The sequence below is a fragment of the Bos mutus genome, chromosome 15 (genome assembly GCF_027580195.1).
Source record: "Bos mutus isolate GX-2022 chromosome 15, NWIPB_WYAK_1.1, whole genome shotgun sequence".
NCBI classification, from domain to species: Eukaryota; Metazoa; Chordata; class Mammalia; order Artiodactyla; family Bovidae; genus Bos; species Bos mutus.
The window spans coordinates 32,440,184-32,501,131 of NC_091631.1; the positions used below are offsets into that span (position 1 = coordinate 32,440,184).

The window sequence follows — 60,948 nt, forward strand, 5'->3', positions numbered from 1 at the left end:
GCCTGGCTTGGAGAATTTTGAGCATTACTTTACTAGCTTGTGAGATGAGTGCAATTGTGTGGTAGTTTGAGCATTCTTTGGCATTGCCTTTCTTTGGGATTGGAATGAAAACTGATCTTTTCCAGTCCTGTGGCCACTGCTGAGTTTTCCAAATTTGCTGGCATATTGAGTGCAGCACTTTCACAGCATCAACTTTTAGGATTTGAAGAAGGTCAACTGGAATTCCATCACCTTCACTAGCTTTGTTGGTAGTGATGCTTCCTAAGGCCCACTTGACTTCGCATTCCAGGATATCTGGCTCTAGGTGAGTGATCACACCATCATGGTTATCTGGGTCATGAAAATCTTTTTGGTATAGTTCTTCTGTGTATTCTTGCCACCTCTGCTTAATATCTTCTGCTTCTGTTAGGTCTATGTGATCCTGAAGCTGCTCTAATTAACAGATAGAGATTAATATACGTTTTATTCTAAGGTGGCAGACGGGAGGATCATTGAGTCTGTGCTGTAGTGACCTTCACAGAAGGGAGGTTTAAAAAAGTAAAGAACCTGGTTTTTTTCTTGAAGATACTATTTCTGCATGCTGACTTACCCTCATCTTCCTTCTGTTCTATAGTTTTGATGTTCCAGCTTGCCAAGGTGAGCCAGAAGACTCTTTTTCAGAGACGTGCTCTTTTTCTGCAGAAAAGTTGTAAGATGGAGCCATGTTTTCCCTCTTATAAAGTTCAAGCTCCTGGTGAGAACCAGCAGATAAGAGAGCCCTTATCTGAAGTTATGTGAGAAGGAAAGAGATTTTAAGGATTCTGCCCAAGATAAGATTTTCTTACACTTCATCCTTTTACTTTTGTCCTGGTACCCTCTGGGAAACTGTCCATTGCCTTCCTGATAGATTACTAGTACTTCATCCAGCCTGATGAAGTGGACCAGGTAATCAGATGGCTACCCACCTCTGCAGCTCCCCTGTAGTAACTGTCCCTCTGGAGCTTCAGGAATAGGGAATTCTCCTGTGAGTTTCCTGTTCTCCTGTGAGTGCCTATGACTGCCTCCTACCTCAGCAGCACCCCTTTCACCCTCTGGTGACCTTTCCTTCCTTAGAACTTGTTCTTCATCATTGATAAAATTTTCCATTGCTTATGACCTCAATTCTTTACTTTGTTCCCTTGCAACAAGATAAAATAGAGCTTGATAATTTCTCAAGAGGAAATTCACCTTAGTCTCTCTTCTGAAGACTTTGCACCTTGATCCCTATATTACACATAAGTTTATGTGCACATTTCTTTCCTTCTGCATTTCAGAAATTCTGAGTCTGTACCTTATTCCTGGGCAAAGCCTCTATTTCACATAGAGTAATTGTCTACTAAGGTGACAGTTGGAGAAGGGAATGTCCAGTACAGTGTCTGATAAACAAAAGAAAATGGATTTTTAAATTTCAATGTTTTAAATTAAATTCACAAGAAGAAAAATCAGGATTGAACTTCCCTGGTGGTTCACTGATTAAAAATCTGCCTGCCAAATCAGGAACACAGGTTTAATCCCTGATCTGGGAAGATTCTATGTGCTGTGGAACAACTAAGCCTGTGCACCACAACCACTGAGCCCACGCTCTAGAGCCCAGGATCCACAGCTACTGAAGCACACAGATTGACAGTCTGTATCGCAAGAGAAGCCACCACAGTGAGAAGCCTGCACATCATAATAAGAATAGCCCCTGCTTGCTGCAACTAGAGAAAGCCTGCACAGCAACAAAGACCCAGTGCAACCAAAAATAAAGAAAAAAATTATCCAAAAAAAAAAAAAAACAATCAGGGTTAACATCTATTGAACACAAAATACATATTAAGTACCTACAGGAGAAGGAAGTAAACATTGAAAGAGTAAGGCAGTATGCCAAAAGATAAAAATTACACTGCAGATAGTGATTGCAGCCATGATATTAAAAGACGCTTACTCCTTGGAAGGAAAGTTATGACCAACCTAGACAGCATATTAAAAAGCAGAGACACTACTTTGTCAACAAAGGTCCATCTAGTCAAGGTTATGGTTTTTCCAGTGGTCATGTATGGATGTGAGAGTTGGACTATAAAGAAAGCTGAACGCTGAAGAATTGATTCTTTTGAACTGTGGTGTTGGATAAGACTCTTGAGGGTCCTTTGGACTGCAAGGACATCCAACCAGTCCATCTTAAAGGGCATCAGTTCTAGGTGCTCATTGGAGGGACTGATGTTGAAACTGAAACGCCAATACTTTGGCCACCTGATGTGAAGAGCTGACTCATTTGAAAAGACCCTGATGCTGGGAAAGATTGAGGGAAGGAGGAGAGGGGACGACAGAGGATGAGATGGTTGGATGGCATCACCGACTCGATGGACACGGGTTTGGGTAGACTCCAGGAGTTGGTGATGGACAGGGAGGCCTGGCATGCTGCAGTTCATGGGGTCGCAAAGAGTCGGACACGACTGAGCAACTGAACTGAACTGAACTATGCCAGAAATGTAAAACAAAGAGACAACAATCAAAAAAAGAGGTGCATTAGGGCAAGGTATCCAGAAAGTCCTGGTAAAGGACTTCACACTTTTAAAAGGGTATCAAGTTAGGTGTCAGTGTAGGAAGATAACTCTAAGTGCATTATTCAAGGAAGTGATAGCTTTCAGATGAGTTTTACCATGTGTAATGTGTACTAACCTAGACCATGTTAAATACTGACTCACACTGAATGACATGCATTTGAGCAAAGAACTGACAATTTTTTATGTATATCATAAAAAAGTCACTTTGGCTGATGAATAGTGATGAGAACAGACAATATGAGACCATTAACAGTGTCAAGAAAAGCAATGGGAAAACCATTCTTGGAATCCATGTAGAAGTCTCTATGGGATGGGACCTAATTGAAGAGAGTGCTATAGAATTTTCTGATACTTTGTGAGAGAAAACCAGAGATAAAGGGTAGCTTTATAAAGATGGATTCCACTGCAAAATGACTTCTTTGAGACAAATGATCTGAGAACTAGAGGGACAACTTTGTTAACTTGGGAAAGATTAAGCACTGGATTCTAAGTGTGGTAGAAGAGAAAGTTCAGTGTATAGAGGAGTGGGAAGGATTTGCCATATGTCTGGGTTCCCAAGGTTTTTGAATACTAAGAACACATGGCACCTTCCCATTGACATGATCCAGGGAACAGAGCAAATTTCAAAGATGTTCACTCATGTCTTAATAGGACTTCCATTTATTTTTGAGACACTTTCATTTTTCTTGTCAAAACTGTGTAGATACAGAAGGCCATTGTGCAGACAATCACAATATAATGAGTTAAGGAAAAGTGAGACCTAGTTCGCCCTTATCCTATTGTAAAGACTTCTACATGGTACCATCTCCAAAGGGAGCCTACATTTTATCTGTCTGCCTTGTCTTAGTTGTGTGTGTCTTAGTTGAGGAGTATTTTAATGAAGTAATCCTTCTTCAATGATAGAATTAAAAAACAATAAAAGGAAAATAATTACATGAATTAGTTTTTTAGGATTGTCACAAAAAATAAATACTATAAGCTGGGCGGCTTAAATAAAATTTATAGTCTCACAATTCTGGATACTAGAAATACAAGAACAAAGGTGTTGATGTGTTGATTCTTTTTCAGGGCTGTAAGGGAAGAATCTATTACATGCTTCTCTGCTAGCTTCTGACAGCTGCTGGCTGTCATTGGCATTTCTTGGTTGTACAGGCATCAACCTGATTTCTGCTTTGTATTCATACACCATTCTCTATGTGTCCATATCTTTCTATGTCAAAATTCTTATTTCTTCTAATAGGGACACTGTCATGATGGGTTAGTGAAGTCGCTCACTCGTGTCTGACTCTTTGTGATCCCATGGACTGTAGTCTACCAGGCTTCTCTGTCCATGGTATTTTCCAGGCAAGAGTACTGGAGTGGGTTGCCATTTCCTTCTCCAGGGGATCTTCCTGACCCAGGGATCGAACCCAGGTCTCCTGCATTGCAGGCAGATGCTTTACCCTCTGAGCCACCAGGGAAGCCCACTCAATTATTACTTCATTTAAACTTGATATTTTTATTCTGCAAAGTTGCTTCTTCCAAATAAAGTTACACTCACAGAAATCAGTCAGACAGAGGAGAAATATTGTATGATAACTCTTATATGTCAAAATCCAAAAAGAAATGATACAAATGAACTTGCATACAAAACGGAAAAAGACTCACAGACTTAGATGACAAACTTATAGTTGCTGGGGTGAAGGGATAGTTAGGGAGTTTTGGAAGGTCATGTACACATTGCTATATTCAAAATGGATAACCAACAAGGATCTGTTGTATAGCACATGGAACTCTACTCAATGTTATGTGCTAGCGTAAATGTGGGAAGGTTTGGGGAGAATGGATACATGTGAATGTATGGCTGAGTCCCTTTGCTGTTCCCCTGAAACCATCATAGCATTGTTAATGGCTATACCTCAATATAAAATAAAAAGTTTCTTAAAAATAAAGTTACATTCACATATATTGGCAGTTAGGACTTCAACATCTTTTGGGAGAACACAGTTCAGCCCATGACCTATGACAGCACTCAATGTGTGTGAAATGAAATACTAGTTGATGAAAATAAAGGTGAAAACCTAATAAGAAAGGTCTGGAGAGATAGTAAAGCATTGTATTCCTGTGTGTGATGCAATTTCAGTAACTGAAGCTATATCACTGAGCAAAAGCAGTGCCTTATTTTGCATGGATTACCTTTTTGGAGGAAGTGGTAAATATCTAAAGGAAGATTTTATATATTGTACAATAAAAATAAGAAAAATACAGTGAATGTATAGTAAGTGATATTAAGGGCAATTTTGCTATAGACAAGTTACAGTGTCTCCTTCTGATAAGAAAACACGTAAAGGAAAATTTAATGAAATGTAAGTATGAGTTCAAGCTGGTTTTAGAAAAGGCAGAGGAACCAGAGATCAAATTGCCAACATCCGCTGGATCATGGAAAAAGCAAGAGAGTTCCAGAAAAACATCTATTTCTGCTTTATTGACTATGCCAAAGCCTTTGACTGTGTGGATCACAATCAACTGTGGAAAATTCTGAAAGAGATGGGAATACCAGATCATCTGACCTGCCTCTTGAGAAACCTGTATGCAGGTCAGGAAGCAACAGTTAGAACTGGACATGGAACAACAGACTGGTTCCAAATAGGAAAAGGAGTACGTCAAGGCTGTATATTGTCACCCTGCTTATTTAACTTCTATGAGAGTACATCATGAGAAACGCTGGGCTGGAAGAAGCACAAGCTGGAATCAAGATGGCCGGGAGAAATATCAAGAACCTCAGATGACACCACCATTATGGCAGAAGGTGAAGAGGAACCAAAAAGCCTCTTGATGAAAGTGAAAGAGGAGAGTGAAAAAGTTGGCTTAAAACTCAACATTCTGAAAACTAAGATCATGGCATCTGGTGGAAAATAGATGGGGAAACAGTGGAAACAGTGCCAGACTTTGTTTTCTGGGGCTCCAAAATCACTGCAGATGGTGATTGCAGCCATGAAATTAAAAGATGCTTATTCCTTGGAAGGAAAGTTATGACCAACCTAGATAGCATATTGAAAAGCAGAGACATTACTTTGCCAACAAAGGTCCGTCTAGTCAAGGCTATGGTTTTTCCAGTAGTCATGTATGGATATGAGAGTTGGACTGTGAAGAAAGCTCAGTGCCGAATTGATGCTTTTGAACTATAGTGTTGGAGAAGACTCTTGAGGGTCCTTTGGACTGCAAGGAGATCCAACCAGTCCATTCTAAAGGAGATCAGTCCTGGGTGTTCATTGGAAGGACTGATGTTGAAGCTGAAACTCCAATACTTTGGCCACCTCATGCGAAGAGTTGACTCATTGGAAAAGACTCTGATGCTGGGAGGGATTGGGGGCAGGAGGAGAAGGGGACGACAGAGGATGAGATGGCTGGATGGCATCACCAACTCGATGGACATGAGTTTGAGTAAACTCTGGGAGTTGGTGATGGAGGCCTGGCATGCTGCGATTCATGGGGTCACAAAGAGTCGGACACGACTGAGTGACTGAACTGAACTGAATTGAAGTATGAGTTATATTGACATCATGGGTGGATTACTCTATGCAGAGGTAAGCAGGTGTAAAATCTGTGAGCCACAGTGGGCTCTGTGGATGTGCTTTGGCCATGGGGAAAAAGAGCAGGCTAAAAAACAATATACCAAGTGAAAGAACCCAGACTGCAAAGATCATGTATTAAGGTTTTCATTTTTATGAATTGATCAAAAAGGAAATCTATAAAAGTGTGAAAAAGATCGGTGGTCATCTAAGGCTCATGTCAGAATGAAGATGACTGTTATAGTATTAGATTTGTTTTCAAGTGATGGAAATGCTCCAAATTTGCTTGTGGGTCAGAGACGTAGCCATGTGGAAAACTATCTTTCTCTCTCTCTCCTTCAATCTACAACCATTAAAACATTCACAGCTCAACAAAGGGCCCTCCATCCAACACAGTGTGACACTGAAGAATTCTGAGCATGAAAGATGGATGGCCTGGAACGCACAGTAGGTGGAACCAAGGGAACGGTGGGGATGGGGCCTGAGATCCCAGGCTTCTGACCATGGAAGCTGAGCCCATGGCTCCAGAGGAGCCAGCAGCAGCAGGCAAGGCAGCGCACATGACTCTGGCATCATGCATGGGCACACAAACCCTGCTTCCAAAGAAACGTGACAGGAGTGTCCATGAAGACCTGGCCCACACCCTCACCCTTCCTGCTGCTGAGGCATCAGCACCCCAGCTCCTGCACCCTCATCCACGGTGGTGGGGCCCTTGAACCTTACAACAAAGGTCAAGGTGGGGATGGGCTGCTCAATCCAGCTCAATCCAGGTCCTTCCAGCTCTCCCCCTCTTCCCCACAATGGAACCTGTTTCAAGGGATCTCGGATGTAAGGAAAGAGCCCGCCATTCTGATGAAGACAGCAGCTCAGGCACAAACAAAACAGCAATAACACTGCTGTCACAAGATGGAGCAATGGAAGTGTGGAACCACCCACACCTCTTACAGAGCCGGTGGAAGCTGGAAAGTGCCAACTTCAAATGCAACCACAAGTAACTGCAGATACTAGAAGCCAAAAGCTTATGTGACGTTGCCACCTACTGGTAAATAAAAAGAAATAGACTATCTTGAATCTGTCATTTAATTTCAAAAGTGCAAGCAGAGGAAAAATGTATCAAACAATATGAAGAATTATAGTAACACTACATCACACAAAGAAAAAGATAATTTTCTAGATGCCAAATTTAAAATAACTGGTAGTCCAGTGGGTAAGAATCTGACTTCTAATTCAGGGGTCCCAGGGCTCAGCGGGGAACTAGGATCTCATATGTCTGGAAGCAACTGAGCCCGTGTGCCACAACTACTGAGCTTGCCTGCTGTAGAACCCATGCTCCAAGACAAAAGAAGCACTTGACTACTGCAACTGGAGAAAGCCCAGATACCACAGCAAAGGGGCCAAGCACCACAAGGAAGGCTCAGCGGAGCCAAAAATAAATAAATAAATAATCAGAATAGTGTGATCGAACTGTTGGAGAATTCAAAATAGTTGTCATGAAGAAATTCAAAGAGTTACAAGAAAACTCAGAAAGCTAAAGAATAAAATTAAGGAACCCGAAGGAATACTTTACCAAAAAGACTGAAACCCAAAAGAAGAGCCAAACAAAAATTCTAGAATCAAAGAACACACTAAATGGGGTGAAGAATTCATTAGAAAGCATTTAAAATAGACCAGATCATAGGAAGAGAGAATTAGTGAGCTCATAAATAGAAATCTAGGAATGATGCAATAGATGAGGAAAGAGAAATAAGATATAAAAAAAAATGAGGAAATCCTACAAGAATTACTGGAAACTTTTAGAAAGGGCACCATTAGCATAATGGGTATCCCATTAGGAGAAGAGAGGGAAAAGGGAGAAGAAATATTATTTAAGAAATAATAGCTGTGAACTTCCCAAACTGGGGGTAGGAACTTGATATACAAGTCCATGAAGTTAAGAGAACATCTAAAGACCCCATTGCAAATAGACCTTTTCCAGGACAAGATAATAAAATTGTCAGAATTCAATATAAAGAAAGAATTTTAAAGGCAGCCAGGGCAAAAGGGATGGTAACCTACAAAGGAGCTCCTACTGGACCATCAGCAGGTTTTCAGCAGAAACCTAACAGGCCAGGAGGGAGTAGAATGACATTTTAAAAATACTCAAAGATAAAACTTGTCACTCAAGAATATTCTATCCAACAGAGTTATTATTCAGCTATTATTCAGTTATTATCCAGCAGAGTTAGTATTCCCTGACAGATATGGCAGGGGAATACTTACCCAAGCAAGCAAAAGCTGAGAGAGTAGATGAACCCTAGACCTTCCTTACAAGAGATGCTAAAAGGAGATCCTCTACCAGAATCAAAATGGCAAAAATACACAAAACATTCAGCAAGGGGATAAAGAGACAGAACCGGAAAATTACAAAGAGCTCTTTTTACCCTGTCATTAATCTACTCTTCTTGTATCACAAGGTTGTGATAACTTCAGGTGAACAGGAAAGGGACTCAGCCATACATATACACATATCCGTTCTCCCCCACAACCTTCTCTCATCTAGGCTGGCATATAACATTGAGTAGAGTTCCGTGTGCAATACAATAGGTCTTTGGTTATCCACTTTGAACACATTTTAATAATCTAATTTTCTTTACTTATTAAACATCCTGACCCAGTGCCTAAAGATTTGAAAAAAGATAACTTCAAAAAAATATTTAAAATAACTGAGTGTTTGAATTTTGGATAGTAATAGCAATATAATAACAGTATTACAGCAGCATCGGGCTGCATCCTTCAGCCTGCAAGCCCTGTACTTGCTGAGTCTCAAGACCAAAGAGAAAGCCCAAAGTCAATGATAGAGACATGTTTAATAGACAGAGGAAACCTTATGTGTGTGAAGCAAGGTCCTGGAGCAACTCCCACTATCTGTAGCAGGTAGAGGAGAGAACACAGCAGCAATCTTGCTGTTGGACAGAACTGCCAACAACAGTGTTGAGGAGCTAGGGAAGCTGTCTGAGGGGTGAAAGTGAGGTGTGTCTGACTCTTTGTGACCCCATGGAGTATAAAGTCCATGGAATTCTCCAGGCCAGAATACTGGAGTAGGTAGACATTCCCTTCTCCAGGGGATCTTTCCAACCCAGGGATCTAACCCAGGTTTCCCATATTGCAGGTGGATTCTTACCAACTGAGCCACTAGGGAAGCCCAAGAATAATGGAGTAGGTGGCCATTCCCTTCTCCAGCGAATCTTCCCCACCCAGGAATCAAACTGGGATCTCCTGCATTGCAGATGGATTCTTTACCAGCTGAGCTACCAAGGAAGTCTGCAAGATACAGCACCCCTAATATTGATTTATCGGTTACCAGGGAAACCAGCAGAGGGGCTAAGGACCTTCATGGGGTAAAATCTTCCCTTTGAAAAAATAGCATGGTGGAGTCATTCTGATCTAAGGATTAGAACAATCACTAGCCAGAGCCAGGGGGAAGGAAGGACACAGGTTTTTACTGATTAGGCTCTAAATTTAAGAGGGAAGATCAGTCATGTGTGTAGGATGTAAGTAAAGCAGGGACTGGTAGAGCAGAGGATAACCCAGAGAGAAAGTCTGCTTGTACAGGCAATCAATGATTATTTATGCCATGAAATGTCTTGAGAAGTTTCTAAAGCACTTCCCAAATGCAATTATTATCCTTGACAAAGTGAAAATAAAATTAAGTCAAAGGAAGTTTAAGGTCACCAGCCCAAAGTCATATAATTAGGGAGCATTCAAATTAGATTTTGAATTGAAATTTGCCTCACTCACAACCACTTAGGGAGAAGAAAGCAATATTTGTACTTTCTTTTAAAAACTTTTGCTAATTATATTGAGGAGAAGGGTATAAAATTGTTTGAAAACAAGTCCATTTTGTAAAGAAAAATTCTGATCTTTTTCTAATATAGAATAAAGTGTTAGCTGATTCTTAATCTCACCTTTTATCATTATACCCCTCTGACTCTAAGTTTATTTATCTTTACAATTGGTGACAAACAAACAAAAACAACAAAGACACAGCATGTAATAGAATTTCTGGAAAGTTTCTACTTCCCAGACTTTTATATGATAAATACTTCATAAAGATAATTCCCTTCCAATAATTTTTCTCTTTTAAAAGTAATCCAGGAATTGTCTGTCAAAAACATAACTAGAGAAAGCATTTACATAAATCTTTTTTGTTTGCTTGTTTGCTTTGGTTTTGGTTTGGATTTTGCTCAGGTCATCCACAGAGAATCAGCTTGAAATCTTTATGTACTTCTCCGTGTTTCTGGCTCAGAGGGTAAAGCGTCTGCCTGCAATGCAGGAGACCCGGGTTCGATCCCTGGGTCGAGAAGATCCCCTGGAGAGGAAATGGCAACCCACTCCAGTATTCTTGCCTGGAGAATCCCGTGGACAGAGGAGCCTGGTGGGCTACAGTCCACGGGGTCACAAAGAGTCGGACATGACTGAGCAACTTCACTTCACTTCACTTCTGTGTTTCTTACCTAGACATGGTACAGAGCAGTTTATGCCACACAAATCTTTTCTTCTGTCCCTTGGGTTCTTATAAACAAAGATGCTATTCAGCTCCTTGAGGACATTTAGGAACCTATATAAATCCTACTCAGCAGGGTAAGAAGCTGTACAGAAAGCTGAAGGCACTGGCAAGAAGACAAAGGTAAAATAACATAGTCATAGAATACCAGAAAAGTGAGACAGAAAGTAAGACTGAACAGGGAGAGTTATTTCTATGAACTGGACAAGTATATATGTATTACTGTTACTTAACTCAGGTTTCGTTGCTCTCTGCTCAAAAGCCAGTACTCAAGAAACAAGTGTTGCATGGATAGAAAAGCTTGCTTTATTGTGGAGGCTGACCACCTGGGGAGAAGGTGACTAGACTCGCATCTAAGAATGAACTCTGAAAATTCTACTTTACCATAAAAGTTTTTAAAGGGAGAAAGAAGTTAGTTGCAGTTAGTAATTTGAGAAAGGGGTCAGAGTCTTTGTTATCTTCCACTGTGTGCAGACTTTGTTCTGCACAATAAATCACAGATTTATTGGTGATGAGGGAGGTGTTCCAGGACTCATGCTTAGCATGATGTTATCATCCTCCACCTGGGTAAGGGTCTTAGTTCCTGCAGAACAACTCAATGATATTGTCATGTTTCTCCCTTGATGAAGAACCACAATCCTGCTTTATCATTGCACTATTGTTTCTTGATTTCTCCTTTGTTTCTTCAGTCCGTCACTGTTCTGGTTAGCAACTGCTTGAATCTGCCTTTTGGAACTCACGGAAGGTCTTATGAGGCTGCATGAAGTCCATTTCTTACAAACAAGAATCAGGGACATGAAAAGGATTTGTACCCACATGGTTCCCACAGGGTTCTGATCGGGTTCATTACTAAAGAGATAAGTGAAGGAAGAAGGCAATGGCACCCCACTCCAGTACTCTTGCCTGGAAAATCCCATTGATGGAGGAGCCTGGTAGGCTGCAGTCCATGGGGTCGCTAAGAGTCAGACACGGCTGAGCGATTTCACTTTGACTTTTCACTTTCATGCATTGGAGAAGGAAATGGCAACCTACTTCAGTGTTCTTGCCTGGAAAATCCCAGGGATGGTGGAGCCTGATGGGCTGCCGTCTATGGGGTCGAACAGAGTCGGACACGACTGAAGTGACTTAGCAGCAGCAGCAAGCTTAGAAGATCACAGTCTACAAATGCATAAAAATTGTACCAAGGCACTAATTACTGAAGGAAACTTTTTATGGGTAACATTATTTGGGGAGAAAGGGCACCAAAGAAAATATTTATTAATGATGAAAAAGCTGCTGGACCTCTGAGTATAGAGAGAGGATAGTAATGAATCTGCAGAGATTTTGGCTTCCATCATCTGGGACTTCTCCCCTTCCTGTTCTCTTCCTGCCTCCCCAATCTATTAGTCTTCATATCAGTTAAGATAACATCTATTATGACCTTCAGTCACTTGGAGATTGCTGAGTACCAATTTTCTTTTTCTGATAGAGGACAGAAATAGCAAGATTTGAGCTTTTCAACTGCAAGATTAGAGAAAGCACAAGAAAGTTTTACCAGCTAGCAACGTTATGAAACAAACTGATGAAATAGTTTATCCAAACACCTGTAGGGGAATAAAATGATTTTTCCTTTATCCTTCTAGGTTTTTGACAAAACCTCCTCTGTAATAAAAGACAGATTAACAGGAGGAAACAAACAGAAGTTTAAGAATATGCATACTTCCTGTATACATGAGACACACCAAGGAAAACTGAGTAATTCATAGAAATGGCACAAGCCATCACCTTAAATATCTCTGCAGCTAAAACAAAGAAAGATTACCAGGGGTCTGTTAATAGGTTACAGGGAAAGCACAGTAAACAAGATTACAAGACAAGGTCAAAAATGGTTATGGGGCAGAGGATGAGATGGTTAGATAGCATCACAGATTCAATGGACATGAACTTGGGTGAACTCCAGGAGATGATGAGGGACAGGGAGGCATGGAATGCTGCAGTCCAAGGGGTCAAAAAGAGTCGGATATGATTTAGCAACTCAACAACAGCAAAAATTGTTATGCAGATATAGGTCCTAGCCTTGTCTATTGATAAGAGTTTCCAGAGACTCACTCATCCTCTTCTCACACAGAGAGGAAGATACCTTTACAAATGGACTGTCCCTCACAAATGTAAATATCTCTTCCAGAAGTGCAAATGTTCCAAGCTCACTCTGCTTGCTGTGCTCCAGGCCAATGAATCTGAGAGACAAGGTGTTGAGGCAAGAAAGAGACTTTAAATGGGGAGCCAGCAGACCAAGGAGATGGCAGGCTAAAGCCTCAAAATAACCATCTTATTGGGGTCTGGATGCCAGATTCTTTTATAGATCAGAGAGAAAGAAGCAATGAGGAACTAAAGTCAAAAGGCAGAATAAAGAAGGAGATGCAGTGAGGAAGAAAAGTAAAAGGGTCTTCAGTTTTGCAAAACATCTCCAAGGGAATGCCCAGCCTTCTGAAGGGGTGTGTTAATCTCTTCTATTCACAGGTGGGCAGGCACAAGCTATCTCCATGAGCTGAACAAAGGCACTTTAGTTTACAGTCAAGCAGAGGGGCAGGGTCCTTCAGGCAAGCCATAGAATACAATTATAATAATATTATAATTATAATTATAAAAGCAAGTAAAAAAAACAGCTTCCAACATGGAGTCAAAACATGGAGTCAAAATTGGCTTCCTCCTTGCAAGATAACTTTTACCCAATTTTCAGAGACCCTATTATATCTGCAGTGTTTTGTTTTTGTTTTTAATAAATAATCAGCTCAATTCCAAAAACTATTTCTTAATCTTTTAATATATGTTATTTTGACAGATATCTGAGCACTGAAGTTTTAAAAATTTAGCTTATCTAATGTCTTTTTCTGACCCCTCTGCCAATATGCTGCTGCTACTGCTAAGTCGCTTCAGTCATGTCCGACTCTGTGCGACCCCATAGACAGCAGCCCACCAGGCTCCCCCATCCCTGGGATTCTCCAGGCAAGAACACTGGAGTGGGTTGCCATTCCCCTCTCCAATGCATGAAAGTGAAAAGTGAAAGTGAAGTTGCTCAGTTGTGTGCGACTCTTCGTGGACCCCATGGACTGCAGCCTACCAGGCTCCTCCATCCATGGGATTTTCCAGGAAAGAGTACTGGAGTGGGTTGCCATTGCACCATCCCTAAAGGAGCTTTCCTGGTGGCTTAGATGGTAAAGAATTTGCCTGCAATGTGGGAGACCCAGGTTCAATCCCTGAGTCAGAAAGATTCCTCTGGAAAAGGGAATGGCTACCCTCCCCAGTATTCTTGCCTGGAAAAATTCATGGACAGAGGATCCTGGCAGGCTACAGTCTATGCGGTTGGGTCACAAAGCGTTGGATACCACTGAACAACAAACACTTTAACTTTCACTAAAAGTCTGTGAAAGTTTTTTTTTTTCTTTTTTCTCAAGATTCCTAGGTTCTGAAGACAGACATCTTTCCTCACTCTGCCACAGTTCCTTCATTTCTTTGTGATTTCATAGGCTCAAAAGACCCAATAGGAATTGTTGGCTAAAAAAGAAATGCACAAGGTGAGAGTTATGAGTCAAGTTTTATTTGGGGCAAAAGGAGGACTGTAGCCCAGGAGACAGCAATTTCAGATAACTCTGAGAAACTAATCTACAGGACTCTAGGGGTCTTTCTTTGGACAGGCCACTCCCCGCTCCCCCGTTCTCTGCTTTAGCTCCTCTCTGAAGTACCTAGATAACACTATCAAAGGCACATTTCCTGTATTGTTTTACTGCTATGAATACCCCTCACCAAACAGGTGTTAACTACTTGATGACCCTGAGCATACAGCCCCAGGCCTATTGGAACCTCAGTTCAGTTCAGTTCAGTCGCTCAGTCGCTGTCCTGTCTGACTCTTTGCGATGCCATGAATCACAACATGCCAGGCCTCCCTGTCCATCACCAACTCCGGGAGTTCACTCAGACTCACGTCCATCGAGTCAGTGATGCCATCCAGCCATCTCATCCTCTGTCATCCCCTTCTCCTCCTGCCCCCAATCCTTCCCAGCATCAGGGTCTTTTCCAATGAGTCAAATCTTCGCATGAGGTGGCCAAAGTACTGGAGTTTCAGCTTTAGCATCATTCCTTCCAAAGAACACCCAAGACTGATCTCCTTTAGAATGGGCTGGTTGGATCTCCTTGCAGTCCAAGGGACTCTCAAGAGTCTTCTCCAACACCACGGTTCAAAAGCATCAGTTCTTTGACGCTCAGCTTTCTTCACAGTCCAACTCTCATATCCATACATGACCATTGGAAAAACCATAGCCCTGACTAGACGGACCTTTGTTGGCACAATAATGTCCCTGCTTTTGAATATGCTATCTAGGTTGGACATAACTTTCCTTCAAAGGAATAAGCATCTTTTAATTTCATGGCTGCAATCACCATCTGCAGTGATTTTGGAGCACCAAAAAATAAAGTCTGACACTGTTTCCACTGTTTCCCCATCTGTTTACCATGAAGTGGAGGGACCGGATGCCATGATCTTAGTTTTCTGAATGTTGAGCTTTAAGCCAACTTTTTCACTCTCCACTTTCACTTTCATCAAGAGGCTTTTGAGTTCCTCTTCACTTTCTGCCATAAGGGTGGTGTCATCTGCATATCTGAGGTTATTGATATTTCTCCCGGCAATCTTGATTCCAGCTTGTGTTTCTTCCAGTTCAGCGTTTCTCATGATGTACACTGCGTATGAGTTAAATAAACAGGGCGACAATATACAGCCTTGACGTACTCCTTTTCCTATTTGGAACCAGTCTGTTGTTCCATGTCCAGTTCTAACTGTTGCTTCTTGACCTGCATACAGGTTTCTCAAGAGGCAGGTCAGGTGGCCTGGTATTCCCATCTCTTTCAGAATTGTCCACAGTTGATTGTGATCCACACAGTCAAAGGCTTTGGCATAGTCAATAAAGCAGAAATAGATGTTTTTCTGGAACTCTCTTGCTTTTTCCATGATCCAGCAGATGTTGGCAATTTGATCTCCTGTTCCTCTGCCTTTTCTAAAACCAGCTTGAACATCTGGAAGTTCACGGTTCACGTATTGCTGAAGCCTGGCTTGGAGAATTTTGAGCATTACTTTACTAGCGTGTGAGATGAGTGCAATTGTGCCGTAGTTTGAGCATTCTTTGGCATTGCGTTTCTTTGGGATTGGAATGAAAACTGACCTTTTCCAGTCCTGTGGCTACTGCTGAGTTTTCCAAATTTGCTGGCATATTGAGTGTAGCACTTTCACAGCATCATCTTTCAGGATTTGGAATAGCTCAACTGAAATTCCATCACCTCCACTAGCTTTGTTCGTAGTGATGCTTTCTAAGGCCCACTTGACTTCACATTTCAGGATGTCTGGCTCTAGGTCAGTGATCACACCATCGTGATTATCTGGGTCATGAAGATCTTTTTTGTACAGTTCTTCTGTGTAATCTTGCCATCTCTTCTTAATATCTTCTGCTTCCGTTAGGTCCATACCATTTCTGTCCTTTATCGAGCTCATCTTTGCATGAAATGTTCCTTTGATATCTCTGATTTTCTTGAAGAGATCCCTAGTCTTTCCGATTCTGTTGTTTTCCTCTATTTCTTTGCATTGATCACTGAGGAAGGCTTTCTTATCTCTTCTTGCTATTCTTTGGAACTCTGCATTCAGATGTTTATATCTTTCCTTTTCTCCTTTGCTTTTCGCTTCTCTTCTTTTCACAGCTATTTGTAAGGCCTCCCCAGACAGCCATTTTGCTTTTTTGCATTTCTTTTCCATGGGAATGGTCTTGATTCCTGTCTCCTGTACAATGTCACGAACCTCATTCCATAGTTCATCAGGCACTCTATCTATCAGATCTAGGCCCTTAAATCTATTTCTCACTTCCACTGTATAATCATAAGGGATTTGATTTAGGTCATACCTCAATGGTCTAGTGGTTTTCCCTACTTGACCTATATATAAATATATAGGTCAGTTTTTCGGGGTCTTTGTCTTCCTTCAGGCCAATTATCTGGTTTCTTTTTCTCACACCTAACCTGCTCTGGGACTCTCCCCTGGGGTGCGCATATGCCCCTCAGTCAAGACAAATCAAGTGAAGGCTTCTGGGAGGAATAAGACTCTTTATGGCTTGACAATAGTCCCTTGACTTTTGACCCACAAGGAGACTTTCTGTGCATGTGTAGTGTCTCCCTTATCCCAAGAGAAAGAGGAGGGAGATCCCTTAAACCTTTCCTCAAGTAGGGTTTTGCCCCCTCTTTGTCCTTGCCATTACTATTACTTTACGGTATTTACAAGAGACAAATACTGGCTATTTACTCCGCGTCTGTTGTTATTTCCATTTTGGAGAGCAAACAGGAGGATAATTATAAATTCCTTAACTGGAGCCCACCTATCTCTTGTCGCAGGAAATACAACAGGAAGCTAGTTGTAAATGTCTAACCTGGAGCCCATCTATTTCCTACATCAGTGGAACTTTGGTTTGCCTTTTGAACTAGCCTTGGTCATTCTGCGGCTTCATCTCTGATAGGGCATTGGTTGAGGTTGCCCCTTTTTGGACTGACTGGGCATTTGTTGGGAATTTTCCTTTTTTAGGGCTAGGCAACTCTGACCCTGAACAATCATTCTGAATTGCTGTTTGCTTGATATTTGCTAATGGTGACGATGAATAATTAAGTGTGGATGATCAGAGCTCCGTTCATCTTACAGTCCCTTGGGGTAGTTTTGCAAATTTAAGAGATCCTTTAGCTGTGCTCCCTAAATGAAAAAAATGCCTCAGTGCTCCCTGAGATCTGCAGGGCAGAGGCCTCTAATGGCTTGTCTATTATATCAGAATGGATCTTTTGCAATTGCTTTTCTCTTGCAGCGGGTGGGGAGTGTGGGGGTTGGGGGTGGTAATGTGTGTGAATAGATGTCTCAGTACCTGAGTCCAAATCCCTGACTCTCTTCCTGGTTTTGTTAAGACTGGCTTAAGAGTGTGAGCAGATGATATGTATTATTGTCTATTACTGTTACTTGGTTTTCTTTCTTTCTTTCTTTCTTTTTTAACTGAGGTGAATATTTGGAAACTGGAAAAAAGAGTTCCCTGAATATACATCAAGATGGCTGGATTTTGTACAAGTAGAAAAAAATGTGCATTTTATCCTCCTGTGTCTTTGAGATGTAAATGATCTACCTAAGCCCTCTGGAGCTTATCTGTGTTACTAGGAACTGAAGAAAAAAGGGATGCAAAAATAATATTTAAAAAACCCTCAAAACTACTGGGGATGCTCCCTCAGCGAAACTTTACATAAGTTTCATAAGAGATGATCAAGAAAATCAGTAAAACCATAATTTATCTAAGCAAGCAAATTTAATGTATTCAAACTATTCTTTGTAGGCTAGCAAATTTATATTGTTGTTTAGTCACTAAGTTGTGTCCGACTCTTGTGACTCCGTGGACTATAGCCTACCAGGCTCCTCTGTCCTTGGAATTTCCCAGGCAAGAAGACTGAAATGGGTCGCCATTTCCTTCTCCTAGGGAGCATTCTGACTCAGGGATAGAACCTGCATCTCCTATGTTGCAGGCAGATTCTTTACCACTGAGCCATATAGGACTTTGTTGTTATTCAGTCGCTCAGTTGTGTCTGACTCTCTGCGACCCCCTGGACTGAAGCATGCCAGGCTTCCTTGTCCTTCACCGTCTCCTGGAGTTTGCTCAAACTCATGTCCCTTGAGTTGGTGATGTCATCCAACCATCTCGTCCTCTGTTGTCCCCTTCTCCTGCCTTCAATCTTTTCCAGCATCAGGGTCTTTTCCAATTAGTCGTCTCTTCACATCACGTGGCAAAAGTATTGGACACCTAGAACTTTAAGCACTTAACAATTCAAATATTTAAAAAGTTAGACAAAATGCGTTTCAAGTTCATGTGGAAGGGGAAATACTATATTGTTGATACTTGGCATTAATGTTAGTTTGTTGATTTAATTAATTAGGTCTAATGAATTTGGTCTAATTAATTAATTAGGTCTTTAGCGTCATCAACTTTCATGCTTTCACAAAGTAACATTTTCACTGAGCTTAGGTTTAGTAGAAGTTAAAGGAAATCTTCTGATATCTGTTGCAGATCTGTCGGTGAGAAAAATAACTTGGTGTGGTGAAATTTTTGAGTTAAACTATAGGAATAATTATGTTCTTAAATTATATAAAATAATCTCTCCAGATTTTGGTAAAAATTACTTGCTCTCTTGGTTTTCCTTAGAAATTAAGGTGTTTAAAAGTTGGGGATTCTAATTTAAATATGTAATTAAAGTTACTAGACATAATAAAACATTTCACTATATAGTAGGAAAGTGGGTTATATATTTTGAGAAAAAAGTTTTATGCATGGCCAGGCTTATTTTAGTTTAAACTTAATTGGGTAAATGGATTTTGTTATTAAAAGTAGACTGGTACAGGACTAGATTTGGTTCCTTTCTGCCAAAAGAACAAGTTTACTTCAAATGCTGCTTTTGATAATATATGTGAACTTCCTTGCCTTTCAATGATATGATTTTGTTTTGAAATATTTTAAGTGACCTATGATTCCACCAGACCAAATGTTCTTAAAACATTTTGAAGTTTTTGACGAGCTTCTTATCAAATTCTGGGTTTCCCAGGTGGTATTAGTGGTAAAGAACTGGCTTGCCAATGCAGGAGGAGTAAGAGACCTGGGTTTGGTCACTGGGTCGGGAAGATCCCCTGGAGGAGGGCATGGCAACCCACTCCAGTATTCTTGCCTGGAGGAGAATGCCATGGACAGAGGAGCCTGGCGGGCTACCGGCCATGAGGTCGCAAAGAATCCTACAGGACTGAGCAACTAATACACACACACAATCAAATTCTAATTAAATTTCTTTTGACTTCAGCTTGCTCTGGGATGCTTCAGAGGGCCCCTAAGTCATGAGATAATCCTTCCCAGGCAAATACTGGAGTGGGTTGCCATTCCCTTCTCCAGGGGATCTTCCAGACCCAGGGATGAAATCCAGGTCTTCCACATTTCAGGCGGATTCTTTTCCATCTGAGCCACCAGAGAAGCTCAGCACATTGAGTGGCCTACCAGGGAACTCTCCACCAGATTTGGGAATGAGCATTCCTATCATCACAAGATGAAATGGTCATGAAATACCCCAAAAGCTAGGATCAAACTTATAAATATGAAAAAGCCTTGCCAGCTGGAAACTGACACTTGCTCTCTACCTCTACAAGGATTAAATCATGAGCCACTGCAGTTCTGACCTTGAACATCCCTGAAAGGAGTTTCAGGGTGGAGATTAGGAATGGGGCACACTGTACTCAGGGGTAAAACTGGCAAAACAGGCTCTCAAATAGAAATTTTAAGAAGATTTTTATGAGCCTAAATCATCACATCTTCTCATATCTTAAAAAGTATTAAAATCACTAATGGTGATGCCTTTTTGGCAATTTAGGAGAGAAATGCATTTGAATATAAAAATGGAGTAGCTGTCAGACTCAGACATGCCTAGTCGGTCTCACAACAGTGTCTGTTGGAATTGTAACCCAGCAGAACACTGTAGGTACCTCTATCAAGTCTATGATTAACCTCCTTATCTGAACCTTTATTCTTTTTCTTGTTCAAAACTTGTTCTCCTCAAGATTGAGAATTGTCAAAGAAATAGGGGGAATTGTAGCCCAGCAGGACCCTAAGGGGCCTTCCCAGGACAGGCTTTTCCCATATCTTCTACTTTAGATATACCTAGATAGCAGTATTTGATGCAATAATTTGACTGATAATGTTAACTCTGTAATATCACCCTGTTCCCTCACCCTCAGCCACTCAGAATTGTACACTCACTGATCACATACCCTGAAACCCCCTTCCCTTCCCTGGGTTTTAAAAATTCTTTGCTGAATTTCACCCTGTGCCGGGAGCTCAGGGTGGTGGGTGGGGGAGGGGAAGTGAGTGCAGCACATAAACTTCTTGTCTCTTTGCATGGCCCTACAATAAATACTTCTCTGCTTCAAACTTCAGTGTTTCTGTGTGTTTGGCCTCACTCTATCAGGCACACAAACTTGCTCTAACAAAACTGTTCCAAAAATGTTGGTATACATGTGATCAGTATACATATGATTTTAGTGAAGGAAGAATACATGCAATCAGGCACATATTTGTTTGTAGAAGATTAACACTAGTCACCAGGGGCAGAGGTCATTATGAAGAATTTTAGTGCTTTTCTAGATACAAGAAGATGCAAGAATTGGGCTCATGAAATCTCCTGAAAACATGTAACTATCTGAAGACATGTTCTGCCAGTTTTTCCCAGAGCACAGTGTCTCATTCTTGATTTCCACCCTGAACTCCTTTTAGGGAGTGTTAAAGTTCAGCAGCTGCAGTGGCTCTAATTGGATCTTTGTAGAGGTAGAACGCAAGTGCCAATTTATAGGTGACAGTATATTGTATTGCTTTTTAACTTAATCAGTCTATGCTCTCTCTTCTCCAAACTTTATTGTATCAAAGAATATCCTATAGTAATCTTTTCTCTACAGCTATTCTCTCCAACAGCGATAAAACACTCCTATACTTTCCTGCTATAAGTGCATGACTGCTTTCTGGACAGATAAAAACGTCCTTAGGTTAAAAAAATGACTGATTTATGCTCTCAACTAGGTGAATGACAAGCTTTGAGCTAAAACAAGCAAAAATAATAAAGCATTTTGAGCTCATTTCCTGTTTATCTCTTTAAGCAGATCTCTCTTGAAAATATATCACATGATGATTTAACATGGTTGTAGAACTTTAATCTTATGTTTTCCACTTTTCACAGATTTTGCAACAAACTCTGGTCTTGTGGCTGCCTCCTCCAGTCATGCTTTTCGTTACTGCTACTGCTACTGCTAAGTCACTTCAGTCGTGTCCGACTCTGTGTGACCCCATAGACGGTAGCCCACCAGGCTCCCCCGCCCCTGGGATTCTCCAGGCAAGAACACTGGGGTGGGTTGCCATTTCCTTCTCCAATGCATGAAAGTGAAAAGTGAAAGTGAAGTCGCTCAGTCATGCCTGACTCTGTGTGACCCAATGGACTGCGGCCTACCAGGCTTCTCCATCCATGGGATTTTCCAGGCAAGTGTACTGGAATGGGGTGCAGTTGCCTTTTGGTTACTAACTCCACACAAGTCCCCTTCTATTTCATCCTCATGGGCATGGCCATCTTTCATACCTGGATTTCCATCCCATTCTGCTGTCTGTACACTATCTCTATTGCAGGCAACACCACCTTACTGGCTGTCATCAGGGCAGAGCCCTCTCTGCATGAACCCATGTACTTGTTTCTTTCCATGTTGGCCCTAACAGACCTGGGACTTAGCCTCACTGCTTTGCCTACACTCATGAGGATCCTCTGGTTCAATGCCTCAGAGATCAGCTTTGAGGCTTGCTTTATTCAGTTCTTCTTCCTCCATGGATTCTCCTTTATGGAATCTTCTGTGTTGTAGGCCATGTCTTTTGCCACCACGTGGCCATTTGCCACCCTCTCCATTATTTTTCCATCCTCACCAAGAAGGCAATCTGCAGAATAGGTCTAGCCATCATTTGCCACTATCTTCTGGCTGTTCTTCCTGCATTGTTTCTGTTGAAAAGGCTCCCCTTTTATGGCTCCCCTCATCTCTCCCACTCCTACTGCCTCCATCAAGACATTATTCACCTGGTGTGTGCTGACACCACTACAAATAATGGGTATGGATTTGTTCTAGCTCTGCTTATTATCGTACTGGACCCCTTGCTCACTGTGCTGTCCTATGCACTCATCCTGGGACATGTCCTCAGAATTGCCTCCCAGGTTGAAAGGCTCCGGGCCCTCAGTAACTGTCTGTCCCACATTTTGGCTGTTTTGGTCCTTTACATACCCATGGTTGGTGTGTCCATGACTCACCGCTTTGCCAAGCATGCTCCCCGAGTTGTACATGTCAGTATGGCCAGTGTCTATGTACTAGCACCTCCTGTGATGAACCCCATTATCTACAGTGTTAAGACCAAACAGATCCGCTGAAGGATCTTTGATCTCTTTGCTCATAGACAGTTGGAATAGAGTGTTGAGAAGTGGGCTTTTGGTACTACTTTGTAAAATAATAGTTTGAGAAACTTGAAAAATTGGTTTGAATGTCTAGTCATGTATGAATCAGGAAGCAGGGTTGAGAGTTAAATACAATATTATGTTCATTGGATTTGTAATTTAAGCTAAGTTGAACCGCCTGCATGTGGCAGAGCTGCTTCATTTACACGCACTTTTTGCACGCTAAGTTCCTCAACATTTGTATCCTGGAATTGCCAAGCTTCTAGTTCAAGATGTGAAATATGTTATAGAGTGAACTACCTGAGTTAGGTAACCCTTCAAAAGTCCTTCAAATGGGGACATCCTGTTTTCAACAGTGTCTCTTCTTGTGAAGCTCTCCCCTAACATGTACATGAAGCCGCTAAGTTGCTTCCATTTACACTGTTTCTTCTCGGAAAATGCCCTGAGAAGTAATTCTGGATCCAAAAGAAAACACAAAACAAAACAAAAACTCACTAGGCATCAAACGTGGGGTCTCTCATGATTCAATATAAGTTCTAGGGTTTCTCCTTCTCACCTCTCAGCTTCTAAGTGGCAATTATTTAATCTTGTATTTTTTAGACTTTAGATGTGTACTGGGACATTAATTTGGGAGACGGGTATTCACAGTGAAAATTTGTTAAGAAGGAGATCAGAAGAACCTTGGAAATAAACTGGCTTCCTTTTACAGGTTCATTCATTCATTCATTCATTCATATACTTTTACTTGCTTTTCTTGCTTTTTGGGCTAGGACCTACAGTTCAATGATGAACGAATGTTGACATGTTCCTTGATATGTTCCCAGTCAAACAGAGAATGTATTCAATATTTAACCATTAAATATGATGTTAACTGTGTGCTTTTTCTTATTTAGCTTGAGCAGATTGGTATCTCTAATTTAATACTACCATGACTGGATAGTAGATTTGGTGTAATGCATTTCTGCCTACATTGAAATGAGCATGTGATTTTTACCCTCTTGTTTCTTATTTAATTCAACTACACTTGCAGTTTTACAACTGTAATATCTTAGTATGTTTTCTGTACTTAAAGCCTATGTTGATACCTTGAATTTTTTAACATGGTATTTAGTATGTATCCATAATTTAAAATACAACTAGTCTTAATTTTGTGATTCTCTTAAGCCAAAACTTCATCTGTTTTTTGATTGATTATCATTTTTAGTTTTAATTTGGCAATAAAAATCTATTTCTATTTGTCTTCATCTGGTGCATGTTAAATATAAAGTTATTTTCTTTTATATGTTCCATACTTGATATAATGGCTGCTGTGAATTCCTTGTCTATTACATTCAATATCTGGATTATTTTGGAGCTGATCCCCACAGATTATTTTTCTCTGGAATATGCACCACATTTCTAGTTTCATTTTATGTTGAGTACTCTTAAATTGTATCTAAAATTCCCTCAACCATGTTTTGAATAAGATGTTGAGATTCTGGATTCTGTTTATATCTCTGAAGAATTTGATTGATTTTTATTCAGATAGTTAACTCACGGAACTCAAATTCTCAATTCACCCCTGCATTTTGAAGCACCTAATATCTTTGTTCAGTTTTGTTAGCCTTACACAGGCTGATTGATACCTGTCTCAAATATGTACAGTTCAGATATTCACTGAGTTTATATGCACAAATTTGTATTCTTCTTCTTGATCTGTCTTTTACATGTATTTTCTTACCACGTTCTAGATAATCTGGCAGCTCCAAAATATTCCTTTTGTTTTTCAAACCAGTAAGTCTGTATGTTTTTTACTGAGTTTTAACTGACCCATCTCCTATCAATAGAGATCTCTGTAAAGCTAAAAGTCATAAAACAAAGAAACTCCCTCAATAATGTTCTCTTTTTCTAAGTAAGTGTAATGTTTCTCTAAGTACACTGTACTTACCTTTCTCTTTTGTCACAATGGCACCCCACTCCAGTACTCTTGACTGGAAAATCCCATGGATGGAGGAGCCTGGTCGGCTGCAGTCCATGGGCTCGCTAAAAGTCAGACACGACTGAGCGACTTCACTTTCACTTTTCACTTTCATGCATTGGAGAAGGAAATGGCAACCCACTCCAGTGTTCTTGCCTGGAGAATCCCAGGGACGGCAGAGCCTGGTGGGCTGCTGTCTATGGGGTCGCACAGAGTTGGACACAACTGAAGCGACTTAACAGCAACAGCAGCAGCAGTGCTTTCATAGTTTAAAAAAAACACATTTGTTCAAGGTTTATAATGTTGATCTATGGGTTAAAGGTGTCATTTTGTTAGAATAAATACCTTTAGTCATTGAAATACATAGTCTTATCTATAGTTGAATTGCTGGATTGTACGGTATATTGTAATACAAACTGTCACATTGTGTTCAAAGTGGTTATAACACTGCATCCCCTCATACTTAAGGAAGATGACAATGATGATATGGAGTATGGTGGTTAAAGCAGAGATATTCAGATGTATTTTTAGGTATATTATACAACCAAAGTTGGAGGGGATTTGAGAGAGTGAAGTCACAGTGGTTATATGACAAATACAGCAGAGGGGTACTGTTTTCAATGTTGAAAAGAAATGAGCTCCCTTATCCAAATGTATTTTCTCTGTCCAATTCTCTTCCCAGTTCTTCTACAGATCCAATATCCATCCTTATACTCTTTCTTTGACTCTCTGAACTGACCCAATTTCCTTGGTTGATAATTTGTTTGTTTTATAAAGCATTAGATTTATAAGCCTCCAGAAGGCTCTGCACAAGCTGGAATCAAGATTGTCTGGAGAAATACCAACAACCTCAGATACACAAATGACACCACCCTAATGGCAGAAAGCAAAAAAGAGCTTAAGAGCCTCTTGATGAAAGGCAAAGAGGAGAATGAAAATATTGGCTTAAAACTCAACGTTCAGCAAACTAAGATCATGGCATCCAGTCCCATCACTTCATGGCAAATAGATGGGGAAATGATGAAACAGTGAGAGACTTTTTTTTTTTTTTGGCGGGGCGGGGGGTGGGGGGGCTCCAAAATCACTGCAGATGATGACTCCAGCCATGACATGAAGACACTTACTCCTTGGAAGAAAAGCTATGACCAACCTAGATAGCTTATTAAAAAGCAGAGACATTACTTTACCAACAAAGATCTGTCTAGTCAAAGTTATGGTTTTTCCAGTAGTCATGTATGGATGTGAGAGGTGGACTATAAAGAAAGCTGAGCACCAAAGAATTGATGCTTTTGAATTGTGGTGTTGGAGAAGACTCTTGAGAGTCCCTTGGACTACAAGGAGATCCAACCAGTCTACCCTAAAGGAAATCAGTCCTGAATATCCATTGGAAGGACTGATGCTGAAGCTGAAACTCTGATACTTTGGCCACCTGATGTAGCTCATTGGAAAAGACCCTAGTTCCGGGAAAGATTGAAGGTGGGAGAAGAAGGAGACAACAGAGGATGAAATGGTTGAATGGCATCGCCGACATTATGGACATGAGTTTGAGCAAGCTTTGGGAGTTGGTGATGGACAGGGAAGCCTGGCCTGCTGCAGTCCATGGGGTCACAAAGAGTCGGACATGACTGAGTGACTGAACTGAACTGAACTGAACTAAGGCTCTGTATTTAACCTTCAGTCATTAAATGTCATGCCTAGAGAGGAATCCAGTGAAATATTTCTCCCTTTGGCCCTCCCTTTTCTCCTTTGAGAAAATCTTAGGCCAAAGTAAGAGTTACTATGGTTAAAATGTGGTAGTGGAGACAGATTAAATACCAATCTTGTAAATTTTAGAAAGAAAAGAGGAGATAGGAATAATTATTGGCCAGTCCTTCTCAAAAGAACCACATTTTGTTCATAATACCATAAAAATTGCTGAATTTCATTATGTGATACAGCAATTGTGTTTACATGAAGAAGAGTAGATAGATGCGTTATCATCAAGATGTTCAGTTCAGTTAAATTGTAGTCACATTTACATCTGTAGAACTGTATTTTTCACTCTTTTATACACCTTAGGCATTATTCAGTAAAATAAAGTCCTTATCTGACTTCATGAAACTTACAGTTGGGGGCACAATGTAGGGTTGTGTTGGAGATGACTAATGACAGTGTTCGGAGAAGGCAATGACACCCCACTCCAGTACTCTTGCCTGGAAAATCCCATGGACAGAGAAGCCTGGTGGGCTGCAGTCCATGGGGTCACTAAGAGTCGGACACGACTGAGTGACTTCATTTTCATTTTTCACTTTTATGCATTGGAGAAGGAAATGGCAACTCACTCCAGTGTTCTTGCCTTGAGAATCCCAGGGACGGGGGAGCCTGATGGGCTGCCATCTATGGGGTCGCACAGAGTCGGACATGACTGAAGCGACTTAGCAGCAGCAGTAGCAATGACAGTGTTAGTAAAGAGCACTGTCCCCACTGTGCTTCACTTCCTTAGCTTCCACCAGGTGGTGCCAGTGGTAAAGAACCCTTCTGCCAATGCAGGAGATATAAGAGATGGGCGTTTGATCCCTGGGTCAGGAAGATCTCCTGGAGGAGGGCATGGCAACCCACTCCATTATTCTTGCCTGGCGAATCCCCATGGACAGAGGAGCCTGGCAGGCTACAATCCATAGGGTTGCAAAGAGTCAGACATGACTGAAGCGACAGCACACACATGTATTTTAACTTTCTAACTCGGGTACACTGGCTGAGTTCTCACCTCTAGGAGTACTCCTACTTCTAGCCAGGACTTCCTGAGAAATTCTAGCAGTCCTCTTCCTGGAAACATTGAAATGTCAGAATTAATCTACTTTTCACAGTAATAGCCACAGCTTTCATAGGTTATGCCACATCTTGAGGTCAAATATCCTCCTGATGTATGGCAGTCATTACAAATCTCTTTCCAGAAATTCTATACTAGTTGATACTAGTCTAGTTGAATGAGTCTGGGGGTGATTCTCAGTTGACAAAACTGCTCTCTCTTAATTGTTTACCTTTCCCTTTATGCCTTAATGTCCCAGGAGGAATCTCATCTGATATAGACAAAATTCCACCTCATCAATACTCTACAATCAAAGACATCTTGGGTGTCTTATTCCTAATTCTAGCATCATTAATGTTAATACTATTCTCAGTTCATCTTTTAGGAAATTAAAAGTATACTTCAGATAACTCTATCAAAACTTCCCTTCACATCAAATTATGTGATACTTCTTATTCACCTATGCAATCTTACGGTCCATTCCCAATAATTCAGTGGATGCACAGGCCTTAGTCTTTCCAGTTCTGATTTTAGCAATTATCTCAGTACTTAGTGCATGTGTGCTAAGTTGCTTCAGTCATGTTTTTCTCTTTGTGACCCTGTGGACTATAGCACTACAGGCTCCTCCGTCTGTGGGATTCTCCAGGCAAGAATACTGGAGTGGGTTGCCATGCCCTCCTCCAGGGGATCTTCTCAACCCAGGTTCAGTCCCAACCCAGGAATTGAATTCCTGTCTCTTACATTTCTCCTGCATTGGCAGAAGGGTTCTTTACCATTAGTGCCCACCTGGGAAGCCCCAATACTTTATACATCAAAATAACAAAGCATAACATTTCAATCCCTTAGCTAATGCCTATTCTGTGTACTAGCAGCTGACCTACAAACACTAGCAAGAATTGGAGGACTATTGAGTATTCATTTGTCATCACTGCACAATTAGCATCTATTTTATAATTTCTCCTAATTCTCATTATTCCACCACTAGCCAGTATCATTGAAAACCACTACTTGAAATGTATTTATATATGTAACCGAATCTTACCACATATTCTTTATCCATTCCTCTGTTAATGGACATTTACATCACTTGCATGTCCTGGCTATTGTGGATAGTTCTACAATGAAAACTGGAATTATGGAATCTTTTGGAATTATGTTTGTCTCTGGGTATATCCCCAGGAGTGGAATTATTGGATCATATAATTGTTCTACTTTTAGTTTTTTAAAGGAAGCCCTATGCTATTCTCCATAGTGGCTGTACCAATTTGCATTCCCACCAACAGTCTAGGAGTGTTCCCTTTTCTCCACACCTGATCCAGCATTTATCATTTGTAGATTTTTATTTTTTAATGACCATTCTCTCAGGTGTAAGGTGCTACCTGATTGTACTATTGATTTGCATTTCTCTGATTAGTTGTGGTTAGTTAAGCATTTTCTATGCTTCTGGCACAAAAACAGAAATATAGATCAATGGAACATGATAGAAAATCTGGAAATAAATTCATGCATGCACCTATGGTCAATCGATCTATGACAAAGGAGGCAAGGATACAATGGAGAAAAGACAGTGTCTTCAATAAGTGGTCTGGGAAACCTGGGCAGCTACATGTAAAAGAATGATATTAGAACATTCTCTAACATAATAAATAAATAAACTAAAAATGGATCAAAACCCTAATTATAAGGCCAGACAATGTAAAATTCTTAGAGGAAAACATAGGCAAAAGACTTTCACGTAATTCACAGCAATATATTTTTTAGACCACCTCCTGAAATAATAAAAATGAAAACAAAAATAAACAAATGGGACTTAGTTAAACTTAAAAAGTGTCTGCAAGGAAATGAAACATAAAACAAAGAGACAACCCTCAGAATGGGAGAAAATTTTTGCAAACAAAGTGACCAATAAGGGGTTAATATCCAAAATACACAAACAACTCATACAGCTCTATGTTCAAAAAACAAACAACTCAAAAAAAAAAAAAGGCAGAAGGTCTAAATATTTCTCCAGAGAAGATATACAGATAAAAGTACATTGGTAATTTAAAAATACTTATAAGCTTCTGACTCTTACTTTATATAGAACTTTCCATGTTTTCTATATACTTGATGCTTTCCATACAAGCTGTTCTCTCAAAACTGAAAGGGAATTATTGAAATCTGCAACTGCTATTATTGAATCATCTCCTTCATCAATGTCTTAGAGTTTTCAGAGGAAAGGTCATCACCTCCTTGCTTAAGTTTATTCCTAGCTATTTTATTATTTTTATGTGACTATAAATGGGATTTTTAAAAAATTTCTCTTTCTGATAGGTCATTATTAGTGTATAGAAAAGTAACCAATTTCAGGATATTAGTCTTGTATCCTGAAACTTTTCTGAATTCATTTATTAGTTCTAGTAGATTTCCTGGTGGAGACTTTAGAGTTTTTTTATATATTTAGTGTGGTAATCTGCAAGTAGTGTTAGTTGCTTAATCATGTCTGACTCTTTGTGACCCTATGAACTGTAGCCTTCCAAACTCCTCTGTCCATGATATTCTCCAGGCAAGGATACTGGAGTAGGTAGACATTCCCTTCTGCAGGGAATCTTCCCAACCCAGGGACTGAACCCATGTCTCCTGCATTGCAGGCAGATTCTTTACCATTGGGCCACCAGGGGAGCCCTGAGAATCCTATAAATAATTGTAAATTTTTACATTTGGGAGGAAAGGTAAGCCTGATATCCCCCTACACTGCCATCTTAATGTTTCTTCCTTAAACCCTCTGTTTATTTATTTTTTTAAACCCTCTGTTTAGATTCATCTTTGTGTTTATTGATATTATTCTCATTGCTAGCATATAATTTGTCAATGATAATTAGTTGAATGATGTTGCCTAATGTTTTGTGAATTTTTCTCAAGACTAATATTGCTTTCATCTATTTCTATATATATATTTAATGTATCTGACATGTGTGATCTGATGAGTATATACACCATATCTCTCCCCACAATTCTCAGGCATGTCACATCTTCAGACTTCTACCAATGTCCTTGGCTTATTTCCAGGCCAAAGTGAAATCTGAATTTGCATACTCAAGACTTCCCAGAAACTCTCAGTTGCTCTGAGGTCCTTACTTCTTTACCCCTACTTCTGCATTGCTCTGGGTATCACTGGGTCCATGAAGTTATCTGCACTTGATTAACTGAGCGGAAGAGGAGACAGGCCTCTGAAAGATGATCTCAAATACATAAAGTTCATCTCTATTCTTTGTATTTCAGATGTTTATAAGTCACTATTTCTAGTTACACATCTGATAGAAGGTTTGCTCCCTCCATGTATTGTATCATATATATGATATATTGTCATGTATTATATCATGATGATAGAAATAATTGCAAAGGAAAAGCAAATGATGGCAGTAGTTACACTGTAAACAACTTAGTTACAGCAGGTCTTTGTGATGAGGGAATATGTAAGGAAAGGGTTTATTGAAGTATGAGAGAGAGTCATATCAAAATCAGGGCTACCATTCCATGTGAGAAGACCAGGTATGTATGCCCAAAGGCAAAAGTGGTTTCAACCTATACACACTGAGGATAATTTGGGGGCATAGGAATGAAAAAGCAGGATAGATGGTGAGTCATACAAGTATCTTGGTAGAAAACGTCTCAGATCATCTTTTTGTTTAGTAAAATTAAATAATGAAAATCATTACACACATAAAGATGGAACTTGTCATGTGATATGAGTGAGTAAAGTGCTTAAAATTATCATGAAATGTTCTTTTCACCAGGTCATCAAACTCTTTCCCTTGTTTTTTCATTTGCTTTCATGTCCTTCAGTAACTTGGTTTTGGAGTGCACTTGATTTATATCCTGTTAGTACCATGTATGTCTACCTTCCTTAATCTCCCCCTTTTAACTTTCCCAATCATGCTGGGATCCATGAACAAGAGAACCCACAGAAGCCAGGAGAGGTAGGAGCAGGCATTTCCTAACATGGCTTCAGTAATCCTGGTGAACTTACAGGAGGAAGTGACCTGCCCCATTTGCCTGGAGCTTCTGATAGAATGCTTGAGCCCTGACTGTGGGCAAAGCTTCTACCAAGCCTACATCACCACTGTTAGAAAGCACAGCGCAAAATAGCCATGTAGGAGAAGGTCCTTGGGAAAATGGCAGAGGGCCAGAAGTACCCTGGCTTTGCGTGCTGCTGGTTGTAAAACATCTCCTGCCTTTAGCTATGCTCAGTGCCAAGATTTAATAATAAACATTAAAGATGTTGCTTGAGAAAATGGGTCATGGGATAAACACCTGGGTCATTTATAACACGCTGTCCTTGAAATATCTTTTACTGATTATGTCTTAACCCGTACATGCTCTGCTGGCCATATACTCTAAGCTCTTTGTTCCTGCTTCTATAAAAAGGCTCGATTGCAGAAATAAATTTGTCAGTCCTTGCAAAAGACTGTCCGAGTGTCATTCTTTCAGATTCATCGTTTCCAAGTCCCGGGGAGAAAATCCCCACAAGTGGCGCCACGAACAGGGACTTGAAAGGAAGGCTGAACAAAGCAACGAGCCCCTGCAGAAGGGGGCAAGCAGGATGGGACAACATAACAGTAAAATTCCTTTCATTTCTATAATGCATCATTTTTTTTGAAACAAAACGGTGTTAATGTTTCAAGAGATCAGTTGAATGACTGCTATCATATTTTACTGGAACAATTCATGGTTCCCAGCAGAGGGGACACTCAATCTAGACATATAGAAAAGGGTTAAAAGTAATGTTTTGCAAGCATATCGGTAAGGGTTACATGGTCACTCATAGGGGCTATCATAGAACAAATTGAAGGGCATAACGTTGATTTGGAAGTAAAGACTATTCAGTCTTTACATGAATATGAGCTTAAGGAACAAGATATGCAAGGTGCTTTGAAATATAAGAATGTTATGCTCAATCAGACACAATCCTTAGAAAAACAACTTAGAGACATATATATATATACAGGATGTGTCAAAACTGAAGCCACTTAGAACGGAGGTCATTTCATTCAACGGACAGCCCAAATCTGAGGTTTTTCCTTCTGCTCTGCCTGTAACAGCAGTTGCTAACTTTGCTTATACTAATCATTTCACTCCTTGGGAAATGCCTGCTTGCGCTTTCGCTTTCCCAATACAGTTTAATCAACCTGCCCAAGGCCAAAATACTTGGGCTAATCTAGATTTTGGCATGTTGTCTAACTTTAAGAAAGCATGTACTCTGTATGGACCTACTTCTCCTTACTGTGTAGGATTTCTCAGAGGATGGGCTGACCATTGGATGCCATATGATTTTTTTCAAGTAGCAAAGATGATTTTAAATCCTCAACAATTACTGCAGTGGCAAATGTAGGTTAGTGATGAGGCCCAACAACTGATAATTGACCAGCAATCTCATGATAACCCCGCCAATTTAACTTATGATGTACTTACTGGAACAGGGACCATGGCCGATGTAATGGCGCAATTAGCTAATATTACCCCTGAGATGTGGCATTTCATTAAAGAAACTGCCTGCAGGGCTTTGGCAAAGGTTGATAGCGCTAACTTTGATGGTTCATTTGTTAAGATTATTCAAGGACATGAGGAGGAATATTCTCAGTTTATAGGAAAATTAAAGGATACAATTGAAAAATCTATTAAGGATGTGACTTTACAAAATCTTATTTTAAAACAACTTGCTTTTGAAAACGCTAATGAGGAATGTCCATCCATGCTCAGACCAATTCGAGAAACTGGCTCTCTTATGGAATATTTGAAAGCATGTAAAGATATCAGATCTATGTCCCATAGAGCAAAATTGGCGGCATTAGAAACCTTTAATGTACAGAAAGCTGCTAATGCCAAAGGTTTTAACTGTGGGAAGCCCGGCCATATGAAAAAACAATGCCACATGCCAACATAGGCCAGAAAAAATAATACTACTTTTAATAAGAAGAGACCCCCAGGAATCTGTCCAAGATGTAAAAAGGGGTTCCATTGGCTGAATGAATGTCATTCTAAATTTGATAAGGATGGAAACACCTTGAACCCCGGTGCACAACAAGAACAACAGGGAAACTAACAAAGGGGCCATCCTCTAGCCCCATTACAAAAGGAGGACCCAGCGTTATGATGCTACAAGCAGCCACATCTAAGAGTGCTTGCATTGATATATTTAGTCTTTATGACAGGGAACTAATAGAATTATACAACCCCCACAAAATTCCCACTGGATATTATGGCCCGATTCCATCCAGGACAGTGGGACTGATTTTGGGACGTAGTAGCTACACAATGAGAGGTTTAGTGGTATTGACCGGTGTTGTGGATGAAGATTATGAAGGGGAAATACATATTATGGTAAATGTTGTGAAAATTGGAAATATATACTTACAAAAAGGGGAACATTTTGCACAATTATTACTTTAGCCATATGTCAAACCAATGAAGGCATCTGATATAGTTTGGCAGGGAGGCTTTAGCAGTACCAACCTTACTGCTGCACTATCCACCTTATTAAAGGAACATCAGAAACCCATGCTCACTTTACACATATGGGAAAAAAAAATTTCACAGGCATGCTAGATACCAGAGCTAACATTTCAATCATTAGAGCTGCAGAATGGCCCCTTGATTGGGATAAGGTTATGGCTCCTTCTAGACTACTAGGAGTAAATAAAACTGATGGCACACAAACTTTTGTCAGTGCATCCTATTTACAAGTGTATGGCCCTGATCAAATTGTAGCTTATATTAAACCATATATTACTAATATCCCTATCAATTTATGGGGATGGGATTTTCTTGAACAAACGAAAGCCACAATTTCTTTGAATGAACCTTTTTAATGGGGGCCATTGAGTTAACACCGCTGCCTCTCAATTGGGAATCTGATACCCCAATATGGACACCTCAATGGCCCCTAACTAAAGAAAAATTGGCAGCTCTTACGCAATTAGTAAATGAACAATTACAAAAAGCTTATATAGAACCTTCATTTTCCCCATAGAACTCCCCTGTTTTTGTAATAAAAAAGAAATCAGGAAAATGGCAAATTTTGATAGATTTAAGAAATATTAATAATACCATGTTACCTATGGGGCCCTTACAACCTGGATTGCCCTCCCCTTTTATGGTACCAAAAGGATGATCTATAGTTATTATTGACTTACAAGACTGCTTTTTTACTATACCTCTGCACCCTAAAGATAGAAAATGTTTTGCCTTTTCAGTTCCTTCTATAAATCACATGGCTCCTGTTAAAAGATTTCAATGGAAGATGCTACCTCAGGGAATGATGAACTCTCCTATCATTTGCCAATATCTCATATCTGTTTTATTACAACCTATTAGAGATAAGTTTCCTACTGCATTTATAATTCATTACGTGGATGATATACTTCTCTCTATGGAATCTGAACTCTGCAACAGTTATATAATGAAGTTACTACTGCTCTTCAAAATCAGGGCCTGCTTGTAGCACCAGATAAAATTCAATTGAAAGCACCCTTTAATTATTTAGGACATATTATGGAAGAATCTAAAATCAAACCTCAAAAAAACTCAAATTTCTATGCAGTCTCTATGCACGCTGAATGATTTTCAAAAATTGCTAGGAGATATTAATTGGCTACAGCCATCTGTTGGCATCCCCACCTAAGTCTTACAAAATCTATTTAAAATTTTAGAGGGATCCCTTAACCCTAATAGCCCTAGGCAACTAACAAAAGAGGCCAGAGAAGAGCTAGCCTTAATGGAGAAACACATTCAACAATCTTTTTCAACTCGGCTAGATCATGATCAACTGGTTTCTTTATATATATTCCCCACTGAACATTCGCCCACAGCAATTATAGCTCAGCATAGCCCAATAGAATGGGTATATTTACACACTAAACAGTCTAAAAAAATTATATCATATATTGAGAAAATAGGGCCATTAACTATGTCAGGAAGAAGCCATATACAAACTTTGACTGGATTTGATCCATATGCAATACACGTCCCCTTGACAAAAAAGGAATTGCAAATTGCCTTACAATATAAGCTGACCATGCAAATGGCATTAAATGATTTTCAAAATGTTATCTCATTTCATTTGCCGAAAGGAAAATTATGGGACTTTCTACAATGTACTAAATTCATTATAACTAATATCACTGCATCCCAGCCTATTTCCAATGCACCCACCTATTTCATTGATGGCAACAAGAAAGGCATAACAGGGATTGTCGGCCCTGATATCAAAGAGAAATTACCCACTACCTATTCTTCAGTACAAAGAGTTGAATTGTATGCTTTATATGCTCTTTTGTTGCTTCAACCATTATCCTTCAACATATATACTGATTCCAAATACCTTGCTTCCCTTTTTCCCGATTTTGTTACCACCTTTTTATACAACCTAGATGAAGAATTATATACTCTCTTTTCACAGACTCAAGCTTTAATTCTCTCATGTACGGAACCTTTCTTTATTGCTTATATACGTGCTCATTAGGGTTTACCTGGCCCTCCAGTTGCAGGAAATGATGCTGTTGACAGTCTCATAGCTCCCATTTTTACATCTGCCAGTGACAAACATGCTAATCTTCATACCAATGCTAACAGATTGCACCCTAAATATCATATTCCTCTCACGGAAGCACGGCATATTATTAAAACCTGTGATGTCTGCGCCCCTCTGCATTTACGGACTATGATTTCAGGAGTTAATCCCTGGGGGCAACAGCCTAATTCCCTTTGGCAATCTGACTTCACTCACTGCTCCTTAGGAAAGTTTTCTTTGCTTTTTGTCTCAGTTGATACATTTTCAGGCTTTATCTGGGCAGTACCTATCTCTTCAGAGTCCAGCAAACACGCCATTTCTGCACTCTTACTCACCTTCCCCGTTATGGGGATTCCTTCAGTCTTGAAAACAGACAATGGACCTGCATTCACCTTGCATTCATTTCATTCATTTTTTAAAAATTTTATTTTATTTTTACACTTTACATAACTGTATTAGTTTTGCAAAGTATCAAAATGAATCCACCACAGGTATACATGTGTTCCCCATCCTGAACCCTCCTCCCTCCTCCCTCCCCATACCATCCCTCTGGGTCATCCCAGTACACTAGCCCCAAGCATCCAGTATCGTGCATTGAACCTGGACTGGCATCTCGTTTCATACATGTTATTTTACATGTTTCAATGCCATTCTCCCAAATCTTCCAACCCTCTCCCTCTCCCACAGAGTCCATAAGACTGTTCTACACATCAGTGTCTCTTTTGCTGTCTCGTACACAGGGTTATTGTTACCATCTTTCTAAATTCCATATATATGCATTAGTATACTGTATTGGTGTTTTTCCTTCTGGCTTACTTCACTCTGTATAATAGGTTCCAGTTTCATCCATCTCATTAGAACTGATTGAAATGTATTCTTTTTAATGGCTGAGTAATACTCCATTGTGTATATGTACCATAGCTTTCTTATCCATTCATCTGCTGATGGACATCTAGGTTGTTTCCATGTCCTGGCTATTATAAACAGTGCTGCGATGAACATTGGGGTACACGTGTCTCTTTCCCTTCTGGTTTCCTCAGTGTGTATGCCCAGCAGTGGGATTGCTGGCCTACCTGACTTCAAGCTCTACTACAAAGCCACAGTTATCAAGACAGTATGGTACTGGCACAAAGACAGAAATATAGATCAATGGAACAAAATAGAAAGCCCAGAGATAAATCCACGCACATATGGACACCTTATCTTTGACAAAGGAGGCAAGAATATACAATGGATTAAAGACAATCTCTTTAACAAGTGGTGCTGGGAAATCTGGTCAACAAAAGAATGAAACTAGAACACTTTCTAACACCATACACAAAAATAAACTCAAAATGGATTAAAGATCTCAACATAAGACCAGAAACTATAAAACTCCTAGAGGAGAACATAGGCAAAACACTCTCCGACATACATCACAGCAGGATCCTCTATGACGCACCTCCCAGAATATTAGAAATAAAAGCAAAAATAAAGAAATGGGACCTAATTAACCTTAAAACTTCTGCACAACAAAGGAAACTATAAGCAAGGTGAAAAGACAGCCTTCAGAATGGGAGAAAATAATAGCAAATGAAGCAACTGACAAACAACTAATCTCAAAAATATACAAGCAACTCCTACAGCTCAACTCCAGAAAAATAAATGACCCAATCAAAAAATGGGCCAAAGAACTAAATAGACATTTCTCCAAAGAAGACATACAGATGGCTAACAAACACATGAAAAGATGCTCAACATCACTCATTATCAGAGAAATGCAAATCAAAACCACTATGAGGTACTATTTCACACCAGTCAGAATGGCTGTGATCCAAAAGTCTACAAATAATAAATGCTGGAGAGGGTGTGGAGGAAAGGGAACCCTCTTACACTGTTGGTGGGAATGCAAACTAGTACAGGCACTATGGAGAACAGTGTGGAGATTCCTTAAAAAACTAGAAATAGAACTGCCTTATGATCCATTTCCTTCATTTTTATCAGAATGGGACATAACGCACATTACAGGAATACCCTATAATCCTCAGGGTCAAGCCATTATTGAAAGAGCCCACCGCACCCTAAAAACTCATTTATTAAAACAGAAAGGGGAAATTTGGAATAGGAGATACAATTCTTATTCTATGAACCCTCAATTATTATTATCTTTAACTCTTTATTCCCTAAATTTTTTAAACCTAACAAAAAATAATTCTGACACTCATGCAGATAGACATTTTGCAGAAGACAAAAACAGCAAATTAGAAATCAATACACCAATATGATATAAGCAATTTTATCAGTGGCTGCCAGGAATCTTACGACTCTAGGCAAGGCTTATGGTCTTGTCATTGCAGATGGAGAGGAAATCTGGGTTCCCCTTCACCATGTCCGTTACCAAGAAGGACACCAAGACCGGACTCCCTCGGCAAGTAACAAAGCTGATGTAAAGCATCTCATCAATGACCTTGGAGGAACCAGTGAGGAAATGCCATCATCTGAATCCTTACCCGACATGGGCTCAAGTGAAAAACATGACTCGTCAGGCTGAGCAAACACTGAAGAACACTGGAACTCCTATGACTCCAGATAAGCTGTTTCCGGCAATGTTAGCTGTTCTTTCCTGTTCCTCTGGGGTAAGTGCAGAATATGTTTATTGGGCATATATACCTAATCCACCTTTGTTATCCATAGTGGATTGGGTTGACAAGGTCCCTGTGGTATTCACCAATGATAGTCTGCACTTCCCTGCCCCATGGTCAATGCAGAGGCCAATTCATGAAGAAGATGAAGGTAAAAATATAATTGTTTCAGTTGGATTCAAGACACTACCTATATGCTTTGGAGCTCACTCTTTGTCCATGACTATATTCCCACAATGGTGGGCTTACTCTGTACACAATGTTTCTGCCTACAGTATAGGAATGTTTGCAACTGCATCCTTCCTCTTAAATGGTTCTGAAAGACATTATCCTGGATAAATAGCTAACTATATTGACTCACTTTTCCAGCCTGCAGAACTAATATGTGATTCTGTATCTTGGAGAAAGAAACGATCAAATCAACCACTATATTGGTCTGACTGTCAGGGACAGTTCAGGAAAGTTTCTATCAAGCAACAAAATCAATCCATATTCAAATGCATGGATTGGGGGCCCCATGGATTATTTGTGAATTGCTCTGAGGAGCAAGAAAAAAATCATAGCTGTTCCTGGTATCATAGACTCAACACGTGGGAATTCCAGAAGACCAATATTGGCTTTTTGGACTGACAAGGATGTATTGTTAAACTGGTATTATGGAGGGTTGTCTCCACCTCGGCCCAGAATTATAGTCCCTCTTATAGGACTTGAACAGTGGCATATTTGGAAGATTCCTGCTGCACTGGAACGCTTTGCCAATTTACATGGGACTGCAAAGGCTTTAAAACCCCAAAACTATACGTTTTTGTATAATAGTACAGGTTATATCCAATCCTGTGTGCACCTCCTGTATATGTTTATTGTAGGTAACTTTGATATAGATCTTTCTGCTAAAATTGTTAACTGTACAGCTTGTGCTTTATATACATGTTTAAACCATACTATTTCTTACCACAACGCCAACGTCACTATAGTCAAGTAGAGGTCTAAACTGTGGCTTCCTGTCAATTTAACAGAACCATGGACCGACTCTGTATTCCTTTCAGTTCTGCTCAGAAATGGTCTGAAAAGGTCGAAGCGCATAATAGGATGGATCATTGCTGGCATTCTTAGTCTAATACCCATTGTTACAATAGGAACTCTGTCTGCTATGGCATTACACAATTCTATACAAAATCATGATTTTATCACTGCATGGCACAAAGACTCTCATGATCTTTGGACTCGACAAGCCCAAATACATCAGCAATTACAAACACGAATTAATGAGTTACAAACTGTGGTTATCCACTTAGGAGATCAAGTGCAGCAACTGACTTTCCAAACACATATATGTTATCACTGGAATTTTATGTCTTTTTGTCTGACTAACATGCCTTATAATAGCACTGAGTTTCCTTGGGATAAAGTTAAAGCACATTTACAGGATCTCACAGACAACTCAAGTTTAGACATCAATCTGTTGAAACAACAGATTGCTAATTTTTAAGTTGAGGTACCTAAAGAATTGTACAGCACTCAATTTTATGATACTTTAACTAAAACCCTATCGTCCCTAGACCCTAGAACTTGGTTTTCAGGAAGCAACATTTTTATATATGTATTAATCACCCTACTTTTTCTGTCATTGATTATAAGATACAGATGTCTCTACTCAAGACTCCGTGCCTCTCACAACAGAGCCCAACTAGCAGCTGCCGTGCTTAAACTAAAAACAAAAGGAGGACGTGTTAGGAAGCACAGCACAAAATAGCCATGTAGGAGAAGGTCCTTGAGAAAATGGTGGAGGGCCAGAAGTCCCCCGGCTTTGCGTGCTGCTGGCTGAAAAACATCTCCTGCCTTTAGCTATGCTCGGCGCCAAGATTTAATAATAAACATTAAAGATGTTGCTTGAGAAAATGGGTCATGGGACAAATACCTGGGTCATTTAGGATGCGCTGTCCTTGAAATATCTTTTACTGATTATGTCTTAACCCTGTACACGCTCTGCTAGCCATATACTCTAAGCTCTTTGTTCCTGCTTCTATAAAAAGGCTCGACTGCAGAAATAAATTTGTCAGTCCTTGCAAGAGACTCTCTGAGTGTCATTCTTTCAGGTCCGTCGTTTCCAAGTCCCGGGGAGAAAATCCCCACAACTAAAAATGACAAGGAGTCAAATATTGGCCAAGAGGGAGAGAGTAACTCGTTTGTGTGCAGATTCAGTTATGAGCCTTGGAACCTGTGGCCTAATAGGCATGAGGCCAGCATAGTGCAGAAGTTCAGGGAGGTCAAGAGGAGCCTGGAGGAGCAAGACAGAAATCTCTGCACCATGGAGAAAACCCCTACTCTTCTGTGAGGAAGATGGGAAGCTCATTTGCTGGCTTTGCGAGTGGTCCCAGGAGTACCGTGGTCACCACACGTTCCTCATGGAGGACATTGCCCAACAGTACCAGGAAAGAGACCAGAATGGAGGAAAGAAAGGCCAGAAAATGATACTTAAGGGGAAATCTCTACTTGGCATTGGACTTTAACTACCTGGTCACCATGAACCTAAGACCTGTGATTCTTTCTTTCCTATGTTGTTGTTGTTCAGTCACAAAGCCATGTCCCACTCTGCAACCCCAAGAACAACAAGCATGCCAAGCTCATCTGTCCTCTATCGTCTCTCAGAGTTTGACTGTTTATGGAATTCTCATGGAGTGGTTTGCCTTTCCCTCCTCTAGTGGACCAGTTTTGTCAGAACTCTTCACTATGACCCATCCATCTAGGGTGGCCCTGCACTGCATGGCTCATAGATTCATTGAGTTATGCACCCCTTTCACCATGACAAGGCTATGATCCCTGAAGGGGATATGCTTCACCATGAATTTCTCTCTTCTTTTTCTTTCATTCTAATATCTGAAAAACATTTCTGTGCACTCACCCACTTACAGAGTAATAGCCCTACGTACAGACTCTTAGTCAGAAGTAGACATTCATGCATCTTGTATTAATAGGTGGAGAACTGTGCCCAGGAGAAGTTCTCATTACCCCATTGAACAGGAGGGTAACTAGGACACTGGGAAGATTGAGGTATACTTTTCCCCACTCTAGAATCAGGTTTCTTCTAGAACAAAAAGAACCAGTCTTCTTTCTGGTGAGAGAAGATGGTGATTTCTATCTCTTGAGTTGTAAAGAATATATTCTCCACCTCAGTATTTTTCCAAAATCAGATTCCAATTACTGTTCTCAGTTTATGTAAAGTTTATTTATCTATTTATTTTTTGGAAATCAGCTTGATTCCTCCACCATTTATCCTCTACAGTCTTGCTTAGAAGACCCTTTCTTGACTCTGATCTGATTCTTTTCTCACAGAAAATGCTCCAATCATATTTGAAGAGGTTGAAGAGGGAGAAGCAGAAAGCTGCGAAGATGGGATCTTACTTCAAAAAAGAGATATCTACCTGCAAGGCAGGAGGAGACACTTACTGAGGAAATTAGATAGATATCTTGGCAGGACCTTGGGTTGATCACAAGGAGCTGCCTTCTTTGTTCCCTGACAGTTAAGTCTTTTGACTAGGCCTTTTCTTCATCCTTTCCTGATAAGAATGGTGGCTGAAAAGTGAACATGTCACAAATGGCCACAGATATTTGGAGGGAGATATTCTTATAGAGAGACTCTCTGGTGAGGATGACAAGCAAATTTCATATTCCATTCTTGTCGTGTGTTTTAACCTTTGACTCTCAGAAGACATCTGGCAATGGCTCATGGCTTTATCCTCGGGGTTCAACTTTTTGGCATAGGGTGGTGGAAGGGGATCAGGAGTAATACAGAGAGGCATGAACATCCTGGACAGATGTGTGAAGCCTGCCCACACCCAGGGGTCTCATTTGGCTCTGAGTTGTCCTCAACAATTTGGAGCAGATTTTGGGGCCATATTTTTGAAGTCAAGTAGAAAAAATGGACAAAGTCAGTTTCACCATGAATTGCTCTCCTCCTCTTTCTCTCTCATTTCTGAAGAATCAAGTATAACATGAGACAAAATGTCCAGGCAGAGTTTAAAAAACAGAGTGATCCTGGACAGTGAGGAGCTGAAGGGACTGCAAAAGTTGGGAAATGAAGAGGAAGTTGGTCTACAGAACATGGCAAATTCTGAGAATGGGATGGTCCAGTAGAGTCAATTGGTGAGATCTCATCTCAGATCTGGAGCATCATTTGCAGGGATCAGCAATGGAGATGCTGCAGGTAAGACTTGGAAAGAAGTCTGAGGATCCAAGGTATGAAAAAAAAATGAAGACTAAGTTTCCATCTTTTCTGTGTTGCTATATTCTTTGTGGTATTGTCAGTAAGGTTGTTTTGGGCCTCCAGTACCCCTTCTTTGCATCTATTTCAGAGGTTTTAAGAATAAGTGAATGCATGAATTGAATGCAAGAATAATGAGGGAAATTTTCATTTTTTTAACGTACCAATTTCCCTGTAAATATGTTTGGCGGTTTTCTAAAGGCCCCTGTTATCTGTGATCTAGTGTTAAGTATTTATTGGATGCTTCTTCATGATGCAGCTTAGTCATAGACAAACAAACACACCTCAGATTCCAAGAATCTTTTTTTCTCCACTCAATGTGTTGAGATTTTCTCCCTCTTTCTCTATTTCTGAAGAAAGCTTTTGAAGGGTTGCTATTTATTTTCTAAATATTCATTGGAATTAACCATTGAAGAATCTCACTCTGGATATTTTTTATTGAAAGGGTTTAAAATATCTTGCTTGTGTTAGGATCATTTAGATTTTTTTTTACAGTCTTTGAGTCAGTTATTGTATGTCTTGTAGAAAGTTGTCTATTCTAAGTTGCCTGATTTGTAAGCATACAGTTGGTTACAACAGTCCTCTATTATCCCTTTAATTTTTATTATAATCACAATATCGTTTATTCCTGATTTTGGTGATTTGCATTTTCACTTTTTTTTCTCTTTAGCTATGCTTTGTTAATTTATTGATCTTTTAAAAAAACATTGTTTCAGTTATTTTGTTTTTAAGCTTTCTTTATTTTGTTTATTTTTAAACTTTCTTATTCATTTATTTCTGCTGTTACATTTATTTTTTTCTTTGTGTGTGTTTGTGTGTGTGTTGGGATGTGTTGGGGTGCGTTGGGGTGTGGGTGGGTGGGTGTGCTGGTTTAATTTACTCTTCCTTTCTGTTTATTGAACTGGAAACTTATCACTGATTTGGGACCATCTCTTCTGATATAGGGTTTAATGACATAAGTATATTTAACATTTCACACATTTTGATTGTTTAGTTTTAATTTTCATTCAGCTCAACATACACTCAAATTTCCTTCACACTTTTCTTTTTCTTTAAATTTTGTTTGTTTGTTAAAACTTGGACATTTTAAAATGTGTTGTTAATGAGAGAATACTTGGTGATTTCTGAGTTTAACATCTTTTGTGGATTTCAATTTTAATTCTGACATAATTAGAGAACAACTTGTGCATGGGTGCTTGCTCATTCGGGACTCTTTGCGATCCTAAAGATTATAGTCCACCAGGCTCTTCTGTCCGTGGGATTTCCCAGGCAAGCACACTGGAGTGGGTGGCCGTTTCCTTCTCCAGGGGTCTTCCTGACCCAGAGATTGAACCTGAGTCTGCTGCATCTCCTGCATTGCAGACGAATTCTTTACCACTGAGCCACTGAGGAAGCCCATTAGAGAACATATATTTTTATTATTTCAAGCTTATAAGTTTATTGACACTTGTTTGTGGCCTAAGGTACTGTATATCCAGAGAAAAAATTATTATGAATTTGAAAATATTGTATGTTTCTCGTTCATTGAGTAAAATTATCTTTATATGTCGATTGGGTCAATTTGGTTGATAGTATTGTACATGTCTTCAATATATTTGATAAGCTGTTATCTTATTGACAGTCAGTTATTGAAATATACAACTATTATTATTGAATTGTGTATTTCTCCTTTTATTTTTGCTTCAAGTATTTTGAAGCTCTGCTGTTCTGTGCATCTGTATTTATAACTGTTGTATATTTTTGATGTAGTGAACATTTTATAATTATAAAATTTCCCTCTCATCTTCCCTAATATTAATCTTGAAGTATTTTATCTAATATTAACATAAATCTTTGACCTATTTTTTAAATTTCTGCTTGCATTTCATGCAAGCATGGTATATATTTTTCTATCTTTTTTAACTTTGCCCTTTTTGTGCCTTGACTATGTCTCTTGTAAATAGCAAGAAATGAATTTTGCTTTTTATCCATTTCAACAAATCTCTGATTTCAACTGAGGCATTAATACATGACATTTAATGCAATTGTTGATGTGACTGTATTTAAATTTACTGTTTTGCTGTTTGCTTCCTATGTGGCTATTGTAATTTTCATTCTTTTTCTCCTTAACTAGCTTATTTTGTATTAAATGAATATAAACTAGTATAACATTTTGTTTCCCTGTGTTCAAGGTGGTATTTTTTCAGTTTTTTTTTTTTTCCCTACTGGTTGGTCTAGTGATTAAAATGTGTTTCCTATATTATCTAGATCTACCTCAGACTAATATTAACTTAGTTTCCAAAAAATAGAAACTTTCTTCAGCATCCCTTCATTTCCTTTCTGCAACAATGTAGTGATGCTTTTAATATGGGCATCTGATTCTGTGCAGGCAAATGCCTGCAGGAATCTGAACATTTTGCAACATCTGGGAAGAGAAGCTCTCTTCATCTGGAGTTTATATCAGGATGTTTGTGTTTCCTGTATAAACTGAGAAAAAGAATCAATATAGGTCAAATAGTAGAATTGGAGAAAGACACAGATCAGATTCTGAAGACAGTGTTTGAGTATCAAAATTAAACTTTGATTAAAATGGTGACTGCTTCCCCTGCTCCAATCCTGCATTCTTTCTCTACTTATTCTAGTCTAATTTGATTTTTGTCATGTACACAAAAGAGACCTATTGTAGAGAGGTTTTTTGTTTTTGTTTTTTTTTAAATTCAGATGTTGTCATAGATTTTGGTGACATGGGGAAAGTAAATCTGCAGTAAAGGAGACTAAATATAGTGGTACATACCGGTTAAAATAAATAAAACATTAAATGTAGTGATTAAGAAGATTACATGTCTAAAAAATGTTAAGCATCTGGACTCAGTTCAGTTCAGTTCAGTCGCTCAGTTGTGTCCGACTCTTTGCGACCCCATGAATCGCAGCATGGCAAGCCTCCCTGTCCATCACAAACTCCCGGAGTTCACTGAGACTCATGTCCATCGAGTCAGTGATGCCATCCAGCCATCTCATCCTCTGTCGTCCCCTTCTCCTTCTGCCCCCAATCCCTTCCAGCATCAGAGTCTTTTCCAATGAGTCAACTCTTCGCATGAGGTGGCCAAAGTACTGGAGTTTCAGCTTCAGCATCATTCCCTCTAAAGAAATCCCAGGGCTGATCTCCTTCAGAATGGACTGGTTGGATCTCCTTGCAGTCCAAGGGACTAAACAGACTCAATAGAGACTAAACTGCAAGTAAATGTCCCAGGTTTTAGAAAGTGAGTGTATACTGGTTTGGTTCAGTTCAGTTGGGTCTGACACTTTGCAACCCCATGAACTGCAGCATGCCAGGCCTCCCTGTCCATCACCAGCTCCCAGAGTCTACCCAAACTCATGTCCATTGTGTCGGTGATGCCATCCAACCATCTCATCCTCTGTCATCCCCCTCTCCTCCCACCTTCAATCTTTCCCAACATCAGGGTCTTTTCAAATGAATCAGCTCTTCACATCAGGCGGCCAAAGTATTGGAGTTTCAGCTTCAACATTAGTCCTTCCAGTGAACACCCAGGACTGATTTCTTTTAAGATGGACTGGTTGGACCTCCTTGCAGTCCAAGGGACTCTCAAAAATCTTCTCCACCACCACAGTTTAAAAGCATTAATTCTTTTGTGCTCAGCTTTCTTTATAGTCCAACTCTCACATCCATACATGACCACTGGAAAAACCATAGCCTTGATTAGACGGACTTTTGTGTATATTGGTAACTTTATGGAAATGGGTTACAAGAAAGGAGACAACTGGTTGGTGAATAACAAGTTGCATATTAGATATTCTAAGTTACTCTTTCCTGTGGCTTATTTACTACTAAATATATTATTATATATTTAAGAGACAAAGGTGAGTAGAAATAAAAGAGTTGGAAATCAATTGCACGTGAGTATGCTGAATTTAATGGAGTGGAAGAGATTATCAATTGTATACAAAATGAGAAGAGAGACACCTGTAAAGCACCTACATGGATATATTTGTTTGCTTGTACCCTCAATGAAAACCATATGAATAGCTTGAGGAATATTAGAATTATATTAGGATTATATATTCATCTTTGATTCTCAAAAGCCTGGTTTAATGCTCAGCACAAAATTTGTATATCACTTCAATTTTGTTTAATAAATGATAGAATCATGAATTATTCAAATCATCTCTTAGGTCACCAGAATTATAGCCTTGTTTTTCCCATAAATATGTCTCATTTCCATATACTAGAAGCCTTGTGCTTCCACAGAGGTTGGAGATTTTTTACCTTTTTAGAAATCCGACAATATCACATTCTGGTATGATTGGGCTCATTCTTGTCTTTACTTTCTGGCTCTCACATTGAAACCATCTCTATTTCCACAATCAAGGGCTGATGGGGATGTAAATAAGCTTTTTAAGTGGGGGCACCTATCATTTTTTGACTCATATTTTCTTTTTTCTCAGTTGGATGTGAATGGCATCATGAAAAGCTACATATGGGAAGCCAGAGATGGTCCTTTTATACTGGTAAAATAATTTAAAGCTAATAGAGTTATCTGGTGGGCAATTAAGATAAAACAATGCTCAAGGCAGAAAAACAGAGTATATATTTAGCTTAGATTTCTGTTCACAAATCATGGCTAGATTGTTCTGTAAACTTTGAAAGGACCACATTCTATGGTAGAGAATTTTGGTCATAGGAAGTTGAAGAGTTTGGGTCAGGACCAGTATTAGGAATAAGATATTGCAGTATCAAAAGCCTGTGACTTCATAAATTTAACTCACACTGTGTGTAACTATGTAACTCAGGTTCCCATATTTAGTATGTGCTAGACATTACTTTGCCAACAAAGGTCTGTCTAGTCAAGGTTATGGTTTTTCCTGTGGTCATGTATGGATGTGAGAGTTGGACTGTGAAGAAGGCTGAGCGCTGAAGAATTGATGCTTTTGAACTGTGGTGTTGGAGAAGACTCTTGAGAGTCCCTTGGACTGCAAGGAGATCCAATCAGTCCATTCTGAAGGAGATCAGCCCTGGGATTTCTTTGGAAGGAATGATGCTAAAGCTGAAACTCCAGTACTCTGGCCACCTCATGCGAAGAGTTGACTCATTGGAAAAGAGTCTGATGTTGGGAGGGATTGGGGGCAGGAGGAGAAGGGGATGACAGAGGATGAGATGGCTGGATGGCATCACTTACTCGATGAGCGTGAGTCTGAGTGAACTACAGGAGTTTGTGATGGACAGGGAGGCCTGGTGTGCTGCGATTCATGGGGTCCCAAAGAGTCGGACATGACTGAATGACTCAACTGAACTGAACTGAACTGGTTTATCATGTGAAAGTTGAGTCTTTACCTGTGAAGCACCTAGAATTAGAGACAACTCCTTTATATTTAACTTTCTGCTCTGGGAATAAAAGAGATACAGTTTTTTATTATCTTTCTGTTTAGATTCCCAAAAACAGACTTGAATCTTAAGGAATATTTTGTCCTTGCTGCAAAGAGTTGATTCATCTTAGCCACATAATTTAGGCACCAGAATGGAAAAGTACCATTTGGTGTGAATTTGCACACCAAATGTGTCAGCATCAGACTCTTTACAAACACATGAGATGCAGTCCCCTATTCATTTAGTGTTCATAATGTCTTCTTTTCCAGTGGTTTCTAATTATTCCCAGAGATCATGAAATATCATGCTGTTCTGAGAACCTCCCTATAAGGGAGCAGCCTTTGAAGACTTGGAGACTCTAGACTTTGTTCTCATATCAGATATGTCACAAACACCCAGGATCCTGATCCAGCTACATCACATTCTGACATCTTCCTGGGAACACATATCTATGCAGTGATTCCACAAATTAAGTTTTTTAGGTACCAAAGTTTTATTAAATTTATCATTTCATATCATTTCATATTATCTCAAGGAGGAAGAGAGGGAGAGGTTAATGATTTCATTTTGAAAAGAAAACTGTCTTTCTGACAGGTAAAGATTATCTCAAATCACCCAAAGGTAACTGGGACACGAGCACATTTCTCTGCCTCCAAGGTCAGGCATCCACTCTTCCCTTTCCAAGGGTTTCCAAGAAGACAGTTCAAGTGCATAAATGGAGTAGAAGTAAAACTCAACAGTGTGGGGATCAATTTTTGTTTTCTCCAGGGGTGAGACCTTGACTCTGAAGTAGCCAGAAACTTTCCCAAAGGAACAGAAGAGAGTATTTTGAACTCCTGATTTGACAGACATACTATGAGTGTTTAATGGTGAGGCATGCTGCCCCGGAGGGTGTCTGTGGGATTCATGTGATGGAGAAAACCTTAGGAGAAGACTCCATTTCTAAGTGTGGGTAGGGAGAGGGAAGCCCGACACTATGTGCTGATGATGTGATCGTTTTTATGGGGAGTGACCAGGAACTTGGTTCATCCTTTCTTTCACCAGTTCACTACTTCACCATAATCTGGAAAAAAATAGATTATAGTGCTGATTCCTTTGCTTATATTTAATATTGTGAATTTTTAAAAAATCATTTCAGAGCTAACAGATGTGTAATGCTACTGGGATAAGGAGACATCACAGTATTATCAAGCCACCTTGTTCTCAGCATCTTTCAGAATTTTTCATTTTCTAGTTGGTCTCATGTTTTGAGACCCATGTTTTCCCTCCCAACACAACAAACATTGTCTTTGCACTGAAGTTATTCTATAGAGCCCATTCAAAATGTCTCAAATAAAACTACATCATCGCTCTAATCCAAAAGTGAAAGTGAAAGTTGCTCAGTCCTGTCCGACTCTTTGTGAGCCCATGGACTTCACAATCCATGGAGGGGGTAGCCTTTCCTTTCTTCAGGGGATCTTCCCAACCCAGGGATCAAACCAAGGTCTCCCACATTGCAGATAGATTCTTTATGAGCTGAGCCACAAGAGAAGCCCACCCTAACCCAACCCAACCCAACCCTATAATTTTACCATAGTTCACGTGACCTTCCATAATCCCACAGGTAAATCAAATATTGCCATTTCTGTGGATGAGAACATAACATTTCTGCACAATAGGAGATACACCTATCAATGGGATATAACTGATTGCCAAGGTCATAACTGATTGCCCAAAATAATTCCTGGCACTGTGGTCAATTAATCTATGGCAAAGAGGCAAGCATATACAATGGAGAAAAAAGCAGTCTCTTCAATAAGTGGTGCTGGGAAAAACTGGACAGCTTACATATAAAAGAATGAAATTAGAACACTTTCTCATATACAAAAATAAACTCATAATGGATTAAAGACTAACAATAAGACTTGAAACCATAAAAATATCAGAAAAAAACATAGGCAGAACACTGACAAATTGTAGCGATATTTTGGGGGAATCTGTTCTGGAGCTTCCCAGGTGGCGCAGTGGTAAAGAATCTTCCTGCAATGCAGGAGATGTGGGTTCAATCCCTGGGTGGGGAAGATCCCTTGAAGTAGGAAATGGCAACCCTCTCCAGTATTCTTAATTGGAAAATTTCATGGACAGAGGCATCTGTCAGGCTAGAGTCCATGGGGATCACACGACTGAGCTACTGAGCACTCCTAAGTCAAAGAAAAAAAAGCAAAAATAAACAAATGGGACCTAACTTAAAACTTTTTGTAGCAAAGGGAACTATTGACAAAATGAAATACAACCTAGAAATGAAAGAAGATTTTTACAAATTATATGTCTGATAAGGTGTTAATATCCAAAATGTATTAATATTAATATAAGCAGCTCACACAACTCAGTATCAAAACAATCCAATTTAAAGGTAGGCTGAAACTATTTTCAGGGCAGCAAAGGAGACACAGAGAGAACAGACTTATGGACACTAGGGAGGGAGAGAGTGGGATGAATTGCAAGTGACATTGACACATACACATTACCATATGTAAAACAGAAAGCTACTGGGAATGTGCTGTATGATGAGAGGAGCACAAACCAGGTGCTCTGTGATAACCTTAGGGGGTGGTATGGAGTGAGAGGTGGGAGGGAGATTCAAGCGAGGTGGGGGGAGGAAGAGACACGTATATATCTATGGCTGATACATATTGATGTGTGGCAGAAACCAACACAACATTGTAAAGCAATTATCCTCCAATTAAAAATAAATTACATGTAAAAAAAAAACTGAGCACAAAGCCTCAAGAGACATGTTTCAGAAGATATACAGATGGCCAATAGGCACATGAAAAGGTGTTCAACATTGCTAGTCATCAGAGAAATGTAAATTAAAACTGCAATGAGATATCATGTCACCTTCACCAGAAAGGCTATCATCAAAAAGAAGAGGAAGGCAGAAGAGAAAAGTCAGAGTGAAGTGTGAATATGGAACATTGCTGGCTTTGAAGATGGAGGAAAGGGACTAGATGCTAGAAAAAGCTAGTGAACAGATTACCTTCTAGAACTTTCAGAATGGAACACAGTCATCTTAATCCCTTGATTTTGGCCCAGTGACACATATGCAAGAATTTTGAATTACAAAACTATAAGATAGTAAATTTGTGCTATTTTAAGCACAAATTTGTTTTAGCAAGTAGGAAAAAGGTATTCCACATCCAACCAAAAAAAGGGTATTTGTATTTTTTAAGAACATATGGACATCTTAACCCATTATTGAGGAAATCAAAAGACTACATTGATTCAGTCATATATCATATTTATACTACTTATAATACAAATATACAGTATTATAAACATATAAAGTAGTTCCATATGAATGTACAGATTCCATGCATTCAAGATAAAAACTCAGAGTGTGTGTGTATGTGTTCTTGTAAGTTCAGAAATTGCTTTTAAAGCTATCATGGTAATGCAAAGTGCCAGGAATGGTTAAAAATTTTTGGAAGAAAAAGTTGGAGCACTTATATTCCAATATCAAGACTAGAAAATTTTAAGTGTAAAGAAAAGTGAAAGTGTTAGTCACTCATTTGTGTCTGACTCTTTGTGACCCCATGGACTGCAGCCCACCAGGGTCCTCTGTCTGTGGAATTTCCCAGACAAGAATACTGAAGTGGGTTGCCATTTCCTTCTGCTGGGGATCTTCCCCACCCAGGGATTGAACCTAGGTCTCCCACATTGCAGGTAGACTCTACCAACTGAGCCATCAGGGAAGCTTTTAAGTGTAAACCTACAATATTTATCCAAGTTTATACAACTAGACTAATTAATGAAAGCCAAAAGTACAGGAACATTCTTAGGCCTATGAGAATTCTGTCTCAACAGACTGAATTTTTTAGACTGAATCTCTCAGGGATCCAATATCCACAGCGTATTGAAACCATCAAACTTCATTCCATCTCAAGGGAGAGAAGTTAATACGTTTGATTCTATTCCTTGCCTGGGAATGGGAAATGGAGGGGATATAACTTATGTTCTGTCTCCTGGGGATATAAGAAAATGCATAAGTGTTTTCTTTCATCTCTTTCAGAATCTCTTCCAGCCTAAAATGTTGCTTTCTTCCTTTAAATTGAAACTTCCTACTATTTCTGTGAAGCAAGAGACAGAAGACAGAGTTTGGTGAGTTGAAAACTATAATTAACTAGAAAGAAGAAAAATGTTACACTGGCTCTCTGATTTTATCAAATAACATAGCCTTGAGTTTATTTAGCGTCCAAGTAGAGGCTGTGCCCTGGAGGACATGACTCTGGGAGGAAGATGTTCCCAAGTACTGTGACCGGTAATGGCAGAGGATTCATAAGCAAAGAAGAGCTCTCTGGGTAAAAGGCTGAGGTCAGTCAAATGATTTTGACTAAGGCAGCAGACTGGTTTGGATGTTTCTTTTTTGACTCCCTTTTGTAGTTTTAATGATTAGGGGTTTATTTTCTCCTTTTATTATATTTTTTTTTCCCTGTGACCCTGAGGAAATGTGCTTCTTTTCAGGAGGCAGTGAATTTATCCTCCAAAGGACTGAGTTGCAATCTAGCTTAAATTTACAGTTACATTTTTGAGCTTTCTTGGTCTATTTATTTTTCATGCTACAAGAGATGATGTCACCATCTTTTTAAGGGAGGATTTTGCAAGGTCTGTTGTTTTCTTTATTCTAAAAAGTTCAGTGCCTGTAGGAGTTCAGTCTGCATTAGATCTGGAGGAGTAATTTAGAATATGTATTCTAGGGCTTCCCTGGTGGCTTAGTGGTAAAGAATCCACCTGCAACGCAGGAGGTCTGGGAAGATTCCACATGCCCATGTACCACAACTATTCAGTCTGTGCTCTAGAGCCCAGGAGCTGTCACTATTGAGCTCATCTGCGGCAACTGCTGAAGCCCACACAACCTAGAGCCCATGCTCCACAAAAAGAGAAGCCATAGCAATGAGAAACCCACAGGCCGAAACTAGAGAGCAGCCTCTGCTCTCCATAACTAGAGAAAAGCCCATGCAGCAACAAACACCCAGCACAGTGAAAAATAAATGAAATTATTATTATTATTGTTTTAAGTAAAGCAGCCTTAAAAAAAATAGAATATATTTAAGTGGCAGAGAGCTGTCTTTGGACAGTGGGGACTAGTTACATTCCTCCTAAGTAGTTACTTTGTTCACTTAGGCTAATCCAGGGCTCTTGCAACAACCAAAACCATCCCTTATGAGAAGCTCACTATATAAAGCTTTGAGCAGGAGTAGGAAAGAGATATCTCAAAATTCTACATGGCTCAATCCACTTCTGCCTCCTTGCCCACAAAACTCTAGAAAACTGACAAATTCAGTGATACAGAGCTGTTATAGCTTGTCCACAAAATCCACTTCCTTCCTTAAAAACTTTTTGAATGACTTTGTAAATATGTGACAGAGTATAAGAACTAAACCTCTCCGAAACTGGCCTAAAGATGGCTCATGTTGTGCTGGGTCTTTCTGATGCTGTGCTTCCTGGTAACAGTGTTCTGATTCTCTTTTCAAAAGTACTTTATAAAATAGATCACAGAATAAAGTTAAAACTCGAGGGATATTTCCAATACAAAAGTCATCTTAAAGGCCGGCTCTATATGGGTGAACTGAAGATTCCCAAAGATGGATTTGCAGTTCAAGTACTGGCAGATTAGAAAATGAAAACACTGATCAAAACTTTATTAGTCTTTATTTCATCTCTTGGAGGTGAAAATATACTCCACTTGACTTTGCCTAGGTTAAATCACTCTGGCTGATATCTAGTATGGAGGCATTCCCAGACCACAGATGAGCAGAGGTGTCTCCCCAGTTTATGTTAGGAAGCAGATCCTCCAAAGCTTAGGGCATTGCCCCTGAAGTCATAAATTATCCTCTGAGCTCACTGCTCTCTGAGTCACAGAAATGTTGCTCACTTATCTTGTGCATTTCCTGACAGAAGCCTTCTCTTATGGGCTTCCCAGGTGGCACAGTGGTAAAGAATCTGCCTGCCAATGCAAGAGATATAGGAGACTCAAGTTTGATCCCCGGTTTGGGAAGATCCTTTGGAGTAGGTAATGGCAACCTGGTCCAGTATTCTTGCTGGGATAATCCCATGGACAGTGGAGCCTGGTGGGCTACAGTTTATGGGGTAGCAAAGAGTCAGACATGACTGAGTCCCCATCCCTTTTCTTAATATTCACATCCCAGTAAGCATACCTTAATCTGAACTGTATTTCAATCTCTGTGTAACAAACCTCCCATAGTACACACACACTGGAATATGTCCTTTCTTTTTCTTCACCCCTGTCATTATTTTTCTGCTACTTTATTAAAATACCTCAGCTTATTTTATCAAACCCAGTGTCTAAGACATAATATTTACTCCTTACAGGTCAATTACTCCCTTTTTGTCTTGTCACATCCCATTTAATAATTTTAATATTTTTCTATTTTTTTCTCTCTCTTCCTCTCTGTCTCCCTCATACATGTCTCCTTCTTCCTCCTCATATATAACTTATTTCTTCATTTGAACCTATGCCTATCCTAAATATTCTCCATTGGTTAAAGGGGCATGATTATTTAGGTTTAATCATATGAAATTGCTGACCTACAAAAATAACTATTTCACATGGTTTATTAACAAATGCATAAAGAAATGAAGTGGGGCCAACGGCAAAGCAAAGGGGGCAATAACAAGTCAATTCTATAGATGCTAGTTCATCCAGGGGAGAAGGTACTTCTCATAGAGGAATGCTGAATGTGACAGCTGCTGTCCTCAACAGCTCACCACCAGAGTGCTCACCACCAGAGTGGAATTGTTATCTTTCATGATATATTCTGACAGCTGATTTGTCCTCAGGGCTCAAAAACCAGTGCATCCCAGACTGAAAAGACCATGTATAACTTGAGCTGTTACAATCCTGGTTCCTTTATCCTTGCTGGAATACCTGGCCTGGAGAAGTTTCACGTCTGGATCGGGATTCCCTTTTGTGTCATCTATGGTCTGGCTATTGTGGGCAATGGTACTCTCCTCTACCTCATTGTTGTTGAGGACAGCCTCCATGAGCCCATGTTTTTCTTCCTCTCTCTGCTGGCCACCACGGACCTCATCTTGTCTACTGACACGGTACCCAAACTGCTCAGTAACCTCTGGCTTGGCTCCCAGGAAATAACTTTCACTGGTTGTCTCGCCCAAATGTTCTTCCTCCACTTCAGCTTTGTAGTAGACTCAGCCATCCTGCTGACTATGGCACTGGATCGCTATGTGGCTATCTGCTTCCCCTTGAGATACACCAGCATCCTAGCTCCTCAGGTGATTATCAAGCTTGTGGTGGTCATTGTTGTGAGGAGTTTCTCGGTCATCTTGCCAGATGTCTTTCTGCTGAAGCGGTTGCCTTTCTGTGGAACACGAATCATCCCCCACACATACTGTGAGCATATAGGTGTTGCTAGGCTTTCCTCCACTGACATCTCCATCAACATCTGGTATGGATTTTCAGTGCCTGTCATGACTGTTGCTTCAGATGTGATCTTTATTGCTGTCTCCTATATCTTCATCCTCCGTGCTGTCTTTCATCTCTCATCCCAGGGTGCCCGCCAAAAGGCACTCGGCACCTGTGGTTCACATGTCTGTGTCATCCTCATCTTTTACACACCTGCTGCCTTTTCCATCCTCGCCCATCGCTTTGGGCACAGTGTACCTCGAAATATGCTCATCTTATTTGCCAACTTCTATGTGGCCATCCCTCCTGCTCTAAATCCTGTAGTGTATGGAGTGAAGACCAAGAAGATTCAGGACAAATTTGTTCTCCTCTTTACTTTGAAGAAGACACAATGAGTGGGAAGCATCACTGAAGGAGAAATTTAGGTAATACTGATAAGATAAAATTTTGCATAACATTGGAAGACATAAAATAAAGTTGTATCTACTATTTACTTGAAATTTTAGAGTTCTACTCATGTAATAAAAGTATAAGCATGAGGGAGAGGGGAGAAATAAAGTCTTTGGGACTTCTAGAAAATCAAAGATTTTCTTGATTTAGCTTTTCTCACTACTTGTATGGAGAAACTAATGATGGGTACAGAACAGCAGTAAGAGTAAGGTTTATATATTTCCTATTCCTGATTTTGAGATTTGATGGCTAGATACTTCCTAACATGCAACCTATCCCTGTGTTTCCCAGTTTTTTAATCAAAGGCAAAGCCTCCTGCCTTTTTAACTATTAATTCTTTCTACTACAACTAACAAACTTAGGGGTTCACACTTCAGTCTTGATTCTATACATTATTAATTCCTCCTCCTCTGTCCTTTATTGCTTTTTTAAAAATTTCTTTTTATTTTATTTTATTTAACTTTACAATATTGTATTGGTTTTGCCATATATCAAAATGATATATCAATGCCATAGATCAAAATGAATATATCAAATGCCATAGATCAAAATGAATATGCCACAGGTATACATGTGTTTCCCATCCTGAACCCTCCTCCCTCCTCTCTCCTCCATCCCCATAACGTCCCTCTGGGTAGTCCCAGTGCACCAGCCCCAAGCATCCAGTATTGTGCATCGAAACTGGACTGGAGACTCATTTCATACATGATATTATACATGTTTCAATGCCATTCTCCCAAATCATTCCACCCTCTCCCTCTCCCACAGAGTCCCAAAGACTGTTCTATATATCAGTGTCTCTTTTGCTGTCTCGTATACAGGGTTATTGTTACCATCTTTCTAAATTCCATATATATGTGTTAGTATATTGTATTGGTGTTTTTCTTTCTGGCTTACTTCACTCTGTATAATAGGCTCCAGTTTCATCCACCTTATTAGAACTGATTCAAATGTATTCTTTTTAATGGCTGAGTAATACTCCATTGTGTACATGTTCCACTGCTTTCTTATCCATTCATCTGCTGATGGACATCTAGGTTGCTTCCATGTCCTGGCTATTATAAACAGTGCTGCGATGAACATTGGGGTACACGTGTCTCTTTCCCTTCTGGTTTCCTCAGTGTGTATGCCCAGAAGTGGGATTGCTGGATCGTAAGGCAGTTCTATTTCCAGTTTTCTAAGGAATCTCCACACTGTTCTCCATAGTGGCTGTACTAGTTTGCATTCCCACCAACAGTGTAAGAGGGTTCCCTTTTCTCCACACCCTCTCCAGCATTTATTGCTTGTAGACTTTTGGATCGCAGCCATTCTGACTGGCGTGAAACGGTACCTCATTGTGGTTTTGATTTGCATTTCTCTGATAATGAGTGATGTTGAGCATCTTTTCATGTGTTTGTTAGCCACCTGTATGTCTTCTTTAGAGAAATGTCTATTTAGCTCTTTGGCCCATTTTTTGATTGGGTCATTTATTTTTCTGGAATTGAGCTATAGGAGTTGCTTGTATATTTTTGAGATTAGTTGTTTGTCAGTTGCTTCATTTGCTATTATTTTCTCCCATTCTGAAGGCTGTCTTTTCACCATGCTTATAGTTTCCTTTGTTGTGCAGAAGCTTTTAAGTTTAATTAGGTCCCATTTGTTTATTTTTGCTTTTATTTCCAATATTCTGGGAGGTGGGTCATAGAGGATCCTGCTGTGATGTATGTCGGAGAGTGTTTTGCCTATGTTCTCCTCTAGGATTTTTATAGTTTCTGGTCTTATGTTGAGATCTTTAATCCATTTTGAGTTTATTTTTGTGTATGGTGTTAGAAAGTGTTCTAGTTTCATTCTTTTACAAGTAGTTGACCAGTTTTCCCAGCACCACTTGTTAAAGAGATTGTCTTTAATCCATTGTATATTCTTGCCTCCTTGTCAAAGATAAGGTGTCCATATGTGCGTGGATTTATCTCTGGGCTTTCTATTTTGTTCCATTGATCTATATTTCTGTCTTTGTGCCAGTACCATACTGTCTTGATGACTGTGGCTTTGTAGTAGAGCCTGAAGTCAGGCAGGTTGATTCCTCCAGTTCCATTCTTCTTTCTCAAGATAGCTTTAGCTATTCGAGGTTTTTTGTATTTCCATACAAATTGTGAAATTATTTCTTCTAGCTCTGTGAAGAATACCATTGGTAGCTTGATAGGGATTGCATTGAATCTATAAATTGCTTTGGGTAGTATACTCATTTTCACTATATTGATTCTTCCAATCCATGAACATTGTATATTTGTCCATCTATTAGTGTCCTCTTTGATTTCTTGCACCAGTGTTTTATACTTTTCTATATATAGTTCTTTAGTTTCTTTAGGTAGATATATTCCTAAGTATTTTATTCTTTCCATTGCAATGGTGAATGGAATTGTTTCCTTAATTTCTCTATTTTCTCATTATTAGTGTATAGGAATGCAAGGGATTTCTGTGTGTTGACTTTATATCCTGCAACTTTACTATATTCATTGATTAGTTCTAGTGATTTTCTGGTGGCGTCTTTAGGGTTTTCTATGTAGAGGATCATGTCATCTGCGAACAGTGAGAGTTTTACTTCTTCTTTTCCAATTTGGATTCCTTTTATTTCTCTTTCTGCTCTGATTGCTGTGGCCAAAACTTCCAAAACTATGTTGAATAGTAATGGTGAAAGTGGGCACCCTTGTCTTGTTCCTGACTTTAGAGGAAATGGTTTCAATTTTTCACCATTGAGGATAATGTTTGCTGTGGGTTTGTCATATATAGCTTTTATTATGTTGAGGTATGTTCCTTCTATTCCTGCTTTCTGGAGAGTTTTTATCATATATGGATGTTGAATTTTGTCAAAGGCTTTCTCTGCATCTATTGAGATAATCATATGATTTTTATTTTTCAATTTGTTAATGTGGTGTATTATGTTGATTGATTTGCAGATATTGAAGAATCCTTGCATCCCTGGGATAAAGCCCACTTGGTCATAGTGTATGATCTTTTTAATGTGTTGTTGGATTCTGATTGCTAGAATTTTGTTAAGGATTTTTGCGTCTATGTTCATCAGTGATATTGGCCTGTGGTTTTCTTTTTTTGTGGCATCTTTGTCCGGTTTTGGTATTAGGGTGATGGTGGCCTCATAGAATGAGTTTGGAAGTTTACCTTCCTCTGCAATTTTCTGAAAGAGTTTGAGTAGGATAGGTGTTAGCTCTTCTCTAAAGTTTTGGTAGAATTCAGCTGTGAAGCCATCTGGACCTGGGCTTTTGTTTGCTGGAAGATTTCTGATTACAGTTTCAATCTCCGTGCTTGTGATGGGTCTGTTAAGATTTTCTATTTCTTCCTGGTCCAGTTTTGGAAAGTTGTACTTTTCTAAGAAATTTGTCCATTTCTTCCCCGTTGTCCATTTTATTGCCTTATAATTGCTGATAGTAGTCTCTTACCATCCTTTGTATTTCTGTGTTGTCTGTTGTGATCTCTCCATTTTCATTTCTAAATTTATTGATTTGATTTTTCTCCCTTTGTTTCTTGATGAGTCTGGCTAATGGTTTGTCAATTTTATTTATCCTTTCAAAGAACCAGCTTTTGGCTTTGTTGATTTTTGCTATGGTCTCTTTTGTTTCTTTTGCATTTATTTCTGCCCTAATTTTTAAGATTTCTTTCCTTCTACTAACCTTGGGGTTCTTCATTTCTGCCTTTTCTAGTTGCTTTAGGTGTAGAGTTAGATTATTTATTTGACTTTTTTCTTGTTTCTTGAGGTATGCCTGTATTGCTATGAATTTTCCCCTTAGGACTGCTTTTACAGTGTCCCACAGGTTTTGGGTTGTTGTGTTTTCATTTTTGTTCATTTCTATGCAAATTTTGATTTCTTTTTTGATTTCTTCTGTGATTTGTTGGTTATTCACCAGCGTGTTGTTCATCCTCCATATGTTGGAATTTTTAATAGTTTTTCTCCTGTAACTGAGATCTAATCTTACTGCATTGTGGTCAGAAAAGATGCTTGGAATGATTTCAATTTTTCTGAATTTACCAAGGCTAGATTTATGGCCCAGGATGTGATCTATCCTGGAGAAGGTTCCGTGTGTGCTTGAGAAGAAGGTGAAATTCATTGTTTTGGAATGAATTGTCCTATAGATATCAATTAGGTCTAACTGGTCTATTGTATCGTTTAAAATTTGTGTATCCTTGTTAATTCTCTGTTTAGTTGATCTATCCATAGGTGTGAGTGGGGTATTAAAGTCTCCCACTATTATTGTGTTATTGTTAATTTCTGCTTTCATACTTGTTAGTATGTGTCTTACATATTGTGGTGCTCCTATGTTGGGTGCATATATATTTATAATTGTTATATCTTCTTGGATTGATCCTTTGATCATTATGTAGTGACCTTCTTTGTCTCTTTTCACAGCCTTTGTTTTAAAGTCTATTTTATCTGATATGAGTATTGCTACTCCTGCTTTCTTTTGGTCTCTATTTGCATGGAAAATCTTTTTCCAGCCCTTCACTTTCAGTCTGTATGTGTCCCCTGTTTTGAGGTGGGTCTCTTGTAGACAACATATGTAGGGGTCTTGTTTTTGTATCCATTCAGCCAGTCTTTGTCTTTTGCTTGGGGCATTGAACCCATTTATGTTTAAGGTAATTATTGATAAGTATGATCCCATTGCCATTTACTTTATTGTTTTGGTTTGAATTTATACACCCTTTTTGTGTTTCCTGTCTAGAGAATATCCTTTAATATTTGTTGGAGAGCTGGTTTGGTGGTGCTGAATTCTCTCAGCTTTTGCTTGTCTGTAAAGCTTTTGATTTCTCCTGCATATTTGAATGAGATCCTTGCTGGGTACAATAATCTG

General features: G+C 39.5%; 2 protein-coding genes across 2 annotated transcripts; both read left to right on the forward strand.

Annotated features, from left to right (window-relative positions):
- Positions 1–21,768: 21,768 nt before the first annotated feature.
- LOC102281424 (olfactory receptor 51Q1-like) lies at positions 21,769–22,679 on the forward strand. Its single transcript, XM_014478379.1, is given in 2 exon segments — positions 21,769–22,135; positions 22,138–22,679. Coding segments are annotated over 2 exon segments (909 nt in total).
- A 32,437-nt stretch (positions 22,680–55,116) lies between these two features.
- Positions 55,117–56,058, forward strand: LOC102274950 (olfactory receptor 52H1). Its single transcript, XM_005896266.2, has one exon. It carries the CDS (start codon positions 55,117–55,119, stop codon positions 56,056–56,058), a length of 942 nt encoding a protein of 313 aa, XP_005896328.2.
- Positions 56,059–60,948: the final 4,890 nt, after the last annotated feature.

Bases quoted from the DNA above. Each gene is read 5' to 3' on its own strand.
- LOC102274950 (XM_005896266.2), top strand. From the start codon at position 55,117: ATGTATAACTTGAGCTGTTACAATCCTGGTTCCTTTATCCTTGCTGGA.